The 68771-nt window shown below is 52.0% G+C and overlaps 4 protein-coding genes across 11 annotated transcripts in view; 3 read left to right on the top strand and 1 right to left on the bottom strand.

Moving 5' to 3' along the window:
* Nucleotides 1-2241, top strand: part of LOC119950218 (semaphorin-4E-like) — a 31445-nt gene extending 29204 nt beyond the window's left edge. For all 3 annotated transcript variants that reach the window (XM_038772363.1, XM_038772362.1, XM_038772361.1), the window contains one exon: nucleotides 1357-2241. In XM_038772363.1, the coding sequence (XP_038628291.1) occupies nucleotides 1357-2096 (740 nt within the window). In that variant the 3' untranslated portion in view covers nucleotides 2097-2241. The remainder of the gene's footprint in view (nucleotides 1-1356) is intronic.
* Nucleotides 2242-20406: 18165 nt separating this feature from the next.
* HOMER3 (homer scaffold protein 3) lies at nucleotides 20407-30256 on the top strand. 4 transcript variants are annotated; one of them, XM_038772989.1, is made up of 10 exons: nucleotides 20407-20555; nucleotides 24806-24927; nucleotides 25235-25391; nucleotides 25800-25931; nucleotides 26041-26148; nucleotides 26824-26945; nucleotides 28978-29134; nucleotides 29287-29397; nucleotides 29696-29776; nucleotides 30060-30256. In XM_038772989.1, the coding sequence occupies exons 2-10, from the start codon at nucleotides 24914-24916 to the stop codon at nucleotides 30246-30248; spliced, it is 1071 nt and encodes a 356-aa protein (XP_038628917.1). In that variant the 5' UTR covers nucleotides 20407-20555; nucleotides 24806-24913; the 3' UTR covers nucleotides 30249-30256. The 4 variants fall into 4 exon arrangements, with proteins under 4 accessions (XP_038628917.1, XP_038628918.1, XP_038628920.1 ...); XM_038772990.1 differs by having other exon boundaries at nucleotides 20407-20596; XM_038772992.1 differs by lacking the exon at nucleotides 20407-20555 and adding an exon at nucleotides 24044-24062.
* Nucleotides 30257-32485: 2229 nt separating this feature from the next.
* On the bottom strand, nucleotides 32486-45005 carry DDX49 (DEAD-box helicase 49). Of its 2 annotated transcripts, none has more exons than XM_038740618.1 (13): nucleotides 44872-45005; nucleotides 42186-42309; nucleotides 36478-36563; nucleotides 36149-36270; nucleotides 35767-35954; nucleotides 35519-35659; nucleotides 35198-35273; nucleotides 34581-34657; nucleotides 34278-34375; nucleotides 33782-33856; nucleotides 33542-33633; nucleotides 33048-33119; nucleotides 32486-32808 (listed from the first exon to the last, which is right to left on the bottom strand). In XM_038740618.1, the coding sequence occupies exons 1-13, from the start codon at nucleotides 44984-44986 to the stop codon at nucleotides 32620-32622; spliced, it is 1455 nt and encodes a 484-aa protein (XP_038596546.1). In that variant the 5' UTR covers nucleotides 44987-45005; the 3' UTR covers nucleotides 32486-32619. The 2 variants fall into 2 exon arrangements, with proteins under 2 accessions (XP_038596546.1, XP_038596548.1); XM_038740620.1 differs by having other exon boundaries at nucleotides 33563-33633.
* Nucleotides 45006-45125: 120 nt separating this feature from the next.
* COPE (COPI coat complex subunit epsilon) lies at nucleotides 45126-66952 on the top strand. 2 transcript variants are annotated; one of them, XM_038739878.1, is made up of 10 exons: nucleotides 45127-45271; nucleotides 50953-51015; nucleotides 51603-51703; nucleotides 57226-57378; nucleotides 58893-58946; nucleotides 60232-60313; nucleotides 64492-64647; nucleotides 65000-65068; nucleotides 66349-66423; nucleotides 66647-66952. In XM_038739878.1, exons 1-10 carry the CDS (start codon nucleotides 45152-45154, stop codon nucleotides 66692-66694), a joined length of 921 nt encoding a protein of 306 aa, XP_038595806.1. In that variant the 5' UTR covers nucleotides 45127-45151; the 3' UTR covers nucleotides 66695-66952. The 2 variants fall into 2 exon arrangements, with proteins under 2 accessions (XP_038595807.1, XP_038595806.1); XM_038739879.1 differs by lacking the exon at nucleotides 57226-57378 and having other exon boundaries at nucleotides 45126-45271.
* The last annotated feature ends 1819 nt before the right edge of the window (nucleotides 66953-68771 follow it).

Here is a 68771-nt window from a genome sequence, read left to right as displayed (position 1 = left end):
ACTTAAAAAAATTCCAATGCATGTTGTTTGCCCCTCGACCTGGAGATTATGCTGGATCGCCTGCCCGGAGGGCAGGAATTCCTCTGGCTTCCTTGCAGCTTTGAAAGCTTCCGCTTGGTCACCGAGTCTCTCAGGGTACCCTGAGGCATATTTTAAACCAAACCATCACTTTCCGAGCATTAGAAAGGCCCTTAAGGCCCAGGTGTTCAAGGCCCTGCTGAGAGCTCACCTCCTCCAGGAGTCCTTCCCAGACTGAGCCCCTTCTTTCCTCTCCCCCTCGTCCCCCTCTCCATCCCCCCGTCTTACCTCCTTCCCTTCCCCACAGCACCTGTATATATGTATATATGGTTGTACATATTTATTACTCTATTTATTTATTTATTTATTTATTTATTTATTTATTTATTTATTTTACTTGTACATTTCTATCCTACTTATTTTATTTTGTTGGTATGTTTGGTTCTGTTCTCTGTCTCCCCCTTTTAGACTGTGAGCCCACTGTTGGGTAGGGACTGTCTCTATGTGATGCCAATTTGTACTTCCCAAGCGCTTAGTACAGTGCTCTGCACATAGTAAGCGCTCAATAAATACGATTGATTGATTGATTGATTGATTAGAAAGGTCCGTGGAGGATGCCTGCTTCTGTGAGCATAGTCTGGATTGACCATTTATTCATTCATTCATTCAATCGTATTTATGGAGCGCTTACTGCGTGCAGGGCACTGTACTAAGCGCTTGGGAAGTACAAGTTGGCAACAGATAGAGACGGTCCCTACCCAACAGCGGGCTCACAGTCTAGAAATGGTACTTTGCAAGTACTTATTGTTTACCGGACACTATACTAAGCACTGGGGTAGATACGAGAAAATCAGGCTGGACTCAATCCCTCTCCCACACAAGCCTCACAGCGTCTTTCAGAGGGAGGGGGATTTAATCCCCATCTTACAGATGGGGTAACTGAGGCCCAGAAAAGTGAAGTGACTTGCCCAAGGTCACACAGCGGACAAGTGGCAGAGTCCTCTGATGACTTTTTTCACTAGGCCACGCTGCTTCCCGTTGTTGGGCAGGGACCGTCTCTCTATGTTGCCGACTTGTACTTCCCAAGCGCTCAGTACAGTGCTCTGCACACAGTAAGCGCTCAACAAATACCATTGAATGAATGCTTCCCTGTCTACAGACGTGAATGAGCACAACGAATGAATGAGTATTCTCCTCTTACTGCCCTGGCCGGAACCAACGTCTCCATCCCCAAAACTTCCGCAGAACCCATTCTCTCCTTGCTAACTATTATTAGTATCTTGGGGTAAAAAAAAAAAATGTCTTTGCTTTTAACCAAATCCACCTTAACGATTGCAGGCAGTCAGGTGAGAAACTACCTCATTGAGGACGGGACCAGCATCCACCTGAAATGCGCACCTCTGTCCAACTTGGCCAGTACCCTGTGGATGTTTAACGGCAAGAGTCTGAAAGCTGAGGAGTCGAAATACCTCTTCTCCGACCGAGGACTGGTGATATTTAATGTCGTGGCGGCAGACGCCGGGCGCTACGATTGTCAGTCTGTGGAAAGAGCCAAGGGCAAAGAATTTCTCGCCACCATGGCCAGCTACATCCTCCTGCCTCAGTCGGGAGGCTTGGCTCGGTTCCCTCAGCGCGACGCCCTGGATCGGCCCAACGCCGAGGCCTTCCTGCTGGAGGCTAAGCCCTCAAGGTGGGAAGCCCCAGGTGAGAAGCTCCTCTTCAAAATCTTCCTCTCCCTGTTTGCCTTCCTCTTTTTTGTCTTGCTGGCTTGGAATTTTGGCAGAGGCCACATTCACCTGCCCCGTAGGATCCGAGAAAGGCTCTTCCACGTGATCAGAATGAGTCGTCGGGGCCGCCCGGAGTTGGATGCTAGAGAACAATGGAGTGATTCTCAGCAAAATTCACTGGCGATAACTAGCACCTCCTCGCTCCTACCTCTTTTCACTGCTTCCATAGAAGACATCTACAGGAACGTGTGTTCCAGCAACAACACGAACAGGGAGCCCTCTGGACAAAGCACCAGCCTCTCCGGGGCTACCAGCCAAGTAGCTGATGGGCGTTCCAGAGCGAAAAAGTAAAAAGCCAAGAGCCGAACGGCTCGGGAGGCAGGACAAGGCTACAGATGGAAGGCTCTCGAGAGTCTCTTTTGTCAAGCAGCGATGCTGGACTGGTCTGGGTAGCTCGCCCAGGAAATAAAAACTTTTGGGGAAAGTTGGTACCAAATCCTAAATGGTGTATTCCAGTAGTTCTTGCTAACCTTCTCGTCTCCCCTTCCTTCCCCAAAGCGTCATTTCCTTGGTATTTATTGGGCGTCCACTGAGTGACCCATTCCCTGCGGGCCAGCAGCTTCCACCCTGACAGGGGAGACAGACATAAAAAGGTTTACAGCTAGAATGATCAGAATAAATAAGTGGATAAACGGGTATTCAGCACCACATGGGTGCTTGATAAGTAATACTACTATGGCTACTAATAATGATAGCATTTGTTAAGCGCTTACTATGTGCCAAGCACTGTTCTAAGCACTGGGGAGGCTACAAGGTGATCAGGTTGTCCCACGCGGGGCTCACAGTCTTAATCCCCGTTTTACAGATGAGGTAACTGAGGCACAGAGAAGTGACTTGCCCAGAGTCACCCAGCTGACGGCAGAGCTGGGATTTGAACTCATGACCTCTGACTCCCCAAACCGTGCTCTTTCCACTGAGCCGCTCTGCTACTACTGGACCGTAAGCTCCTTGTGGGCCGGGGTGGTGTCTACCAACTCCGTTGTCCTCTCCCAAGTGCTTAGTACAGTGCTCTGCAGACAGTAAGTGCTCAGTGAATGGCACTGATTGATTGATTGGTACTAAGCGCTTGGGAAAGTCCACTGGAGAGTTTTTTTTACTGACCTGCATAGAGTGGCTTGCGGCTTCTGAATGAGTTCAGACCAGAAGATGGCTGTGAAATTCTGTGTGTGTATTTTGTGTGTGTTTTTCATATAAGTGCAGCTCACACACTCTGATTTTTGAGTAATCTGAGGTTTCCTCGCTCATCCCACACCTAGGACCTTAGCTTAAAAGGGGCTGACTGACAAATCCATTGATTTGCTTCTTTAAAAAAAAAAAAAAAAAAAAAGAGGGCAAAAAGATGGAATTACTGATATTTTCCTAGCAGTGGCCACTCTAGACAGATTGAAGAGTTTCTTGGTTTGGAGTAAAGCGACGGCTTTCACTTCATTTCTGACTCACGGACTCTTCTTGGAACACTTGTGCATTGCAACCAAGGGCCCCTTGCGGACTGTAACAAATGCTGCAAAAATTGGAACTCGCTAGTGAAACTTATTAAAAACAGTCATCAATGCTCAGTTCTTTCCCCTTTTGCCTCCTGTTGGTTGTTTCGCAGCTGTTCATTAACACAACCCCAAAAGGAGAGTGGGAGGGAGAAAGGGCAGAAAGTGACGGAAGGCCTGTTCTCTCCCCAGCCACAGAGAATGGAGTTTCATCTGACGGGGGGGGGGAAGACTCAACTTTTTGGCCATCAAAATCAGGCGATCTTAAAAACACCAGTAAACCATCCACAATCCGCTTTATTCAAACAATACGGGGACGGGGAGGGAGGCAATGGATGCTAGCTAGACCTTCTGCTAATGTGTTTATGCCAATAAAAGGCAGGATTGGTTTTTTTTTTGTCGTTCATTGCTTGCTTGTTTAGAGGCAGTGGACTTGGCTTTGTGCCGTTCCCAAGTAAAACTTCTAGGACTTCAAGGTGGTGATTTGCCAGTGTGAGGTACTGGAGGTGTGCATTGAGTCAGAAGCCTTTGGGGATTTTTGAGCCGCATACAGCGTGGTCCACGCACAAAGAGGCCCTTTTTCAGGCTTAATGTGCTAAATAGAGAGCTTGTCTTTTAAGGGATCAGGTCGCTCTGTTCCAGCCTGTCGTCAGTGCCACCAAATTCTTGCACTCTTGCTGAGAAAAGTCACCCTTTCAGGCCACAATCAGGGCATCAGGAAGCTCTTTGGGGCACCTGCTTTGTGCAAAGCACTGGACTAGGTGCTGTGGGAAGGCAAACAGAAAGAACCCTGCTGTTCGGGACTTCAGTATAACGGAGCTGCAGAGTGGTAACGCGGGCTGTCCTTTTGTACTTCCCAAAGGACCGACTGCCCGCTGAGCCGTTTTAGCTTTCCCGTTGATGTTACTTCTACGGGTTTTTTCCCCCAAAGCGCTCGAGGTTTAGAAAGCAAATGCGGTCCAGTGCACCCCCCCGCCCCGAACCAAAAAGCCACCCACAATTCAATTTGAAAACCATATCCTGTTGGATGTGAGAGGAGGAAAATTGAAATGAAATAACAGGTAACAGGGGACTAGATGAAAACAAGTGGACAGACTGAATATTGCTGCCCTCCTATTCTATCAAAGCCTATTTGATTTTTTTTTAAAAAGCCAAAAACTCTCCCTGGGTGTGTATAGCAAGCCATCTATATAGAAGCAGAGTGGCTTAGTGGAAAGATCCCACTTTCCACTTAGTGGAAAGTCAGAGGACCTGGGTTCTAATCCCTGCTCCGCCACTTGTCAGCCATGTTAACTTGGGCAAGTCACTTAACTTCTCTGTGCCTCAGTTACCTCATCTGTAAAATGGGGATTAAGACTGTGAGCCCTATGTGGGACAGGGACTCTGTCCAACCTGATTGGCTTGTAAGCACTTAAATACAATCAATTTTTAAATCAATATTTGAAGATGCTGCTGATTATGATGAGATCCTACCTAGGCATGTGGATGTGGCTGAAGCGACCTTTAGGCCTTCACCAATCTATGTAAAAACTGTCTTTTGCTGAGCCTGTCTGATGGCCACTTGTCCTTTAGAATCTGCTCTTTCCTATTCCGAGCTTCCCAAAGCCTCTGCTCTCATCATCATCATCATCAATCGTATTTATTGAGCGCTTACTATGTACAGAGCACTGTACTAAGCGCTTGGGAAGTACAAATTGGCAATCTTTTTCCCTCTCCTGACTGCCCCGCCCCAAGCCACTCTATTAGCCACTATTGTTTGCCCATGCCCATGTTATACCTCATTTGAGACAGTTTCATTGTCTATTTAAAATCTTTAGCCTGCCTTCCCTGCTTTTGAATGCCCCTGTCTGGTTCTCCAGAAAGCGATTGCTGGAGTATTCTAGTGAATGAAATTAAGACATCTAGACTGCCAGAAAACAAGTGGAAATAGTGACCATGTCTACCAACTCTATTATATTGTGTTCTCCCAAGTGCTTAGTATAGTGCCCTAATAGTAATAATAATGATAATAATAATTATGGTATTTGTTAAGCACTTATAATGTGCCAGACACTGTACTAAGCACAGGGGTGGGTACACCGGCACCGCCACATGTCAGCTGTGTGACCTTGGGCAAGTCACTTAACTTCTCTGAGCCCCAGTTACCTCATCTGTAAAATGAGGATTGACTGTGAGCTCCACGTGGGACAACCTGATCACTTTGCATCCCCCCAGCGCTTTGCATATAGTAAGCGCTTAACAAATGCCATTATTATTATTATTATTACAAGCCGTCATTATTACAAGCAAATCGGGTTGGACACAGTCCTTGTCCCACGAGGGGCTCACAGTCTCAGTTCCCATTTTCTCTCAATTCCCATTTTACAGATGAGGTAACAGGCACAGAGAAGGAGTGACTTGCCCAAGGTCATACAGCAGACAAGTGGCAGAGCCCGGGGTTAGAACCCATGACCTTCTGACTCCCAGGGCCGTGCTCTAGCCACAGCACCATGTGCACGCAGTAAATGCTCAGTAAGTACCACTGACCGACGGACAAGAAAACAGGAAAGCAAATCAAGAAGGCCAGCACGCCCTTTGGGAGACAGTCGAACCGCGGGAGACGGCAGCGGGATAAAAGATCGCAGGCCAAACTAAAGGTCTCCTCCGTAGCCATGGTTTTTTCCAACCTTCTCTGTGGCTGTGAGGCCTGCCCCTCGAGCAGTTCCACCAGCATCACTTTCGGGCCGCGTCCCGTAGCAAGAGGTGAGACGAGATCACGAACGATGACGTTCTGGAACGTAATCAGTCTCCCAGCATCGAAGCTCTGCTCGCTCCAGCACCGCTCCGCTGGGTGGGACCTGCGAGGAGACCCAAGCAGCTGCTGATCGGGGACCTGAAACGGGGGACCTGAAAGCTGGGGCGGCGGGGCAAAGGTGGCATTTTAAGGGCGCAGTGGAACAAAACCTCAGACAATGCTGCAGCCCAGCTGGGAGCCATTCGCAATGGGTGGACCGCTGTGGTGATGATTATGATGGTGGAATTTAAGCGCTTACTAATGTGCACTATTCTAAGCGCTGGGGAAGAACCAAGATAATCGGGTCAGATACAATCCCTGTTCCACCAAGGGCTCACAATCTAAGTAAGAAGAACAGGTGTTCCTCCCTTCAAGGCCCTACTGAGAGCTCACCTCCTCCGGGAGGCCTTCTCAGACTGAGCCCCTTTCTTCCTCTCCCCCTCGTCCCCCTCTCCATCCCCCCATCCTACCTCCTTCCCTTCCCCACAGCGGCTGTATATATGTATATATTTTTGTACTCTATTTTACTTGTACATATCTATTCTATTTATTTTATTTTGTTAGTATGTTTGGTTTTGTTCTCTGTCTCCCCCTTTTAGACCGTGAGCCCACTGTTGGGTAGGGACTGTCTCTATATGTTGCCAATGTGTACTTCCCAAGCGCTTAGTACAGTGCTCTGCACATAGTAAGCGCTCAATAAAAACGATTGATGATGATGATGATGATGAGGCATTGAATCTCCATTTTACAGATGAGAGAACTGAGGCACAGAGAAGGTATGTGGAGAAACCGGGATGAGAACCCAGGTCCTCTGACCGCCAGGACCGTGCTCTTTCTACTGCTACTACTACTACTAATAATAATAATATTATTATGGTATTAAGTGCTTACTATGTACCAAGCACTGTTCTAGTAGACACAAGGTACTCAGATTGCCCCACGTGGGGCTCACAGACTTCATCCCCATTTTACGGATGCGGTAACTGAGGCACAGAGAAGTGACGTGGCTTGCCCAAGGTCACACAGCAGACAAGCGTCAGAGCCGGGATGAGAACCCATGTCCTCCACACTGCTCTGCCATCGACAAGGGAGTGGCCCTCTTCGAGCAAAAGCTTTGCATGGGAGAGAGAGACAGGCACTACGAACCCAACAGCCAAGGGGCAACCTCTTTGGGTGCCCGATGCGGTCCCGCACTGGCCTTTTCAGCCACACGCATGCTCCTAGATGAGCTTCGTCGTCAGCGGTGTCACCTTTGACCGTGAAGAACAGCTGTCCGTTGATAGTCGTGCAGAGAGGAATCTTTTCTGTACCCTGGTGACTCAACCCTTCTCAAGAAATGCTGAAAGATTCCCGGTACCTGGATAGAAGTCAAACACTCTCGCATCCACTCTCCGCAACAGCGGACAAATGGGAGGAGGTGAAGGATTGAAGGTGAAACCTGCTGGAGGAAATCCTCACAAGGCCCCAAGTTTTTGATTTGAGTTCAATTCCCGCAGATCTAATTACCCTAATTTAACCATATAAAATAATTAGCTTCAAAGAAATGCCATAGATAGCCCGCTGTCAGCAGGTTGGTAGGAAAGATCCGCGACCTACTTTCTGAGGTACAGCTTATTTTAGGCTGCGTGTCATTGATGGCCATGTTGAGTGCGTGAAGGACGGAGAAAATGGGCCAGAAGAAATGAGGCTCCTTTTAGAGTCCTGTTGTTGGAAAGGAAAGAAACTTTGATAATTTATTAGAGGACAGTTTCGATACCAGGCGCTGGGACCAGTGGTAGAGAAACCAAATGAACAGAGCTTGGTAGTTGTGCGGTAGATTGCTTTAAATTAGAAATTTGCCTGAGTTGTGCTTTCTTAGAATATAAGACTATGTCCAAGGCCATTTCTGGATCAGGTGCATAATGATAATAATGATGGTATTTGTTTAACGCTTACCATGTGCCAGCACTGTTCTAAGCGCTGGGGTAGCTACGAGGTAATCAGGTTGTCCCATGTGGGGCTCACAGTCTTCATCCCCATTTTAGAGATGAGGTAACTGAGGCACAGAGAAATGAAGTGACTTGCCCAAGGTCACACAGCAGACAAGTGGCAGAGCCTGTTAAGCGCTATGTGCCATTCATTCAATCAGTCAATCATATTTATCGAGCGCTTACTGTGTGCAGAGCATTGTACTAAGCACTTGGAAGTACAACTAAGCGCTTGAGGAGCTGTACTAAGCGCTGGGGTCGATCCAAGCAAATTGGGTTAGACACAGTTCCTGTCCCACATAGGGCTCACAGTCTCAATCCCCATTTTACGGATGAGGGAACTGAGGCACAGGGGAAGTGAAGTGACTTGCCTAAGGTCACACAGTAGACAAGCGGCTGATCCAGGATTAGAACCCATGATCTTCTGACTCCAAGGCTTGCGCTCTATCCATTAGGCCACAGTGTCCTGTCTCCATAACAATGGGATATTGGGAGAGACGACTGCCCTCCTAGACCACTAACCTCAGGGTTAGGGAATGCCCAACCAACGCTTTTAACCTTTCCCCTCGACGTAATAATGATAATAATAATAATGTTGCCAATTTGTACTTCCCAAGCGCTTAGTACAGTGTTCTGCACATAGTAAGCGCTCAATAAATACGATTGATGATGATAATAATGATGGTATTTGTTAAGCGCTTACTATGTGCCAAGCACTGTTCTAAGTGCTGGGGGAGCTACAAGGTTATTAGGCTGTCCCGAATGGGGCTCACAGTCTTACTCCCCATTTTACAGAGGAGGTAGCTGAGGCACAGAGAAGGTAAATGACTTACAGTCACACAGTGGCAGAACCAGGATTAGAACCCACGACCTCCGACTCCCAAGCCCGGGCTCTTTCCACTAAGCCACGCTGCTTCCCTAACATCCCTGCCTTCCCCTCTAGTAGCCCACTATGGATCCCTCATCCATAAATGTATCCAAACCCCTCTCCAGCTTGAGCGATACTTCGGGCCCGCGCAGTTTTCCGAGGCAACAAATCGTCTACAGTATTTAAAAATGGGAAACATCGGAATTTTCTGCTCGGTGACTGTGGGAATACGGACCAGGCCTTGGGGCCGGAGCCTAGCAAAGATCATTTCGAAAGGCATTACTACCATCCGTCAAGACCGCCTCCAAATCCAGGCTCAGCTTCTTCGCTACCAGCTACCGCTCATGTGGCTTTATGGTCTTTTGCCGGCTGAATGTGGGGAAAAATACAAAGAGCAAGAGGTACTCCACCCCAGCTCCGCTCTCCTCGCCTCTCCTCCTCTTCCTGGGATCTGTTCCACCCCCACCCCCGCAGATTTTGCCGTGTACACCGCTTTTGCAGCCGGCCTCCGGGCCATAATGCTAGTTAATCCCGCCGCCTGTTTTAAAAATACATTTCAAACGAAGGACTTTTTGGTATTAAGAAAAAGTCAGGACGCACAGATGGCATTTTTTGATACCCACAATGTTCATATCCTTCGCTTATGTGGCACACGGGGTAGTATTTTAATCAGTTATTTGCTTGCCCACCCAGATGCCATTTAGTCTACTCCAGCTCTGCAGATAGGAGTTAGTTGCTCTTCATTTCTAGACAAAACAGTGTCCTGGACATGCACCTTTCAAGGGCAATAGACATAAATCTCTCTAGACCGTAAGGTCAATCAATCAATCAATCGCATTTATTGAGCGCTTACTGTGCACAGAGCCCTGTACTAAGCGCTTGGGAAGCACAAGTTGGCAACACACAGAGACGGTCCCTACCCAACAGTGGGCTCACAGTCTAGAAGGGGGAGACAGAGAACAAAGCAAAACATATTAACAAAATAAAATAAATAGAATAGATATGTACAAGTAAAATAAATAAATAAATAGGGTAATAAATATGTACAAACATATATACAGGTGCTGTGGGGAAGGGAAGGAGTTAAGGCAGGCAGGATGGAGAGGGGGAGGAGGGGGAGAGGAAGGAGGGGACTCAGTCTGGGAAAGCCTCCTGGAGTAGGTGAGCTCTCAGTAGGGCCTTGAAGGGAGGAAGAGAGCTAGCTTGGCGGATGGGCAGAGGGAGGGCATTCCAGGCCCGGGGGATGACGTGGGCCGGGGGTCGATGGCGGGACAGGCGAGAACGAGGCACGGTGAGGAGATTAGTGGCAGAGGAGCGGAGGGTGCGGGCTGGGCTGGAGAAGGAGAGAAGGGAGGTGAGGTAGGAGGGGGCGAGGTGATGGACAGCCTTGAAGCCCAGCGTGAGGAGTTTCTGCCTGATGCGTAGGTTGATTGGTAGCCACTGGAGATTTTTGAGGAGGGGAGTAACATGCCCAGAGCGTTTCTGGACAAAGACAATCCAGGCAGCTGCGTGACGTATGGATTGAAGTGGGGAGAGACAAAAGGATGGGAGATCAGAGAGGAGGCTGATACAGTAAACCAGACGGGATAGGATGAGAGCTTGAACGAGCAGGGTAGCGGTTTGGATGGTGAGGAAAGGGCGGATCTTGGCAATGTTGCGGGGGTGAGACCGGCAGGTTTTGGTGACGGCTTGGATGTGAGGGGTGACCGAGAGAGCGGAGTCGAGGATGACACCAAGGTTGCGGGCTTGTGAGACGGGAAGGATGGTAGTGCCGTCAACAGAGATGGGAAAGTCAGGGAGAGGACAAGGTTTGGGAGGGAAGACAAGGAGTTCAGTCTTGGACATATTGAGTTTTAGGTGGCGGGCAGAAATCCAGATGGAGATGTCCTGAAGGCAGGAGAAGATGCGAGCCTGAAGGGAAGGGGAGAGAGCAGGGGCAGAGATGTAGATTTGGGTGTCATCAGCGTAGAGATGATAGTTGAAGCCGTGGGAGCGAATGAGGTCACCAAGGGAGTGAGTGTAGATCGAGAACAGAAGGGGACCAAGAACTGAACCTTGAGGAATCCCCCCAGTAAGGGGGTGGGAAGGGGAGGAGGAGCCTGCAAAAGAGACTGAGAATGAATGACCGGAGAGATAAGAGGAGAACCCGGAGAGGACGGAGTCTGTGAAGCCAAGGTTGGATAGCGTGTTGAGGAGAAGGGGGTGGTCCACAGTGTCGAAGGCAGCTGAGAGGCCGAGGAGGATTAGGACAGAGTATGAGCCGTTGGATTTGGCAAGCAGGAGGTCATTGGTGACCTTTGAGAGGGCAGTTTCTGTGGAATGTAGGGGACGGAAGCCAGACTGGAGGGGGTCGAGGAGAGAGTTGGTGTTGAGGAATTCGAGGCAGCGCATGTAGACGACTCTTTCAAGGAGTTTGGAAAGGAATGGTAGGAGGGAGATGGGGCGATAACTACAAGGTGAGGTAGGGTCAAGAGAGGGTTTTTTTAGGATGGGAGAGACATGGGCATGTTTGAAGGCAGAGCGGAAGGAACCAGTGGAGAGTTAGCGGTTGAAGATGGAAGTTAAGGAGGGGAGAAGGGACGGAGCGAGAGATTTCATGAGATGAGAGGGAATGGGGTCAGAAGCACAGGGGGCCGGAGTAGCACTTGAGAGGAGGGAGGAGAGCTCCTCTGAGGATACTGCTGGGAAGGATGGGAGAGTAGCAGAGAGTGTTGAGAGCCGGAGGGTTGGATAAGGTGGGGGAGTGACTTTGGGGAGGTTGGACCTGATGGATTTAATTTTATTAGTGAAGTAGGAGGTCAGATCGTTGGGGGTGAGGGAAGGAGAAGGGGGACGAACCGGAGGCCTGAGAAGGGAATTGAATGTACGGAAGAGCTGACGGGGATGATGGGCATGGGTGTCAATAAGGGAGGAGAAATAGCTTTGTCTGGCAGAGGAGAGAGCTGAGTTAAGGCAGGAAAGAATAAACTTGAAGTGAACGAGGTTGGCATGGTGTTTAGACTTTCGCCAGCAGCATTCGGCAGCTCGAGCATAAGAGTGAAGGAGGCGGACAGTGGCAGTGATCCAGGGCTGTGGGTTAGTGGTACGAGAGCGGCGAATGGAAAGGGGAGCGAGGGAGTCTAGCTGAGTAGAAAGGGTAGAATTGAGAGCAGCAATCTGATCATCAAGATTGGGTAGAGAGGAGAGGGAGGCGAGGTGGGGTGTGAGGCGCTCCGAAAGATGGGTGGGGTCAAGAGAGCGGAGATCTCTGTGAGGGTGTAATACGGATTTACAGGGGAAAGGAGTGTGAGTGAGGAGGCAGGTGAGAAGATTATGATCAGAGAGAGGGATTTCGGAGTTGGTGAGGGTGGACACAGTGCAGCGATAGGAGATGATGAGGTCGAGGGTATGACCAAGTTGGTGAGTGGGTGAGGTGGGGTGGAGGAAGAGGTTGGCAGCGTCAAGGAGAGATAGAAGGCGGGCAGCAGAGGAGTCACCAGGGATATCCACGTGGATGTTGAAGGTCGTTGTGGGCAGGGAACGTATCCGCTAATCCTGCGGTATTATAATACTAATAACGATGGTATTTATTAAGCGCTTACTATGTGCCTAGCACTGTACCCTCCCAAGCTCTTTGTACAGTGCTCTGCACGTAGTACGTTCTCAATAAATACCACTGATTGATTGACTGATGAATTGAAAATCATTTTGGTGCATCCTCCCGGAGACTTGTTAAAATACATAAAGTTACTGATTGCAGACACAGTAACAAACCTGGACTGTTATCATTCGAAAAGCAGGGCCCCAGTTGCCCTTCCTCTCCATGGTAGTTGTCAGGGCTCCTCTTAGGGGCAAGGCCCAGAGCTTAAAAAAAAAAAATCCACAATATTTATTGACTGCCTACTGTGTGCAGAGCACTGCACTAAGCACTTGAGAAAGTATAATACATTAAGAGTTAGTAGACATGATACCTGCCCACAAGGAGCTTAATGGAGAGATAGGCATTAAAATAAATTACGGATAGGGGAAATAGAGTTTAAGGATATTAAACTCACTCCAAGATGCCTCCACTCACTCAGAGAAGCAGTGTGGCCTAGTGGAAAGAGCACAGGACTGAGAATCAGAAGGCTTGGGTTCCAATCCTGGCTCCACTGCTCGCCTGCTGTGTGATCTTGGGCAAATCGCTTTTTTTTTAATGGTGCTTGTTAAACACTTACGTTGTGCCAAGCACTGTACTTAGCACTGGGGTGCATACAAGATAATGAGCCCCTGTCCCATATGGGGCTTAGGGTAAGTAGGAGGAGGTAAGTAGCAGGGAATCCCCATTTTTCAGATGAGGAAATTGAGACAGAGAAGTTGTGGCTTGCCCGAGGTCACACAGCAGACAAATTGGCAGAGCCAGGATTAGAACCCAGGTCCTCTGCCACACAGGTCTATGTTCTTTCCACAAGGCCATGCTGCTTCTCTACTCCTCTACTTCCCTACTTCTCTAACTTCTCTGTGCCTTAGTTTCTTCATCCCTAAAATTAATCAATCGTATTTATTGAGCGCTTACTGTGTGCAGAGCACTGTACTAAGCGCTTGGGAAGTCCAAGTTGGCAACATATAGAGACAGTCCCTACCCACCAGTGGGCTCACAGTCTAGAAGGGGGAGACAGAGAACAAAACCAAACATACTAACAAAATAAAATAAATAGAATAGATATGTACAAGCAAGATAAATAAATAAAGAAAATGGGGATTAAAGACCTGTTCTCCCTGTGAGCCCCACGTGAGACAGGAACTTTCTGATCTGATTGTATTGTATCTACCCCAGAGGTTAGCACAATGCTTAGCACCGAGTAATAATAATAATAATAATAATGGTGGTGTTTGTTAAGTGCTTACTATGTGCAGAGCACTGTTCTGAGCACTGGGGGGGATACAGGGTGATCAGGTTGTCCCACGTGGGGCTCACAGTCTTAATCCCCATTTTCCAGATGAGGGAACTGAGGCCCAGAGAAGTGAAGTGACTTGCCCAAAGTCACACAGCTGACAATGGGTGGAGCCGGGATTTGAACCCGTGACCTCTGACTCCCGGGCTCTTTCCACCGAGCCACACTGCTTCCCTGTAGGCACTTAACAATACCACTACCGTCACTGCTATCACCAGCCAGTCGGCCACAGAGCCAGAAAGACGGGACCCATCTTTCCCCAACTCTAGCTACCCCATGCCAGGAAGACCCTGAGTTGATTTTTATAAACGTACAGCTCGGCAGCCCCCACGGCAGGGGTAGCAGAGTGGGCCCTGTGGGCACAGGCCTTCTGAACTGTAAGCTCCCTCCGGACTGCAAGCTCGTTGTGGGCAGGGACTGTGTCTACCAGTTCCGTGACATTGTTCTCTTGTAATAATAACTTGCTATGTGCCAAACACCGTTCTGAGCCCTGGGGTAGATAACAAAGTAATCAGGTTGGACACAGTCCACATCCCTCAGGGGGCTCACAATCTTGATCCCCATTTGGCAGATGAGGTAGCTGAGGCCCAGAGAAGTTAAGTGACAGCAGACATGTGGCAGAGCTCGTACTCTCCCAAGCATTTCACGCGTTCGTATTTATTGAGTGCTTACTGTGCCGAAAGCGCTGTACTGAGCACTTGGGAGAGTACAATATTACTACAGACAGTGAGCGCTCAATTAATATGATCGGCTGATTCCCTGAGACTGGTCTTGCAGCTTTCTCCCTGCAGCCCCTGGAAAAAAAAGGGACTAAATCTGCCATCCTGTGAGATCTTGTCCTATTTCTACTCCCCACAGTACCACAGGAACTCCTTTGTTTTTCACCCCTGTCCTCCCCCTCTCTCCCTCCCCCCCAGCCCCGGCTCATGTTGCACAAAGCTCCTGTGACGGGAGGGAAGAGGCCTCATTGTGAAACAGGAGGGAAGTGACCCCGCTTTTATTGAATGGAAAACCTTGTGTCTTGTTTCCCAGCAGTGGCACTCTCTCGACTGTGTGTCAGGTAGCTGTTACTGCCACATTAAAGGCCGGAGTGAGATAAATTGAGTCCTGTCCTCCTAGATGGAGCGGCGAGTCTGCGGCACTGCCCTTGGCTCTTTCAGCGCTGACGGGAAATGAGTAGATGAGCCAAACTCCAAATGGGCCTGGCGTGGCCCTGGTTTTGAAACCTTGACTCGGGCCATTGCTGGCATTGCTGTCAGGGACTAGGGACGCAGGGTTGGTGATGATTTTCAGGCCCGAAAGAGACGATCTGAGCTGAAGATCACAGTCCTCCGTTCATTCAGTCGTATTTATTTTGGGGTCGTAGTGTAGAGTGGCGGCGTGGCTCAGTGGAAAGAGCACAGGCTTGGAAGTCAGGGGTACAAATCCCGGCTCCGCCAATTGTCAGCTGGGTGACTTTGGGCAAGTCACTTCACTTCTCTGGGCCTCAGTTACCTCGTCTGGAAAACGGGGATTAATCATCATCATCATCATCATCAATCGTATTTATTGAGCGCTTACTATGTGCAGAGCACCGGACTAAGCGCTTGGGAAGTACAAGTTGGCAACATATAGAGACGGTCCCTACCCAACAGTGGGCTCACAGTCTAAAAGGGGGAGACAGAGAACAAAACCAAACATACTAACAAAATAAAATAAATAGAACAGATATGTACAAGTGTCAGGGACAGGGGGGGATTGCTGACCAGAGAGGGGTCAGCCGGTGAACCTGAGTTCGAGAGCAAAGCGCTGAGCGTGCCAAGCAGGCCCTCCCCTGATCTCCCAAGGGTGCAATCAATTGTATTTATTGAGCGCTGACTGTGTGCAGAGCACTGTACTAAGCGCTTGGGAAGTACAAGCTGGCAACATATAGAGACAGTCCCTACCCAACAGTGGGCTCACAGTCTAAAAGACTGTGAACCCCACGTGGGACAACCTGATCACCTTGTATTCTCCCCAGCGTTTCAAAAAGTGCTTTGCACATAGTAAGCGCTTAACCAATTCCATTATTATTATTATTATTATTTATTGAGCACTTACTGTGCGCAGAACACTGTATTAAGCACTTGGAAGAGTACACTATAACCATAAACAGACACATTCCCTGCCCATAACGAGTTTACAGACTGTGAACTCCTTATAGGCAGGGACTGCATCTACCAACTCTGTTGTGTTACTCTCCCAAGCGCTTAGTACAGTGCTCTGCACATAGTAAGCGCTTAACAAATGCCATTATTATTATTATTATTATTATTATTATTATTATTATTTATTGTGCACTTACTGTGTGCAGAACACTGTATTAAGCACTTGGAAGAGTACACTATAACCATAAACAGACACATTCCCTGCCCATAGCGAGTTTACAGACTGTGAACTCCTTATAGGCAGGGACTGCATCTACCAACTCCGTTGTGTTACCCTCCCAAGCGCTTAGTACAGTGCTCTGCACATAGTAAGCGCTTAACAAATGCCATCATTATTATTATTATTATTTATTGAGCACTTACTGTGTGCAGAACACTGTATTAAGCACTTGGAAGAGTACACTATAATCATAAACAGACACATTCCCTGCCCATAGCAAGTTTACAGACTGTGAGCTCCTTATAGGCAGGGACTGTGTCTACCAACTCTGTTGTGTTACTCTCCCAAGCGCTTAGTACAGTGCTCTGCACATAGTAAGCGCTTAACGAATGCCATTATTATTATTATTATTATTTATTGAGCACTTACTGTGTGCAGAAAACTGTATTAAGCACTTGGAAGAGTACACTATAACCATAAACAGACACATTCCCTGTCCATAACGAGTTTACAGACTGTGAACTCATAGGCCGGGACTGCGTCTACCAACTCTGTTGTGTTACTCTCCCAAGTGCTTAGTACAGTGCTCTGCACATAGTAAGCGCTTAACAAATGCCATTATTATTATTATTATTATTTATTGAGCACTTACTGTGTGCAGAACACTATTAAGCACTTGGAAGAGTACACTATAGCCATAAACAGACACATTCCCTGCCCATAGTGAGTTTACAGACTGTGAACTCCTTATAGGCAGGGACTGCTTCTACCAACTCTGTTGTGTTACTCTCCCAAGTGCTTAGTACAGTGCTCTGCATGCAAAAAGTGCTCAATAAATGCCACTGATCGACTGAAGAGCGGCACCAGTCGGCTAGCAAAAGGTAACCGGGGTAAAACTCCGACTGGCTGCCCTCACTTGGCTGGGTCTGTAGCGAAGCTGGACGGAACCGTCAAAAACCAATGAATTTTTGAGGTCCTGGTTATTAAGCACTTGGTATAAAGTGTCGCACACAGTAAGATCTCGGGAAATGTCACTGACCGATTTGAGCGTGACAGAGAACGAGGAGGACCTGTGGACGGGCCTATGTTATTGTTTAATCACGGATAGGCACAGTTTGCCCGCCCCGGGGGGCCCTTCAGTCTACTCTTCCTGAATGGTCTGCTGTGTGACCTTGGGCAAGCCACTTAGCTTCTCTGGGCCTCGCTTTCCTCATCTGTAAAATAATAATACTAATAATGATGGGATTTGTTAAGCGCTGACTACGTGCCAAGCACCGTTGTAGATACAAGGTAATCAGGTTGGCCCACGTGGGACTCCCAGTCTTAATCCTCATTTTACAGATGAGGGAACTGAGGCACGGAGGAGTGAAGTGACTCGCCCAAAGTCACACAGCTGATAAGGTGGCGGAGCCGGGATTAGAACCCACGGCCTCTGACTGCCAAGCCCATACTCGTTCCACTAAGCCACACTGCTTACTCAGTGGGGATTATATGTTGCCAATTTGTACTTCCCAAGCGCTTAGTACAGTGCTCTGCACATAGTAAGCGCTCAATAAATACGATTGATGATGATGATGATGATGATTAAGACCGTGAGCCCCTTGTGGAACGACAAGAGTGTTTAATCTGAATATCTTGTATTTACCCCAGCGCTTAGAACAGTGCTTGGCAGATAGTAAGTGCTTAACAAATATAATAATAATAATAATAATAATAATAATAATAATAATTCAGCTGTCGGGGTGGGTTGGAAGCAGGAGAAAGGAACTGAACACTTGGAATGGGTGGCTAGGTGATCAGAGGAGACCGGCGCTCTGAAACTTCATTCTAGATCAGTTTTACCTTTCTCCCTCCCACTCTATTTCGTTAGCCCAGGCAGAGGGAACAAAAAAAGCCACAATATTGTCCTGAAAATCATAGGTACCGAGCAGGCGAATTGACGATAGAACTGGGGGTGGAAGGAAGGGTTGGTTACATTTCACATGTGAAATGCCCTGTTAATGCGAGCACCTTAATAAGTCACCAGTGGTAATCAGTCAATCAATCAATCCATCAATCGTATTTATTGAGCGCTCACTGTGTGCAGAGCACTGGACTAAGCGCTTGGGAAGTACAAGTTGGCAACATATAGAGACAGTCCCTACCCAACAGTGGGCTCACGGTCTAAAAGCGTGGAGTCCAGATGAGTTTGGACTCCTTAGACCTGCCCTCCAACTCGGTCCCTTTGGCAGTCTGCTCTAGGAAGGCCTCAGTTTGGCAGCCCAGAACTGTACAGCGGCACACTGCAAGAGCTGGGGAGAGAAGAAAGGAAGCAGAGATCCAAAAGTGGGAAAAAAAAGAGCTCGGGCACAGAAGAGGCGGCAGAATGAACATCCTGCCCCAACCCGAGGCCTCAAGCCAACTCCCCAGGAGGGCGAGAGGGCGGGTTTCACCCAATCGGCAGGCTACGTTTCCGGAGGGAGCAAAGGGTGGGATCCAAAGAAAACACCCATGTGACACGCTGGGAATGGTACCAAGCCCCAAATAGTGTGTGTAAAAGGGAAGGAAGGTGGGGGAAATCGTTCCAGGTGGCTTGGAGAGCTCCATTCTCCTTCCCCACAAGCTTGCTCCCTCCTGCTTCCCAAAATCAAAGGGTGGGGGGAGTTATATAAAGGTCTCCGTGGTCAGCAAATTCCTTGCCTATCGTCCGGCTTTCAGGTTTTGTTCTACTGTTGTTGGAGGTATAAGACCGGATGACGGCATACCATCTCTCGAAACTACCCTCATGGCTGAAAATTGCAATTGTTTGTTCCAAGAGCTATTTACAATTAGAAAGTCCGTTGAGACCCTTAGATAAAATGCAGCTTCTTACCTTCTCATGGGGCAGGGGGGGAGAGGGATGAGGGACGGCTCCAGGCCAAGCCGCGTGTGTCGGCCCTGCCGATGGGTAGAACACCAAGCGCTGCGCCTTGCACACAAAAGGCCTCGGATTTGTTTATGATGATGATGGTGTCGGGAGGGTATTGTTCTGTGGTTACAGTGCTCTAATTATTGGGAAGATATGGTCTTTGTTGAATACAGAACTGGGGAGAGAGAGAGAGCACGGGTATGGCAGGGGTTACGGGTGGGAGTGTTCTCGCCCTGGTCTTCTTCATTATGTGGCTGGTGTGCGTAGGTGCCGGGGTTTGGGAGAGAAGGCTGGGAGCATATGTACAATGGGTACAGAGTGGTAGCTCTGGTGGGTGGGTGGGTGGGTGAGTGTGTGTAGTGATTGTGTGGAGATTTCAGCTGCCTGAATGGCAATGTGCATGTGTGTATGTATGTGTGTGTGTGTGTGTTCAGTGACTGCACATTTGCACTGTGTAGGTGGGGCGTAGTGAACATGTATGCTGTGTGTGTGTTCAGTGACTGCACATTCGCACAGTGGAGGTGGGGCGTAGTGAACGTGTATGTTGTGTGTGTGTGTGTGTTCAGTGACTGCACATTTGCACAGTGGAGGTGGGGCGTAGTGAACGTGTATGTTGTGTGTGTGTTCAGTGACTGCACATTCGCACAGCGGAGGTGGGGCGTAGTGAACGTGTATGATGTGTGGGTGTTCAGTGACTTCACATTCGCACAGCGGAGGCGGGGAGTAGTGAACGTGTATGTTGTGTGTGTGTTCAGTGACTGCACATTTGCACAGTGGAAGTGGGGCGTAGTGAATGTGTATGTTGTGTGGGTGTTCGGTGACTGCACGGTGGAGGTGGGGTGTAGTGAACGTGTATGTTGTGTGTGTGTGTGTGTGTTTGGTGACTGCACATTCGCACAGCGGAGGTGGGGCGTAGTGAACGTATATGTTGTGTGTGTGTTCAGTGACTGCACATTCGCACAGTGGAGGCGGGGCGTGGTGAACGTGTATGTTGTGTGGGTGTTCGGTGACTGCACAGCGGAGATGGGGCGTAGTGAACGTGTATGTTGTGTGTGTGTGTGTGTTCAGTGGCTGCACATTCGCACAGTGTAGGCGGGGCGTAGTGAACGTGTATGTTGTGTACGCTGTGTGTGAGCACACACTCGGACGCCCACGCGGGGACGGGAGTGTCGGCCGGCGGGCCGGGGGGGTGTAGTGCGAGTCCGAGCCCGGCAGGTGGCGGCACGGAGCCGGCCGGGGGCGCCCAAGAGAAAGGCGGCGGGGGCGGCGGCGGCGGCGGGGGGGGGGGGCAGCGGCGGGGCCGGGATCGCTATGGGGCAGGCGGCGGCCGCCGCAACGGCAACGGCAACGGCGGAGGCAGCGGCGGCGGCAGAAGGAAGCGAGACAAAGAGCAGCCCGGGCCGCGGCCCCCAAAGTTGGCGCGGGGAGCCTCCGGCCGCGCCCAGCCCAGCCCCGTTCCGGGGGCAACCTCCAGCGCATCCGGATCCGGAGGGCCCGGGAGCGGCCCGCCAGTCGGTGAGGTCGCCCCCCAACTTGGCGCCTTGGGACGGGCCGGAGTATGTTGGCTTTTGTTCTCCGTCTCCCCCTTCTAGACCGTGAGCCCGCTGCTGGGTGGGGACCGGCTCTATCTGTTGCCGGCTTGGACTTCCCAAGCGCTTAGCACAGTGCTCTGCACACCGTGAGCGCTCCATAAAGACGATTGATGATGATGATGATGATGATGATGAGGCTGGGTCCCGGACCCGACTGGAGCCCCCCTCTTCCCAATCGGGGGCTGTTGGGTAGGGACCGTCTCTCTGTGTTGCCAACTTGGACTTCCCAAGCGCTTAGTCCAGTGCTCTGCACACCGTAAGCGCTCAATAAAGACGATTGATTGATTGCTGGGGGGCGGCGGCGGCGGTATATACATACCTGTAGATATGTTTGTACAGATTGATTACTCTATTTATTTATTTTACTTGTATATATCCTATTTTATTTTGTTAGTGTGTTTGGTTTTGTTCTCCGTCTCCCCCTTTTAGACTGTGAGCCCACTGGTGGGTAGGGACTGGCTCTAGATGTTGCCAACTTGGACTTCGCAAGCGCTTAGTCCAGTGCTCTGCACACAGTAAGCGCTCAATAAAGACGATTGATTGATTGATTGATTGCTGGGGGGCGGCGGCAGTATATACATACCTGTATATATGTTTGTACAGATTTATTACTCTATTTTACTTGTACATATCTATTCTATTTTATTTTGTTAGTATGTTTGGTTTTGTTCTCCGTCTCCCCCTTTTAGACCGTGAGCCCACTGGTATGTAGGGACTGTCTCTAGATGTTGCCAACTTGGGCTTCCCGAGCGCTTAGTCCAGTGCTCTGCACACAGTAAGCGCTCAATAAAGACGATTGATTGATTGCTGGGGGGCGGCGGCGGCGGTATATACATACCTGTATATATGCTTGTACTGGTTGATTGATTGATTGATTGGGTGGCTCCCGGATCCGGCTCCTGCCTTTCCGAAGCCGTCGCTGGGATCTGAAGGAAAGTTGCCGCCACGAGGTTGGGCTGCGCCCTTTTCCTTGGGAAGAAGGTTTGAGGAGCGGGCACGGCCACCCGGAGCCCCTCCGGGGAGAAGGGGGCACGGCTGGCACTCACCTGTGACTTATGTAGCGTTGGGTCTGGAGTAGGTGAAGGGGAAGACTTTTAGACTGTGAGCCCACTGTTGGGTAGGGACTGTCTCTATTATGTTGCCCGCTTGGACTTCCCAAGCGCCTAGTACAGTGCTCTGCATACAGTAAGCGCTCAATAGATACGATTGATTGATTGATTGATTGATTGATTGATTGATTGAAGAAGACCGCCCCGGTCTCCCCCACTTCCATGAGAAAGCCCCGAGCCCTTATTTCCCCGAGAAAGCATCTGTCTCAGGTCAGCGGAGGCAGCGAGGGGAAGGGGGGAGGTGAGTTTGCTGGGCTTCATGGAAGGTTTCCCTAAACCCAAGCCGCTTTCCAGGCCCAAACCGTTCGGGCTGCCCCTTGGCACCGGGAGGAACAGTTGCCCAGGGAGCCTGGAGCTTGGAGGGAGGCGGAGGCAGGAGAGCCAGAGGCTGCTGCTGCTGCTGCAGCACCCAGGCAATGATGGCTTTCCCTTGGTGAACTGGCAACGAGAGAGAGAGAGAGAGACTTTCATCATCAGAGTTGGGGTTCAGGCTCACCCGACCCAGGACATTGGCAGGTGGAAGGCCGGCTTTCCTCCCTTAGCCCTAGAAAAGCACCTCTTTAAAGGGTTAAGCTGGCCACTCCCCATGGCCTGCCAGGGGCTAGTGCTTCTGGCCTGGGTGTAGCTGGGGCTGGGTCCGGTGGTTCCTCTGCAGCCAGTGGGTTGCTGGGTTTGGGGGAAGGGGATTAGCGGCACTTTCTCTGGCTCTTCTCAACAGGCGCCCCGGCCCGGGGCTCGGTGTGCCCCAACCTGCCCGCCTGCTGCTGCTACTACTGCTGCAGCTGCTCCCTGGGCTGCAGACCCCACCTCCTCGGGAGACTGGGGAGTGGGAGAGGCAGGGTGGATGGATGGGACCTCGGACCAGTTCTCCCGGCCAGATCCGATCTGACTCATAACCGGGTCCTTCATCCAGATTCCCGGGGCAGAGGCAGTGGGCAGTCAGGAGGGAGGGAGGGAAGAGGCGCTTGCTGAGCAGAGCGGCCAGGAGGGAGAGGGAAAGGGAGAAGAGGTGGGATGGACTTGTGCTGAGCCGCCCTCTCTGATTGCCCCGGGAGCTCAATCCTCCTGCATTCCCTTTGCTCAGAACCGGGCCCCTGGGGACATAGAAAGTGCTGAACTCGGCTTTTGGTTGCAGGCCACCAGAGCCCCGTCTCTACAGGGGAGCTGACTCTACAGCCAGCCAGGTGGGCTGTGCTCTCCCCGCAGGAGATGTTCTCTCAGAAGTGAGATATATATTCTGCCCCATATTCAGGACCTCTTACTGCCTCTGGCTGCCTGAAAGCCCCCTGTGCCACCCACACTGATTGTCCTTAGGTGTGTGGTTTCCCTCCTTATCTTCTGTCCCTCCCTCATCCCCTGAAGGATTTTCTTGGTGGATTCAAGGGGCTGAACTCAGGAGCTGGAAGGCAGAGCTCTGGCCCCTGTTTACTCACGGCTGGTGGCTCTGCCTGGCCCGGGTGCCCTCTCCCTCTGTCTGGGCTCATCCTGGGGGCCCCCAGGGTCAGAGTGGGGCCGGGCCCCCCATTTAACCTGGTGGGGAGGGCCTGGAGTGGCAGCCCCTGGGCAGGAGCTCCAACCCCTCTGTGTCGTGGCCAGGGCAGGGGGAGCGAAGGGTCCTGTTTCATTCGCAGCCCTCATGACCATGTCACAGCTGCCAGCGAGGGGGTTGGAAGGAGCCGGGGAGAAGGTAGGGGACAGCAAAGGTCAAGCAGGAGGGCTTCTCCTAGGCCAGACGGAAATACCCTTTTGCGGCCCCAACTGCAGGTTCCAACAGCCCTAGCCCCCTTCCCCATCTCGGTCCCGGAGGCCTTTTCTGGGCTGGGCTCCGTCCAGCAGGTTTGGGCCACCTCAGGGCAGCTGTGGGAAGGGAAGGGAGAGGGAGGAAGGAAAGGGGAGGGCCAGGACCCCCGGATGGGATTGGACCTATCTCTGCCGTCGGAGAGCAATAGAGGGGTCGGGTGGGGCGGGGATCAATACCGGGCTTGGGGCGAGGGGGCGGGGAAAGGGGTTTCTGGGGCTTTCAGATACCACCAGTCCCGAGAGGCAGAAGAGATAAAGGGTGGCATGGCCCCACCCTGCCCCATCCCAGGCACCAGCAAGGGTTAAACCGGGCCCCTCCCAGGTCCCCTTCTCACTTCCTCTGCTGCTGGGTTCGGGGGAGTGGGCAAGTGGATCTGTTTCCTGGGTAGAGAGAGGGCACTGAGCCCTCTCAGTTAGAAACTCCCTCTCCCCCAACTCATTCCCCAGTCCCTGCTCCCCTATTGAGGTAGGCTGCCTCCCCTCCACCCGACGCTGCCACCGGCCGGCCTCGCTCCACTCAGGTGCTGCCCAGACCCCGGTGCCGTCCACCCTGTGGGGCCCCGTCCCAGCCCCTGAGCGTCGCACGGGTCGGTTCTAGTGTCTGACCCCCGGTGATGCCGAGTGGGGTGGGGGGAGGTGGGAGGGGACCTGTTTGGGAACTGGGGGCATTGCCCCTTCTCTCCTCCCTGCCCACCGGGCTAGACTGGCATTCCCAGCCCCTCTCCCCGCCGACCCGCCGATCCCGGGCTCTGTGGAGAGGCCAGGCTGCTGAGGCTCTCCCAGTGCCGCTCCCTGGGGCCCCTCTCCTCCCGCTGTCTTTGTTCATCATCAATCGCATTTATTGAGCGCTTACTGTGTGCAGAGCACTGTACTAAGCGCTTGGGAAGTACAAGTTGGCAACATATAGAGACAGTCCCTACCCAACGGTGGGCTCACAGTCTAAAAGAACTGTGAAGTGGGAATTAGGGACTGGCCACGTCTTTGTTGCCTCTGTGCAGCCGCTTCCTGCCTCCCCCTGGCCCGTCCTCACACCCCTCTCCTTTCCTGAGCCAGACTGGCTGAGAATTTCTCTCTGGGGTTTGGTCGCCCTACTCCCCAGGCCATCCCGTGGCTTTCGGCTCCTCCTTGAGTGCCCTTCTGGAGGCCTGGGGACCCTAGAGCAGGTGGGGAGGGACCCCAGGCCGCGGAGGCTAGTGGGCAGACCCCGGGAGGAGGGGGCCAGAGAACACTCACCAGACCGTCCCCCGCCTTCCACCCCCTGCAGGGACTGAGCCCCGAGGCCAGCTCGAGGCCCCAGAGCCGCCGCCCACGGCCGATGCCCACTACGTACTCTGCCAGTTCCTCCTGTGCCGTGTCTGCCCACGCCTGACCAATGTCCACGACAAGGTAACGCTCGGCCCTTGACTTCTGCCCCTCACCTGGCATTCTGGGCCTGGGCAGCCCCCTCCCCGCAACCTGGCCCCTCCTGGCCTCTCCTATCCGTTGCCCACTCCGTGGTGGATTCCGCTCCTGCACCCAGGAGCCTCCAACCGCTCCCAGGACCCAGGGGAGCCGGGGGCTCCCAGCTGGAGCTCCCAGGAGGAAGAATCGCACCGACCAGCTCCCCGGGCACGTCCCCCCATCCACCCAGCGGGCAGGGCTGATCCGGAGAGGGCGAGTCCAGAGCTCCGCTGACCCAGCCCTCCGCTCACAGGGAGCAGCCCATCTTCAGCACCCGGGCCCATGTCTTCCAAATTGACCCCGCCACCAAGCGGAACTGGATCCCAGCGGGCAAGCACGCCCTCACCGTCTCCTACTTCTACGATGCCACCCGCAACGTCTACCGTATCATCAGTGTGGGTGGCACCAAGGTCAGGGAGGGCCCCGGGAGGGCCCCTCCCCTCACCGCTGTCCCCATCCCACCAGGCACAGCTCCTCGGATGGGAAGGCAGCCATGGGAAGAAGGTTCCACACTTGCCCTCTCCCCCCCTCCGCACCCCCCCGTCATCTCTCCGAGTTGGGCGAGCAGGTGGGGTCTAGGTGCCTGGTTGCACCAAGGGGGGAGGGCGTATCCAGAGCCATGCCCTGAGCACCCTGTTGACCTCCCCAGGGACTGCTCTTCGGGCAGCGTGGAGCGCCCAGTCTGGGCGCCGGCGGCCGAGGCGGACTCAGCCCGGGCTTCTCGGCCAGCGCCTCTGACCCAGTGGCTGCCCCTGGGGGACAGTTGAGGGTGGGCCAAAGGAGCGACGCCCCTGAGCTACCCGTGGCTCTTCTTCCAGGCCATCATCAACAGCACCATCACCCCCAACATGACCTTCACCAAGACCTCGCAGAAGTTTGGGCAGTGGGCCGACAGCCGCGCCAACACCGTCTACGGGCTGGGCTTCGCCTCCGAGCAGCACCTGTCTCAGGTGAGGCGCCGTGGGGCTGGGCCCCCCGGGGACTCGCACGAGGAGCCGGTGAGGGAGTGGGCAGGGCACTGATTTGGTCCTCCATCTTCTCTCCCCACCCCGGTGGCAGTTTGCCGAGAAGTTCCAGGAGGTGAAGGAGGCGGCCCGGCTGGCCCGGGAGAAGTCCCAAGACAAGACTGAGCTTACGAACCCAGCCTTGAGCCTCTCCTCACACCAGGTCAGTGGGACGACGGTTCTCCACACCTCCCTGCCCCTCCCTGGAGCAGGCAAGCCCTCCCCATTTGCGCCCCCGCCCACCCAACGCTCACGGGGAGCTCCTGGTGGCACACACCCGAGGGACCCTGGCCAACTGCCCACTGGGCCCGGTTGTTCCAGCGGTCCTGGCTGGATGCAGGCAGATTGGATTAGCCCGGGCCGGGCTGGGCAACAGTGGGCAACGGGCAAGGGAGATCCGGGGTGGAGTGGAGTGCCTGGAGCCTGCGGGGGCTGGGTGGCCCTGGAGGAGCACAGCTTAGGGAGCAGGATGGGTTTGAGAGCAGTCTCCAGCCTCCCTGCCGCCCTCCCCACTCTCCTCTACCCCACCCCTTCGTGTCCCTCCCCTTCGCTCCTCTGCCCCCCTCTTCCCTCGAGGCCCGGGAGAACTGCACGCTCACCGCTTCCCTCAATAATTGATGCTGCCGGAATAGGAAGAACGGGTCCGGTTCAGCTCGGCCGGCTCGGCCTGCCCAACCTCTGCCCGGCTCTTCGAGCCCGGGGCCCCAACCCCGACTAAGGCCCAGGAGCGGGAGCCGGTTCCCCAGCCAAAGCCCGGCCGGGTCCAGCGGTTGCCGAGCCTGGCGGGAGCCGCTCTCCCCAGGGTCCCTGCCCTGACCAGGGACTTCCCCGCCCCCAGGTCCTGCCGAGCCCACTGATCAGCGCCAATGGCCCCGGGGACGAGAAACTGTTCCGCAGCCAGAGCGCCGATGGGCCCAACCCCACAGAGCGGGAGCGGCTCAAGAAGATGCTGTCAGAAGGGTATGAGAGCTGTGGGAAGTGGGGGGCTGGAGGTGCCCCCCACCGGGAGGGATTGGGGCCGGATGGACAGAGGGCTTGGGATGGAAGAATCATAATAATAGTGGCATTTGTTAAGCCCTTACTGACGTGCCAAGCACCGTACTACGCGCTGGAGGGAATAAAGCAAATTGGGTTGGACGCGGGCCCTGTCCCACACAGGGCTCACAGTCTCAATCCCCATTTTGCAGATGAGGTGACTGAGGCACAGAGAAGTGAAATGACTTGTCCAAGGTCACATAGGAGACAAGTGAAGCAGCGTGGCTCAGTGGAAAGAGCACGGGCTTTGGAGTCAGAGGTCATGGGTTCAAATCCCGACTCCGCCAAATGTCAGCTGTGTGACTCTGGGCAAGTCACTTCACTTCTCTGTGCCTAAATTACCTCATCTGGAAAATGGGGATTAAGACTGTGAGCCCTCTGTGGGACAACCTGATCACCTTGTAACCTCCTCAGCGCTTGGAACAGTGCTTTGCACATAGTAAGCGCTTAATAAATGCCATTATCATCATCATCAAGTGGTGCAGCCGGGATTAGAACACATGACCTTCTGACTCCCAGCCCGTGCTCTGTCCACTACGCCATGGAAGGGGGTCAAGTGGGCCCCGGGGCTCCTGGAGAAGGCTGAGGGCCCCAGGGACACCAGGAAGCTAATCTTCTGGGAAGAACAACGACGACAATAATAACAATAGTCTGTGTTAAGCAGTTTCTCTGCACCAAGTAGTCAGCTCCTGCCCCTGTCCCACATAGGGCGCCCAGCTGTTCCTCACACTCCCCTCTCCTGCCTCCTCCCTCCCCAAATCTGACCAGAGCCCTCCTGAACGCCTTCCCTGCTGAGTTTCCTGTACCCCAAGTCTTACAGCCTCCCCACCACCCTATCTCCATTCATTCATTCAATCATATTTATTGAGCGCTTACTGTGTGCAGAGCACTGTACTAAGCACTTGGAAAGTACAATTCAGCAACAAAGAGAGACGATCCCTACCCAACGGCGGGCTCACAGTCTAGAATGGGGGAGGCAGACATCAAAACAAGTACTTTTAATAATAATAATAATGATGATGGTATTTGTTAAGTGCCAAGCACTGTTCTAAGCACTGGGGTAGATACAAGGTAATCTGGTTGTCCCCCATAGGGCTCACAGTCTTAATTCCCATTTTACAGATGCGGTAACTGAGTCACAGAGAAGTGAAGTGACTCGCCCAAAGTCACACAGCTGAGAAGTGGCGGAGCCGGGGTTAGAACCCACAACCTCTGACTCCCAAGCTCAGGCTCTTTCCACTGAGCCACGCTGCTTCTCATATATATATGTACTTCTCATAAAGACTTTTGTATATACGCTTGCTTATTCAGTTGCTCAGTAGATCACTTTCATTGATGACTGTCCTCATTTTCATGTCTGTCTTCCACTATTAGGGCGGAAGCTCCTTGTGGACAGGGAACGTGTCACTTCTCTGCTTTGTACTTGTCAATCACTCAGTTCGTTGCATTGCATCCAATGGGCCCTCAGTAAATACTGCTAATACTGGGAAGCAGGGCAGTGCCCAGGGCATTGCCCAGGGCAGTCAGAGAGGAGCCACATTAACCCCCTGACTGCCAGAAGAGATCCCTGCCCACTCCTCAACTAGGGTCTTTCTCCTCCTTAGGTCAAGGAGCCGATCCCAGGCCTAAGACGCGGGGAGGGAACGGGCCAGGGGGAGGAAGTGGGGCCTAGTGGAAAGAGCCCAGGTTGGAGGACCTCGGTTCTCATCCCAGCTCTGCCACCTGCCTGCTGTGAGAGACCTTGGGCAAGGCACTTACCTTATCTGGGCCTCCGTTTCCTCATCTGCAAAATGGGAATTCCATGCCTGTTCTGCTTCCCGCGTAGACCGCCAGCCCCACGGGGGCCGGGGACTGTGTCCGACCTGCCGAACTTGCGTCTACTCCAGGGCTGAGGGCAGGGCTTGACCTTAGTAAGCGCTTAACAACTAGCACAATTGTTATCCTCCCTGTCCCCCAGCTCGGTGGGGGAAGTGCAGTGGGAAGCTGAGTTCTTCACCCTCCAGGACAACAACAACAAGCTGGTGGCCGCACTGCGGGAGGCCAACGCCAACGTGGAGCAGTGGAAGAAGCAGCTGGCGGCCTACCAGGAGGAGACGGAGAGCTTGCGGCTGAGGGTGGGTCGGGCCTGGGGCCCCTCGGCTTCTTGCCCCGTGCACGTGCCCGCCCCCCAGCCCTTCCCCTTCCCTCGTTTTTGGGCGCGGGGAGATGGGGAAATGGATCCCCACTGAGCTTCAAGCCTAAAACTGAGGCCCCGCCTTTATGACAGGTGGCGGAATTGGAGGCCCAAGGTGCACCCGAACCAGCCAGGGAGAGTGGGAAGGACGGACTGGGCCAGACCCTGGAGGAGCTGGAGATGATGATCAAGATCAAGGACGAGGTGTGGCAAGGAGGGAAAGGGGAAGAGGAGGGGACCACTATGCAACCCCCCGTCAAGACATCGGCTTCCCTGACCCCCGTTGGGGTCACATCTCTGCCCCTCTGTCCCCGGGTGTCTGACCTACCTCTCCCCCTGGTCCTGGGCCTCTGATACCCACCCCACCACCATCCCTGGCACACAGCCAGCGCTAAACATTATTATCCCGTCCCTGGGGGTCTCTCCCCCTCCCGTCTGACCCTCCGGCTCCCTTAACCCGTCCTCGGGGATCCGAACGCTTTTCTCTGGGCCCGGGCTCCAGGAAATCCAGATGCTGAAGAATCAGAAGAGCAGCCAGCGGGAGGCAGAGAGCGAACGGGAGGAGACCCTGCAGAAACTGCAGGTAATGCCCAGGAGCGGGGTGTGGGCATCAGCGGATGAAGCCTGGGCAAGCCGGGGTGGGGAGGAGGCTGGCCCAGGAAGCCAGGCCTAGGAAATGGCCCTTGGAGCTGGAGGGAGGCTGGGCCCCGAGGAAGGGGAAGGAAGAGGAGGGGCAGGAAAAGGAAAGGAAGAAAGATCCGCGGGCAGCCCTTCCCGGTCACCTCGGGCCCTTGGTGAGGTGGATGGATGAGGGACTCGAGCGGTCGGGCAGAATGATCTTCTCACCCTTCTTCTCCCCGATCCAGGACCTGGAGGGCCGGAACACGGAGTTGGAGCGGCAGCTGCGGGGGGCAGAGCAGAACCTGGTGGAGATGCGGGGGGAGCAGGAGCGGGCGCGGAGTGAAGTGCTGCGGGCAGCCGAGCTCATGGATGTCAAGATCTTCGAGCTGAGCGAGCTGCGGCAGGGCCTGGCCCGGCTGGCAGAGGGTCCGTGAGCGGAGCCGCTGGGGAGGGGTGGGGGGTGGGACGGGGGCGTCCAGAGAACTGGGGGTAGGGTATGACAGGGCGGGGGGGTGGGGTAGGGGGGTGGGGGGAAAGAGTCCCAGAGCTCCTGGTCTGGACCCCAGCAGGAGGAGGGAGGGGAGTATTTGCAGTTTTCCGTAGTTTTATATTTAACTAAAAAACCTGGAACGGCCCGGATCCTGGGGGTGGGCTACCTGACACCTATTTGGTACATGGGGTGGAAGAGATTTGGAGTTTCCCACCCCCAAGGATGGCAGGCAGCAGCTCACAGGGAGGGGAATAAGGATCTTGAACAGGGGGTGGGGAGAGAAGTGAAGTCATTTGGGGGCCGGCTGCTCTGACCACTACCCCTCCCGCCCCTCCCAAGGGGCTGCCTGAGCCCCTGCAGCCCAGACAGTGAGTGGTCGGGGCTCTAGTGCTCTTTGTCTCCGCAACCCAGCCTCGCAGCTGAGTCACAGGGCCCCAGGGAAGTCTGTTTCAGGGAGTCTCCCGGGCAGGAAGCACAGCGCTGACTCAGGATGGGACGAGTCCTGGCAGGGTTGCCCGGGAAGGAGACCTCCTCCGCTCCCCTCCCCGGCCCCCTAACCCAGCCAAACCTTGACCCTCCCCAGCCCCAATCTAGGGAGACGGGCAGAGCCCTGCCGCCCCATCCTGCTCACCTCCCCCTCACCGTAGCACTTCTCTGCTGGGATGGATGGTTGCCCCCCACCAGGAAGATGGGAGGAGGGTGCCTCCGGTCTCCCTCGGTCCAACCTGGGGTAGCTTGATGTTCAGTTGGCAGAGTTGGGGGCTGGAAGGTGGGGGGGGGGGGGGGAGGGAGGGGTGTCTGGGGGCTCAGGAGCAGTTCACTGCCTGCCAGCTGTGTGACAGGCCACCAATTTAGGCGCCACTTCTCCCCGACCCCAGCAATTACTGTCAGCAGCGCCGGCAGGGAGCTGAGTCGGAGCCGAGCTCGGCTGGCAGGCACGGCTGGGAGGGGTTTGAGACCTCATGTCTTCGCTGGGAGGGGTGAGCTGGATTTCCCTCTCACGTGGCCCGTGGCAAGAGGGTGGGTGGGAATGGAGAGATCACACTGGGGCGGAGGAATCGTAGGGCCGTTCCGAGCTTCTCACCCTCGTAGACTTTTTAGCGTCTCTGGATGAGGGCGTCCATCTGGGCGACCGAATTACATTTCTAAACCCTCTGAGTCCCCATGTGTGTGTCAATCTGTGTTCGTCTCTGGGTGCGGATGACTTGCCTGGGCCGGAGGTGAGTCCCTGGGCCCAAGTTTGAAAAAGAGCCCAAGTCCGTGGTCCGTGGCGCTGGATTTGCGTGGGGGTTGGGGGATGGGAAGTGCCTCAGATGAAGCCCCTCCCTCCCTGCCCAAGCAGTAGTGGTTGTAGTAGTCAGAATGCTATTTATTAAGTGCCTACAGTGTCGCTAACACTGTTCTAAGCACTGGGAAAAAAAATACATGGGTCAATTCAGGATGGTCCCTGGCACCTAGGGGTTTCACATTCTAAAACTAAAGCTTGGGGGGTAGAGGTGGGGGGAGATGGGACTGGAGGCAGATACAGTAGGAGAGATGAAACAGAAACAGTAAAACAAATGCAGAAAACAAAACGTTAAGTAGGAGTGGGCTGGGGCTAGGAGGATGAGGAAAGCGGGTGGAAAATTTGTATCCCACTGGGCGGATCGGGCCCGGCCAAGTCCCCGTGCCATCCATGTGGCTTTAGAAAACCGCCCCCCGCCCGCAACCCTCTTCTGGCCAGAATCTATCTGCCGGGTGCCACGGAAGCCAGTTGGCCTGGGAGAGGGGTGTGAGGTTGAGGAACGGGGGCGTGAGGGAGAGGTGGGGAGCAGGCCAGGCCTCAGAGACCAGGCCCTCAGGAGCCCCGCCCACCGGGGGGAGAGGCCCTGAGGGGGCTACCCTGGAGACCGACCCCATTTGCCCAACTCTGCTGTTGTCACAGCTGGAGGAGGGGCTCCCCGCTCTCTTCCCTTAGCAGGACTGGTGAGGGAGAGTGAGACGGCAGCAGAAGAGATGGGCAAGTGGGATCGGTCTCCCCGGTAACCCTCACAGGACCCTTCCCATCTCCCCCTCCCAGCACGGGCTTCCCGTCTCTCCCCACATCCCACCCTCTTAACTGCGGCACAAAACGAGAGATTCTACCAAGAAACCAAGGCCAGCAGGGAGCCTGCTGGAGGAAGGGCCCAGGGCAGAGTGTGCAGGGGTGGGTGGTTGCCTTTATTCTGGGAGACAGAAGGACACAGGAGGGCACCCAAGGGGGCGGGGGCCTCTCAGACCGTCTGAGCACCCACGAGTCTCTCCTCTGCCCAGAGTCTGGGGAGCACAGGGAGCCGTCACGCCTTCGCCTCGGTCTCTGGTGGTGGCGGTGGCCGCTGCTGTTGCAGTTTCCGCTTCTTCTGCTTTCGTTGCAGCTGGAGAGCTTTCTGCTTCTGCAGCGTCTGCACAACCTGCTCCTTAAACTGCTTGTTTCTCTTCTTGATTTTGGCCAGCTCCGCTTTCCTCCTGGCTTCTAAGTCTGGGTCCTACCAAGGCCAAATGTCAGACCTCCCCCAGACACCAGGGCCTCAGCCGGGCCCAGTCTCCATTGCGGGCGGCTTTTCAGCCACGGATGGCTCCGAGTCCCACTCTCTTGTACTGCCCCTCCCCTCCCCGTCCCTCCCAAGCTGGGCAGGGTCTGACCGGGCTGCCAGTCCTAGGGTGCTACAGGCCAATGCAGTAGTGGGCCGGAGCCCACTCTTCCGCCCCCCAGTGAGGCTCTCACCTTCCCTTCCAGGATCAACTGCTTCCGTTTGTTGATCTCCTTCTTTTCATCAAAATCCGTTGCTTCCAGTTTCTGATGAGCCCAGAGAGATGGTGGGATAGGGAGAGGGGTAGTAGGGTGGCGAGAGTGGGCAAGGGGTGAGAGAATAGGAGGGGGCTGAGCCCAATGAGGGGGGAACCCAGGACTTGGGAAAGCAGACTGGACTCAGACTGGGCTGCTCCCTCGACCGCCTCAAGGACAAAGAGCGAGGTGCCACTAGGCCGCTGGCAAGGGCCCAACCTTCCACCTCCCCCACCAAGACAATAGGGCTTGGTAGTAGTAGGGCTCCCAGGACCCGCTTCCCACTCCCCCATCGATTCTGCCCTGGGGGAGGGAGCAGGAAAACCGGAGCCTCTCAATTCTAACATACCCGGTGGGGAAATGGGCAGTGCCACCCCAGACCCAGCAGCACGACCCCAACGGTGGCACTCAGGACCCCCGCCTTGGACCCTTACAATCTCACACTCTCTGCGCACCACGTTGACCTGGGTAAGGATCTTGAGCACCTCGCTCTCCTCCACAGTAGTGTAATCCTCCAGCTTCATCTCTGCAGCGGATGAAAGGACAGAACCGAGGGCTGCCGCCCCGGCCGGGACTGGGTGGGGGGCAGCCCAAGCCGCAGGGCGGTACGGGAGGCCGGAGCCACAGAGAGCCACGGAGCTCTGGGCGGCTGGGGGCACCACAGGGCCACTCACTGATCTGCTCCTCGATGGCGTGCACCAGATGGATGTCGTACTGCGTCACCAGCGTGATGGCGATCCCGTGTCGGCCTGCGGGGATGTACTCGGGCTCAGGCGTCCAGGCTGGGAGGCAGGGAAGGAGCCGAGCCGAGCCCCGACTCCTCTCCGGGCCCCAGCTCTGGAACCCGGCAGGGGCTGAGTCCGAGCCCCGGCCCGTCCTTCCGTCAAAGGGAAGTTGGGGCCGCTCTGCGCCAGGCGGCCGTGCGGGCAGCCGGGTCTTGGCGTCCCACGGGCAGCCCGGGAACTACGACTTGTACCGACGTGTCAGCACGTGCCAGGGTCTCCTTAGGCCCTCCAGCCCAAGGAGGCTCAATGGCGGGGGGCCGCGGACCCAAATCAGTTCCCCCGGGGCCTCGGGCTAGGCTTGGGGTCCGTCGGGACAAGGCCCAGCCGACCCTAGCCGGCCCAGCCCCTGCCCTGCCCCCCGCAGCCACCCTTTCCCCATACCCACCTGCCCGGGCAGTGCGGCCCACACGGTGGATGTAGATCTTGGGGAGCCCCGGGGTGTTATGGTTGATGACGACCTGGACTGTGGGGATGTCCAAACCTCTGCGGTGGGAAGCGAGGGGGCAGGGTGAACCTAGGCCTGGACTCCTCATCCTAATTCCCGTGAGGCATCCCCCGGGACTCCCGACGCCCCGGGGCCTGGAAAGCGTCGGCTGACACGGGGCAGCCCGGGGGGACCTCTCTGGGAGACCCCACGCCCCTCGGTGAGGCAGAAGCAGGGTGCACGGGGCTTCGTGTCCCAATCTACCTGGAGGCCACATCTGTCGCAATCAGGATCCTGTAGATGCTGGATTTGAACTTGGCCAAGGCAGCAAAGCGCTCCTTCTGCCCAGGGAGAAAGGATGCCAGTCAGCAATCCGGTCCCTCCTCCCTACCTCTAGCAAGTCCACACACCAGCCAGTAGGAAAATGGGAGGAACAGAGAAGCAGCCTGGTCTAGGGGTTAGAGCATTAGCCTGGGAATCGGAAGGGCCAGAGTGCTAATCCAGGCTCTGCCACTTGTCTTCTGTGTGACCTTGGGCAAGTCACTTCACTTCTCTGGGCCTCAGTTCCCTCATCTGTAAACTGGGGATTAAGACCGTGCACCCCATGTGGGACATGGACTACGTCCAACCTGATTAGCTTACATCTACCCCAGCACCTTGTACAGTGCCTGGTACATAGTAAGCGCTTAAATACCAACAGGAAGGGCGGGGGGGCAAGAGAAACAGGAGAAAAACGGGAGGAACAGAGGAACGAGAGAGAAGCAGGAAGAAAGGGAGAGAGGAAAGAGGATCTGGAGCCCTTGCTAGCCCGAGGCCCAGGAGTTCAGAGGCCAGGAAGCCTTCCACAGGCGAGGGCGGGGCCGAACCCGGGAGCCCCTCACCTGCTTCATCATGGAATGCAGTGCGACGGCAGGGAAGTTAAACTTCCTCAGCATCATATTCAGGATCTGGCAGTTCCTGCAACAGACAAAACCCAGGGCACGTCAGCCCTGCCCAGGTGCGGAGGTGGCGAAAGAACGAGCAGATCGCCCGGGGGCGGGGCCGGGGGGGGTGAGCCCTGGCAGCGGGAATTGATTTGCTGGCTCTGCCCGAGGCACCCAGACTTTCCAATTCCGTGAGAAAGGAGGAGGAGGGGAAGATGACGGGAGAAAGGGGAGAATGGTGGGAGGACGGGGGCCCCGTGCCACCCTTCCAGGGCTCACTTGCAAGTATTGGTGAAGATGATGATGGACCAGTCCTCGTGCTCATCCTGGAAAGTCTGGATCAGGTGGACGAGGTAGGCGTCCTTGACCTTCTCAGGCACTAGCAGGTAGCGCTGATGCAGCTGCTCCACAGTGCGCACCCTGTGCAGGGGGTAGGGCAGGCGGAGGGGGCTGAGCCAGATGCCGGAGGGAAGTCCGGGCCACCTCCACGCCCTCCTCCCTCCCTCCCCGGCCCCCGGGCTACTCACTGGGACTGGGCTTCCCAGAAGAAGGGCTTGTTCATGGCCACGCCCCGGAGCTCCTTCAACGTGTCGGTCAGCGTGGCACTGAACAGAAGTGTCTGCCTCCGGGCTGGCACGGCACCCAGGATCACCTCCAGGTCCTTGGTGAAGTCCGTGCAGCCCTGCTCCAGCAGCCGGTCCGCCTCATCCATCACCTGAGGCGCACAGCCCACAATCGGCGGGGGCCCGAGGAGGGGCCGTTCCCCTCAGCCAGTCGATGGCATTTACGCAGCGCTGACTGCGGGCCCGGCCCGGGACTGAGCGCTTGGGAAAGGACAACGCGATAGGGTTGACGGGCACGATCCCCGCCCGCTGCCAGCCTGGCACAGCTTCCAACCCGGGAGCTCACCAGGAAGCGGATCTTCTTGATGCTGAAGGTGCTGGAGCTGCGGAGGTGATCGGCCAGGCGACCCGGGGTGGCGATGACCACGTGTGGCTTGCGGGACAGGTCCAGGGCCTGGGTCACCATGTCTACAGGGAGGGGAGAGAGTGGGGTGGCAGGGGAGGAGCCGAGTAGAGGCGACCAAGGGGAATCTCTCCAGCCCTCCATGGATCTCCAAGGGCAGCCGTTCCCCCTCCACCTCCCAATCCCCCAGCCCAAGCTTCGGGACGAGCCCTGCCGTCTCCCCGAGGCCTGGCCATGAGCCCTGTGGAGGGCAAACGGGCCCACTGACCTACCCATCCCACCGACCACGATGCAATCCTTCAGACCAAGAGGCTTCCCCAGGACTCGGAACTGCTCGGCGATCTGATAGGCCAGCTCCCTGAAAGGGAGAGAGGTCAGTCGGAGAGTGCCCGCAGGGTCCCTAGGGGCTAGGTGGCCATGTTAGAGCGTAAACAAAGTCCCTGCCCTCAAAGACCACACAGTCTAATAGGAGATACGAGGGAGAGAGGGAGAGGGAGAAAGAGGGAGAGGGAGGGGGAGAGAGAGAGGAGAGAGAGAGAGAGAAAGAAAATAACCCCAGTACAGTAATGACCCAATTGTGCTGAGGAGGAATTCATATAATTGGGCAATCTTCTGTATGTAGGGCACCATTCTAGGAGCTCGGGGGGACACGGAAGTTCAGGACATCGTTTGCTCCCGAAGAGCTGACCATTACAGCGGAGCAAGGGCACACTCTATGTGCTCCCAGCCCCCCTGCTGTGGCTAAGGAACACTCTGCCTGCCGGACACGCTCTGGGCATGCCGAGCCAGGTTTAAAAGTCACTGCTCTGCTTTCTCTACCCCTCTTCACCTCCAGAGCCAAACGAGACAGCCGACATTTGCAATCTCGCCTCCATGTGTGTTCTTGCCACCCCCTATCACTGTGGCCAAGCAAACTGCCTTCCCTTCCCTTCCCCAGCTCCCTTGCGTATCTTCAAGGAGTTCCCACTCTGTCCTGCTTTCCACTGCCCTGGTGGGAAAGAGAACAGCACCTCCGGCACAAGGCCTTGGGAAAGCTAGTGGCTGAGGACTCTGAATCGCAAGGAGAAATTCTGCTCCTTTAGCCCCAAATCCCTACTGACTTTTATTTTGATTTTGCATATTGCATATTTGACCTTGTTCTTCATGCTCTTTTAACGTTTTAGGGTTTCGTTGGCTCAATGCGTCTGCCTCCGATCCTCCCTCCACCCCACCTATATTCACAGATTGAGAGCCCCTGGAGGGATGGGGGTCTGTGTCTAATTCCCACCCATACAGTAAGCGCTCTGCTCACAGTAAGCGTTTAAAACATCCTAGAACTGCTACTCCCAAACAGGGAAGACAAGGAGACCAATTGAGGGCACCCTCCCCTACCAGAGGGACAGCCTGCCCTAACGCTGGGGCCGCAGGAAGCAGAAGGGAGCAGAAGAGCAGGGAGGGAATCTTTGATAAGATGGAAATGCTGAGCGCTCCTCGCCATCCAAAAGAGAAGGGCCCCCAGGGCCAGGTCACACAGCCCTTGGCCAGCTCGGATTTAATAATCATGGTACTTGTTAAGTGCTTACTATGCGCCGGGCACTGTTCTCAGCGCTGGGGTAGATACAAATTAAACAGGCTGGACACAGTCCCCGTCCCACCTGGGATGCCCACGCTTAACCCCATTTTACAGATGAGGTAACTGAGGACCAGAGAAGTGATAATAATAATAATAATAATGGCATTTGTTAAGCGCTTACTACGTGCAAAGCACTGTTCTAAGCATTGGGGGGATATAACATGATCAGGTTGTCCCACGTGGGGCTCACAGTCAATCCCCATTTACAGATGAGGTAACAGGCTCAGAGAAGTTAAGTGACTTGCCCAAGGTCACACAGCAGACATGTGGCGGAGTCGGGATTCGAACCCATGACCTCTGACTCCAAAGCCCAGGCTTTTTCCACTGAGCCACGCTGCTTCATTATATATCACGCTGCAAATAATGGCATTTATTAAGCGCTCACTATGTGCAAAGCACTGTTCTAAGCGCTGGGGAGGTTACAAGGTGATCAGGCTGTCCCACAGGGGGCTCACAGTCTTCACCCCCATTTTACAGATGAGGGAACTGAGGCCCAGAGAAGTGAAGTGACTTGCCCAAAGTCACACAGCTGGCGAGTGGCGGAGCCGGGGTTTGAACCCGTGACCTCTGACTCCAAAGCCCGGGCTCTTTCCACTGAGCCACGCTCCTTCTCAAGTGATGTGACTGGCCCAAGGTCACACTGCAGACCCCGTGGCAGAGCTGAGATTAGAACCCAGATCCTTCTGACTCCCGGGCTCTTTTCCACTAAGCCACGCTGCTCTGGTGATGTCTGGTCTCAGGCGGCCGACCGGCAGGTTCTTACAGGTTGAAGCAGTCGACCAACTTGCCTTTTCCGAACACTCAGAGGGCACCCTACACCAACCCCCGCTGTTGGGTAGGGACTGTCTCTATGTGTTGCCAACTTGTACTTCCCAAGCGCTCAGTACAGCGCTCTGCACACAGTAAGCGCTTAATCAATACGATTGATTGATTGATCAACCCAGTGATTAAACCCAGTCCCAGTTTACATAAAAATGGTGGTGTTTGTTAAGCACTACAAGGCAACTGGAAGACCTGGGATTAGAGCCCAGGTCCTCTGATTCCCAGGCCTGTGCTCCTTCTGCTTCGGCTCACCCAATTTCTAAATCCAACCGAGTCTTGGCAACATTTTCTCCCTGAAGGCACGTGTGAGCGCTTTTCCTCCTTTCATCATCATCAATCGCATTTATTGAGCGCTTACTATGTGCAGAGCACTGTACTAAGCGCTTGGGAAGTACAAATTGGCAACATATAGAGACAGTCCCTACCCAACAGTGGGCTCACAGTCTAAAAGACTGTGAAGACTTTGAAGACTCCTTTCAAAAGGAACAGCATGGCATAGTGAATACAGCACGGGGCTGGGAGTCAAAGGATCAGCGGCGTGGCTCAGTGGAAAGAGCCCGGGCTTTGGAGTCAGAGGTCATGGGTTCGAATCCCGGCTCCGCCACATGTCTGCTGTGTGACCTTGGGCAAGTCACTTAACTTCTCTGAGCCTCAGTTCCCTCATCTGGAAAATGGGGATTAAGACTGTGAGCCCCCACGTGGGACAACTTGATCACCTTGTATCCCCCCCAGTGCTTAGAACAGTGCTCTGCACATAGTAAGCGCTTAACAAATGCCATCATTATTATCCAGCGCTTAGAACAGTGCTTTGCACATAGTAAGCGCTTAATAAATGCCATTATTATTATTATTCCCGGCTCCACCACTTGTCTGTTGGGTGACCTTGGGCAAGTCACTTCCCTTTTCTGTGCCTTAGTTACCGCATCTGTAGAATGTGAACGGAGAATGGGAGCCCCACGTGGGACATGGCCCCCTCCCCGGCCCACAGCGCTTGTGCATATATGTACATGTTTGTATTATAATTCTATTTATTTTTATTAATGATGTATATGTATCTACAATTCTATTTATTTTTAATGATGCTACTGAAGCCTGTTTACTTGTTTTGATGTCTGTCTCCCCCCTTCTGGACTGTGAGCCCGTTGTGGGCAGGAATAGTCTCTATTTGCTGCTGAATTGTACTTCCCAAGCGCTTAGTACAGTGCCCTGCACACAGTGAGCGCTCAATAAATACAACTGAATGAATGAATGAATGTCACACCCTGTGCTAAGTGCTGGGGTAGATACAAGCTAATCAGGTTGGACCCAATCAAAGGCGGGAGGGAGGGACATCAGGTCTTGAATCTTTATTTTACAGATAAGGAAACTGAAGCCCCGAGAAGTTAAGCGACTTGCCCAAAGTCACACAGCAGGCAAATGGCAGAGGCAGGTTAAAACCCAGATCTCCTGACTCCCAATCCTGTGCTCTATCCGTCACACCAGTCTGCTTCTCCAATAGGGAAGATAGGGCAGACTGAATGTACCCCCTAGGTCGTAAGCTCGTTGTGGTCGGGGACCGTATCTGTTATATTGTTGCGCTTAGTAATAATAATAATAATGATGGCATTTATTAAGTGCTTACTATGTGCAAAGCACTATTCTAAGCGCTGGGGAGGTTACAAGGCAATCAGGTTGTCCCACGGGGGCTCAAAGTCTTCATCCCCATTTTACAGACGAGGTAACTGAGGCTCAGAGAAGTTAAGTGACTTGCCCAAAGTCACAGAGCTGACAATTGGCGGAGCCGGGATTTGAACCCATGACCTCTGACTCCAAAGCCCGGGTTCTTTCCACTGAGCCACGCTGCTTCCTTAGTACAGTGCTCTGCACCCAGTAAGCGCCAATAAATACGACCAACACGATGGTACGAGAACAAATGGTACTGCCCTCTCAAAGGTCACCAATGACCTCCTGCTTGCCAAATCCAACGGCTCATACTCTGTCCTAATCCTCCTCGACCTCTCAGCTGCCTTTGACACTGTGGACCACCCCCTTCTCCTCAACACGCTATCCGACCTTGGCTTCACAGACTCCGTCCTCTCCTGGTTCTCCTCTTACCTCTCCGGTCGTTCTTTCTCAGTCTCTTTTGCAGGCTCCTCCTCCCCCTCCCATCCTCTTACTGTGGGGGTTCCCCAAGGTTCAGTGCTTGGTCCCCTTCTGTTCTCGATCTACACGCACTCCCTTGGTGACCTCATTCGCTCCCACGGCTTCAACTATCACCTCTACGCTGATGACACCCAGATCTACATCTCTGCCCCTGCTCTCTCCCCCTCTCTCCAGGCTCGCATCTCCTCCTGCCTTCAGGACATCTCCATCTGGATGTCTGCCCGCCACCTAAAGCTCAACATGTCGAAGACTGAACTCCTTGTCTTCCCTCCCAAACCTTGCCCTCTCCCTGACTTTCCCATCTCTGTTGACGGCACTACCATCCTTCCCGTCTCACAAGCCCGCAACCTTGGTATCATCCTCGACTCCGCTCTCTCATTCACCCCTCACATCCGTCACCAAAACCTGCCGGTCTCAGCTCCACAACATTGCCAAGATCCGCCCTTTCCTCTCCATCCCAACCGCTACCCTGCTCATTCAAGCTCTCATCCTATCCCGTCTGGACTACTGCATTAGCCTTCTCTCTGATCTCCCATCCTCGTGTCTCTCTCCACTTCAATCCATACTTCATGCTGCTGCCCGGATTATCTTTGTCCAGAAACGCTCTGGGCATATCACTCCCCTCCTCAAAAATCTCCAGTGGCTACCAATCAATCTGCGCATCAATCAGGCAGAAACTCCTCACCCTGGGCTTCAAGGCTGTCCATCACCTCGCCCCCTCCTACCTCACCTCCCTTCTCTCCTTCTCCAGCCCAGCCCGCACCCTCCGCTCCTCCACCGCTAATCTCCTCACCGTACCTCGCTCTCGCCTGTCCCACCATCGACCCCCGGCCCACGTCATCCCCCGGGCCTGGAATGCCCTCCCTCTGCCCATCCGCCAAGCTAGCTCTCTTCCTCCCTTCAAGGCCCTGCTGAGAGCTCACCTCCTCCAGGAGGCCTTCCCAGACTGAGCCCCTTCCTTCCTCTCCCCCTCGTCCCCCTCTCCATCCCCCCCATCTTACCTCCTTCCCTTCCCCACAGCACCTGTATATATGTATATGTTTGTACATATTTATTACTCTATTTATTTATTTGTTTTATTTGTACATATCTATTCTATCTATTTTATTTTGTTAGTATGTTTGGTTTTGTTCTCTGTCTCCCCCTTTTAGACTGTGAGCCCACTGTTGGGTAGGGACTGTCTCTGTATGTTGCCAATTTGTACTTCCCAAGCGCTTAGTACAGTGGTCTGCACATAGTAAGCACTCAATAAATACGATTGATGATGATAATGATGATGATGATGATGAGAGCAAATGGAAAGGGGCCAGAAGGGAGCAGCGAGCTGAAAGAAGAGGAGCACATGGGCAAGCGGAAGGTGAGCACACCACTCTTCCGTCCACGGGGAGGAGAGCGGAGATTTACCTGGTCGGCGTCAGCACGAGGCAGAAAATCCCGTAGGGATCCTCGGAGAGCTTCTGGAGGATTGGCAAGACAAACGCAGCTGTCTTGCCACTGCCCGTCTTCGCACAGCCCATGCAGTCCTGACCTAGACAAACGGCATCATCCACTCTCATTCCCAGAACGCTCCAGGCCCCCGGCCTATTGTGGATGTACCCCTTCATTCAATTGTATTTATTGAGAGCTTACTGTGTGCAGAGTACTGTATTAAGCGCTTGGAAAGTACAATTCGGCAACAGATAATCCCTACCCAACAATGGGCTCGCAGTCTAGAATAATAATAATAACAATAATAATGAGGGTATTTGTTAAGCGTTTACTACGTGTCAAGCACTGTTCTAAGCGCTGGGGTAGATACGACGTCATCAGGTTGTCCCACAGGGGGCTCACAGTCTTAATCCCCATTTTACAGGTGAGGTAGCTGAGGCCCAGAGAAGTGAAGTGACTTGCCCAAAGTCACACAGCTGACAAGTGGCAGAGGTGGGATTGGAACCCACGTCCTCTGACTCCCAAGCCCGGGCTCTTTCCACTATGCCATACTGATAATGATGGCATTTGTTCATTCATCCATTCAATCGTATTTACTGAGCGCTTACTGTGTGCAGAGCACTGTACTAAGCGCTTGGGAAGTACAAGTTGGCAACATATAGAGACGGTCCCTACCCAAAAAGGGGTTCACAGTCTACAAGGGGGAGACAGACAACAAAACAAAACATGTGGACAGGTGTCAAGTCATCAGAACAAACAGAATTAAAGGTAAATGCACATCATTAACAAAATAAATAGAATAGTAAATGTACAAGCAAAATAGAGTAATAAATCTGTACAAACATATATACAGATGCTGTGGGGAGGGAAAGGAGGTAGGGCGGAGGGGGCTCAGTCTGGGAAGGCCTCTTAAGCGCTTACTATGTACCAAGCACTGCTCTAAGCGCTGGGGTGGATACAAGGTGATCAGGTTGATCCATGTGGGGCTCACAGTCTTAGTCCCCATTTTCCAGATGAGGGAACTGAGGCCCAGAGAAGTGAAGTGATTTGCCCAAAGTCACCCAGCTGACAAGGGGTGGGACCGGGATTAGAACCCACGCCCTCTGACTCCCAAGCCCGGGCTCTTGCCAATAAGCCACCCTGTCCTCGACAACAAGGTTGGAGGTGCAGGGCCTGCTGGTGTCACGGCTGGACCGGGGACTTTACCGGGTCCAAAGAGATAATAATAATAATAATAATAATAATAATAATAATAATGGCATTTATTAAGCGCTTACTATGTGCAAAGCACTGTTCTAAGCGCTGGGGAGGTTACAAGGTGATCAGGTTGTCCCACGGGGGGCTCACAGTCTTCATCCCCATTTTACAGACGAGGGAACTGAGGCCCAGAGAAGTGAAGTGACTTGCCCAAAGTCACACAGCTGATAACTGGCAGAGCTGGGATTTGAACCCATGACCTCTGACTCCAAAGCCCGGGCTCTTTCCACTGCGCAAGCATCTCTCGTCCCGCATCCCCACAGTCTGGGGATGTATATATGTTTGTACATATTTATTACTCTATTTATTTATTTTACCTGTCCATATCTAGTCTATTTATTTGATTTTGTTAGTATGTTTGGTTTTGTTCTCCGTCTCCCCCTTTTAGACTGTGAGCCCACTGTTGGGTAGGGACTGTCTCTATATGTTGCCAATTTGTACTTCCCAAGCGCTTAGTACAGTGCTCTGCACATAGTAAGCGCTCAATAAATACGATTGATGATGATGATGATGATATATGTATATATGTTTGTACATATTTATTACTCTATTTATTTATTTTACCTGTCCATATCTAGTCTATTTATTTGATTTTGTTAGTATGTTTGGTTTTGTTCTCTGTCTCCCCCTTTTAGACTGTGAGCCCACTGGTGGGTAGGGACTGTCTCTATATGTTGCCAACTTGGACTTCATCATCATCATCACCATCAATCGTATTTACTGAGCGCTTACTGTGTGCAGAGCACTGTACTAAGCGCTTGGGAAGTCCAAGTTGGCAACAGATAGAGACAGTCCCTACCCAACAGTGGGCTCATAGTCTAAAAGGGGGAGACAGAGAACAAAACCAAACATACTAACAAAATAAAATAAATAGAATAGATATGTACAAATAAAATAAATAAATAAATAGAGTAAAAAATATGTACAAACATATATACATATATACTTCATCATTACCATCAATCGTATTTATTGAGCGCTTACTGTGTGCAGAGCACTGGACTAAGCGCTTGGGAAGTCCAAGTTGGCAACATCTAGAGACAGTCCCTACCCAACAGTGGGCTCCCGGTCTAAAAGGGGGAGACGGAGAACAAAACCAAACATACTAACAAAATAAAATAGAATAGATATGTACAGGTAAAATAGAGTAATATGTACAAACATATCAGCATCAATCGTATTTATTGAGCGCTATGTGCAGAGCACTGTACTAAGCGCTTGGGAAGTACAAACTGGCAACATATAGAGACAGTCCCTACCCAACAGTGGGCTCACAGTCTAAAGCATATATACAGGCTTTTAGTCCAGTGCTCTGCACACAGTAAGCGCTCAATAAATAGGATTGATTGATTGATTGGGGCAGGAGGGCCAGGTGGCCCCGGGGAGCCCAGGAGAGGCCACTCACCCTCCAAGATGGCGGGGACACAACTTTGCTGCACCGGCGTGGGCTGCCGCAGACCCAGTTGCTGACACTGCTCCACCAGCCAGGGCGCCAGGCCCAGGGCCCCAAAGGTGGCCATCGTCGTCGTCGTCGTCGTCGTCGCCTCAGGCCCGCTTCCGGCGCGCTCCTGTGACGTCACGGGCGCGCGCCTCCAGCCCGCGGGCAGGGCCTCCGCTTCCCAGGGTGCACTGCGGCCGGCGTCGACGTGTCCCCCCCCGAGGGAGGAAGAGAAGCGGGCCCCAAGATGGCGCCTCCGGCTCCCGCCTCCGCAGGCTCGGGGGACGTGGACGAGCTGTTCGATGTGAAGAACACCTTCTACATCGGCAGCTACCAGGCGTGCATCAACGAGGCGCAGCGGCTCAAGGTGAAGGGCAAGGTCAAAACCCACTCCGTTCCCTTCAAGGCCCTAGTGAGAGCCCACCTCCTCCAGGAGGCCTTCCCAGACTGAGCCCCTTCCTTCCTCTCCCCCTTGTCCCCCTCTCCATCCTCCTTCCCTTCCCCACAGCACCTGTATATATGTTGGTACATATTTATTACTCTATTTATTTTACTTGTACCTATCTATTCTATTTATTTTATTTTGTTAGTATGTTTGGTTTTGTTCTCTGTCTCCCCCTTCTAGACTGTGAGCCCACTGTTGGGTAGGGACTGTCTCTATATGTTGCCAATTTGGACTTCCCAAGCGCTTAGTACAGTGCTCTGCACGTAGTAGGCGCTCAATAAATACGATTGATGATGATGATGATGACCCGCTGAGCCCCTTCATTCTGTCGGAGAGTAACCCGAGAGCTCTGGCGTTTGTTAAGCGCTTACTATGTGCAAAGCACTGTTCTAAGCGCTGGGGGGAGGATACAGTGTGATCAAGTTGTCTCCCGTGGGGCTCACAGTCTTCATCCCCATTTTTACAGATGAGGTAACTGAGGCTCAGAGAAGTGAAGTGACTTGCCCAAGGTCACACAGCAGACTTGTGGTAGGGCAGGGATTCGAACCCACGACCTCTGACTCCAAAGCCCATGCTCTTTCCACTAAGCCATGCTGCTTCATGCAGTCATCACTGTTCTAAGCGGTTGGGAGAGCATATTACGGTTGAGTTGGTTGTCATGGGCCCTGACCGCGTGACTCAGTGGAAAGAGCCCGGGCTTGGGAGGCCAGAGATCATGGGTTTGAATTCCGCCTCCTCCACTTGTCAGCTGTGTGACTTGGGGCAAGTCAATTCACTTCTCTGGGCCTCAGTTCCCTCATTTGGAAAATGGGGATTAAGACTGTGAGCCCCATGTGGGACAACCTTGATTACCTTGTATAAGGTGTATATATATATATATATATATATATACATACTAAGCGCTTAGTACAGTGCTCTGCACACACTAAGTGCTCAATAAATATGATTGATTGATTGTATCCCCCAGCACTTAGAACAGTGCTTGGCACATAGCGCTTAACAAATACCAACGTTATTATTATTATATCGATCTCCAGCCTCTCCCCTCTCCTTCCCTCATACTTAATAATAATAATAATAATGGCATTTGTTAAGTGCTTACTATGTGCAAAGCACTGTTCTAAGCGCTGGGGGGGATACAAAGTGATCAGGTTGTCCCATGTGGGGTTCACAGTCTTAATCCCCATTTTACAGATGAGGTAACTGAGGCTCAGAGAAGTTAAGTGACTTGCCCAAGGTCACACAGCAGACATGTGGCGGAGTCGGGATTCGAACCCATGACCTCTGACTCCAAAGCCCGTGCTCTTTCCACTGAGCCCTCTGCTGCTCTGACTACGGCTCAGAAGATTCCAGGGTCGACTTGTTTTCAGCGCTTCGTACAGTGTCCAGTGCTTAGTAGAGTGCCTGATACATTGTAAGTGCTTAACAAATACCGTAATGAATAATAATGGTATCTGCTAAGCGCTTACTATGTGCCAAACACTGTTCTAAATACTTGGGTCGATACTAGGTAATCAATCAGTCAATCAATCGTATTTATTGAGCGTTTACTGTGTGCAGAGCACTGTACTAAGCGCTTGGGAAGTACAAGTTGGCAACATATAGAGACAGTCGCTACCCAACAGTGGGCTCACAGTCTGAAAGGGGGAGACAGAGAACAAAACCAAACATACTAACAAAATAAAATCATCATCAATCGTATTTATTGAGCGCTTACTATGTGCAGAGCACTGTACTAAGCGCTTGGGAAGTACAAATTGGCAACATATAGAGACAGTCCCTACCCAACAGTGGGCTCACAGTCTAAAATACACAGTCTAAAATAATCAGGTAATCAGGTTGTCCCACGTGGGGCTCACAGTCTTAATCCCCATTTTACAGATGAGGTAACTGAGGCCCAGAGAAGTCAAGTGACTTGCCTAGGGTCACACAGCAGACAAGTGGCGGAGCTGGGATTAGAACCCATGACTCGACTCAATCAATCAATCAGTCGTATTGAGCGCTTACTGTGTGCAGAGCACCGTACTAAGCGCTTGGGAAGTACAAATCGGCAACACATAGAGACAGTCCCTACCCAACAGCGGGCTCACAGTCTAGAAGGGGGAGACAGAGAACAAAACCAAACATCCTGACAAAATAAAATAAATAGAATAGATATGTACAAGTAAGATAATAGAGTAATAAATCTGTACAAACATATATACTATATATACTCCCAAGCCCGCGCCTTTTCCCCTAAGCCACTCTGTTATTATAATTATTATTATTATCTTTCTGAAAGAAGGTCAGTCCCCGTCGCCTCACTCCTCTCAGAATTATCCAGTGATTGCCTGTCCATTTCCCCATCGAGCAGAGACGCTTCATCATCGGCTTTAGGCAGTGATCCAGCTCTCCCCCGCCTACCTACTCTCGCTCCTCTCCTACTACAACGCAGCCTGTACAGTTCAGTCCTCTAACCCCATCCTACTTACTGTGCTTCTCTCTCGTCTGTCGAACTCCCTCCCTCTTCCTATCTGATGGACAACCCCTCTCTCAACCTCCGCAAGACTGTGAAGCCCTATGTGGGACAGGTACTGCGTCTAACCCGATTACCTTGAGTACAGTGCCTGACACATAGTAAGTGCTTTCTAGACTGTGAGCCTGTTGTGGGCAGGGATTGTCCATATTTGTTGCTGAATTGTACTTCCCAAGCGCTTAGTACAGTGCCTGGTACATACTAAGTGCTTTCTAGACTGTGAGCCTGTTGTGGGCAGGGATTGTCCCTATTTGTTGCTGAATTGTACTTCCCAAGTGCTTAGTACAGTGCCTGGTACATACTAAGAGCTTTCTAGACTGCGAGCCTGTTGTGGGCGGGGATTGTCCCTGTTTGTTGCTGAATTGTACTTCCCAAGCACTTAATACAACATTAAAATCACATCTCTCTCAATCCGTGGTATTTATTGAGCGGCTACTCAGTGTAGAGCGCTGTACTGAATGCTTGCACGACTACAGTACAATAAAGTAGAGAGACGTGGTCCCTGCCCACAAGAAGTTTACAGATTGGAAGCCTTCCCTGACCAATCTCTCATCTACCCACCCTATTCTCCCTCCCTTCTGCACTGCCTGTGCACTTGGATACTCAATCAATCAATCAATCGTATTTATTGAGCGCTTACTGTGTGCAGAGCACTGTACTAAGCGCTTGGGAAGTACAAGTTGGCAACACATAGAGACAGTCCCTGCCCAACAGTGGGCTCACAGTCTAGAAGGGGGAGACAGAGAACAAAACCAAGCATAGTAACAAAATAAAATAAATAGAATAGATATGTACAAGTAAAATAAATAGAGTAATAAATATGTACAAACATATATACATATATACAGGTGCTGTGGGGAAGGGAAGGAGGTTTATGTCCATATCCTTTTGCTCACTTCTTCCCCTACCTGAAAATATATTTTCAGGTTTGTCTCCCCTGATAGATTATAAACTCGGGCAGGCATTGTGTCACCAACTCTATTGTACTCTCCCAGGCACTGCCTATAGTACTCTGCTCTTGTTAAGCACCAGTGACTGATCGATTGATCCCTATCGTCAAGGAGGCACTAAAATAAAGTACAAGTAATAGTTCAATCATTCAATCGTATTTATTGAGCGCTTACTGTGTGCAGAGCACTGTACTAAGCACTTGGGAAGTACAAAGTAAGTATGATATTTGCTAAGCACTTACCATGTACCAAGCACTGTTCTAAGCGGCTGGGGTAGATACAAGGTCGTCGGCTTGTCCCACTTGGGGCTCCCCGTTTTAATCCCCATTTTACAGATGAGGTCACTGAGGCACAGAGAAGTGAAGTGGCTTGCCCAGGGTCACACAGCAGACAAGTGGCGGTGCCGGGTTTAGAACCCACGTCCTCTGACTCCCAAGTCGGGTGCCCTTTCCCCCAAGCCACGCTGCTTCTCTAAAAACGGTATTAAGGACTTAATATGTAAGAGGCACTGTACTAAGTACTGGGGTGGATACTGTAAGAGGCACTGTACTAAGTACTGGGGTGGATACAAGTCAGTCGAGTTGGACACAGTCCCTGTCCCACATGGGGCTCAGAATCTCATTCCCCATTTTACAGATGAGGTAACTGAGGCCCAGAGGAGTGAAGTGATTTGCCCAAGGTCACACAGCAGACAGGTGGCAGAGCCGGGATTAGAATCCATGACCTTCTGACTCTCAGGCTGTACTCCATCCACTATACCACGCTAGGGGATAAGCAATATTGTGTATCGTTGTGTACATTTGTGCAACGGGGTGAATGCCCAAGCCTCCAAATGGGGGGTTTCCCCATTTCCCACAGACTCATATCTCCTCTACACTGTAAACTTGTTGCAGTCAGGGAATGCGTCTCCCAACTCTCGCGTATTGTACTTTCCCGAACGCTTAATACAGTGCTCTGCATCCAGGAAGTGCTCAAAAAATACGACTGATTGGATAACAAATACCATTTAAAAAAAAAAACAGCACAAAACCAAGTGCTAGTCAAGTGTCAGCGTGAGGGAAGATATTCTTCCACCGTAGGTTGCCAAGTCTGTGGAGGCAGGGGACCTCGGGTAGCCAAGTATGTTTGGGCTGGGTCTGCAGCCGAGAGAAATGATGAACTTGGAAAGTGACTAAAGTGAGGGGATCTAGGGAGGAGTGAGTTTGAATTCACTTCATCTAGGTGGTGTATTTCTTTGGGCCCAAGAAGTGTGTAGATTATGCTCCGTATACGGCAGGGCAAGCTCCTAGCGGTGTTGGCCACAATCGTCAATGTCTAAAGAGTGAGGGTCCACTATTGCTTGTGCTAGGCACCGAGGGGGAGTTCATTAAAGCAAGAACAAGACCGGTGGCTGCCTTCTGAAGTCTGCAGTCTAATGGGGCGTCCCAAATATACCAGGAAGTATAAACAACTAATGACAAGGGGCATAGGACATAAATGAAACTTCAAGTAATAATTAATTGTGGTATTAAGTGCTTACTCTGTGCCAGACACTGTACTAAGCGCTGGGGTGGATACAAGCAAATCAGGTTGGATGCAGTCCTTGTCCCACATGGGGCTCACAGACTTAACCCCCATTTTAAGGATGAGGTGACTGAGGCACAGACAAGTGACTCACCTAAGATCACACGGCAGACAAGTGGCGGAGCCGGATTAGAACCCAGGTCCTTCCGACTCCCAGGTCCGGAATGATTGATATATTCACTCCATTATATAAATAAGGCTAAGCAGGGAGCTAGAGAAAGTAGCAGGATCTGGACCCTGATGGGCTTGTTTGGAAAGATTTCCTAAAGGAAGCATCAGCCTTGCTTCCCATCTTTTTCCTCTCCCTGTTGTTGCTGCATCTTGGTACAGCGACTCTTAGGTCAAGGATGTGTTTCAAACCATTGACTACACTAGGCTAAGAATGAAATGAATCAGAAGCCCCTCGAAATCCAAATTTGGTTAATCCAGTCTGTGGGGCGGGCGGGGGGCTGAGCAACTAAGTTCAGTGGGCTAGGAGTGGGTTTGGGCTTGGTCTTTGAGAACAGATTCGGTTCCTTTGTGTGGATTCTGCTGCTTTTGAATTTGACCATCCTACTCTCTTTTGTTCTTTTCAGCCTTCCAGCCCCGAAAAAGAAGTGGAAAGGGACGTCTTCTTATATAGAGCATATGTTGCACAGGTGATTGTAGATCTTGTCACTTTTGACTAAAGTATAGGCTCTCACTGCCTCGTTAAGTTCTGGGAGGTCTCCCCTCTGATGCTTATTGGGCGCATTGGATTTTACTGAACTAGACATTTCTGGGTTTTGGATTTTGCTAATATCCTATTGGCGACCAGGCTACCACCCAAACTTCAGGGCTCTAACTGAGGAAGCAGGACTCCTCTCTTAATTGCGACGGGGACCGTCCAGTTCCGAGACGACCACGTCCCTCCTCCCGAGCCCAGAGGAAACGAGGGGGGTGCACGCGGGCTTCCAGAGCCACATCAGGGGCGGAAGGCCGGGGGCTTGTGCATCCCTGCCTCCGGAGCGGACTCGTCACCTGCTTTGCCTTCTCCAAGAAGAGGGGTTGGGAAGGAGTTGGAGGGGAGAGGAGCGTGACCCTAGAGGCTGAAATGTTCCAGGGATCGCCCTGGCTCCCGCTTAGAGCAGTGCGGCACGCTAGGCCAACACAGCAGAGGGGTTTGGGAACCGTTGCAGGAGCAGGGTTCATTCCTTTCTCTTTCGGTGAACCAAGAGATGAGATGTCTTGTCGGTGCTCTCCACAGAGGAAATATGGTGTTGTGCTGGATGAGATCAAAGCCAACTCCTGCGCTGAGCTCCAGGCAGTGAGGATGTTTGCTGAGTACCTTTCCAATGAAAACCAAAGGTAGGTCTGTAAGGGGCCTCTGGGCAAGGCATCGATCTGAACTTCACAAAGGTTGGCTCGGGAGCATCTGGAGTGCCGGGTCTCTCCCTGTAGACTGTAAGCTCCCTGCGGGGAGGAATCGCATCTTCTAGACTGTGAGCCCATTGTGGGCAGGGATTATCTCTCTTTGTTGTTGAATTGTACTTTCCAAGCCCTTAATAGAGTGCTCTGCACACAGTAAGTGCTCAGTAAATACGATTGAATGAATGAATCTACCAACTCTGTTGTACCGTGCTTCCCCGAGCGCTTAATACAGCGTTCTGCACACAGTAAGCACTCAATCAGTACCGTCGATTGACTTTCCGGGGGCCATCCACCACCACGACAGAAACAGGTAGGCCTAGACGGGAGGTTCTGGAAACCAGAGTTAGATTGCTTCTCGGGAGAGTCCAGGAACTCTGTGGTCGAGTTCTCTGAAATGCTGCCAGTTTTCTGCACAGGATCTGAGAGACAGGCAGAGCCCAAGAGTTGATCCATTAGAATGCGGGGAAGGCTCTGGCTGCAGTTGTGACCATTGAACTCTGAGTCACAAGGAGCCTGGATTAATCAATTGATGATAATTATCAAGCACTTTGTACAGAGCACTATACTAAGCGTCTAGGAGACTGCAATAGAGTAAGTAGATGTTTCCTGCCCTCAAGCCACAGTGACCTATTACTCGTATTTTATTTATCATGGTCCCTGTCTTTTATGTGGCATTTTTGATGTTTCATCATTCCTTATGAGTCTGCCGCCAACCCCCCTCCCGGTTCATTCATTCAGTTAATCATGTTTATTGAGCGCTTACTATGTGCAGAGCACTGGACTAAGCGCTTGGAAGAGAACAATACAACAGTAAATAGACACATTCTTTGCCCACAATGAGCTTACGGTCTAGAGGAGGAGACAGACGTTAATATAAATAAATGACAGGTATGCCCATAAGTGCTGTGGGGCTGGGAGAGGGGATGAACAAAGGGAGCAAGTCAGAGCGCCGCAGAGCGAGTGGGAGAAAAGTAAAAGGGGGCTTAGTCATGGAAGGACTCTTGGAGATGTGCCCTCAATAAGGCTTTGAAGCTGGGGGAAGAGTAACATTTTTAGATGGGTGATCTCCTTAAGGTCTGGGGACTGTGTCTGACCCATGATTTTTTTTCTATTCAGCTGTTCAATCAGTTATTTCATCCTGTCCTATTCCTGCCACAATCTGTTGTATCCTTGTTCTTCCTCCAGCACCCAGTATTTGTAATTAAGTTGTGTCTGCTTGTCTCTCTCCCATTAGACTGTAAACTCTTTGGGGGCAGGACACATGTGCTTTGCTTCTGACGTACTCTCCCAAGTACTTAGTACAGGATCATTTGCACCCAAGGGCTTTGGCAGGTCAAAAAATAATTTGAAAGCTACAATCAGTCAATCATATTGAGTGCTTACTGTGTGCAGAGCACTGTACCAAGCACTTGGGAGAGTACAGGGATACAGAGTTGGTAGACATATTCCCTGCCCACAAGGAACTTACTGTCTAGAGTCTACAAATAAAAGAATCCTGAAATATATTGAAAGTAGGAAGCTGGCTAGGGAATCGAGGGGCCACTTAAAAATGGTGGGATAAGACGTGCACTAAGGGGTGAAACGGAAGTAGCCAAAATGTCTTTATTGTGGAAGATCTTAGGGAGGTTCCCACCCCCGAATCGACTTTTGTAGCCGACAGCTCAGAGGAGCTAGATCACGTTGTGGTGACCGTACGGGTGCGTTTGACCAAATGAATGCACTAGAAGTAAACCTGTCACCAGGACCAGATGGCGTCAACCCGTGAGTTTTGAAGGGGAAGTTTACCAAACTGGCGAGACCACCATACTGGCCAACTGCCAGTAAGGGCGTCCAGGACAACCCAGGGAATTAGAGACTGGTGAGTCGCACGTCCATATTTGGCAGGTTGATAGAATCAATCAATCAGTCGTATTTATTGAGCGCTTACTGTGTGCAGAGCACTGTACTAAGCGCTTGGGAAGTCCAAGTTGGCAACATATAGAGACAGTCCCTACCCAACAGAGGGCTCACAGTCTAGAAGGGGGAGACAGAGAACAAAACCAAACATACTAACAAAATAAAATAAATAGAATCGGTAGTCCAGTTTCTTTAATTGTCCTTCTTACTCAAAGTAGACACCACTGATGGTGGAATTCACCCCTACAGGCATGTGTGACTGACAAAGCTGCCTCTTGTTGAGTTTTCACGTGTGATGTCAGAGAAGCAGCATGGCGTAGTGGATAGGGCACGGGCCTGCGAGTCAGAAGGTCAGGGGTTCTAATCCCTGCTCCGCCACTTGTCTGCTGTGTGACCTTGGGCAAGTCACTTCACTTCTCTGGGCCTCAGTTACCTCATCTGTAAAGTGGGGATTGAGACTGTGAGCTCCATGTGCGACGGGGACCGTCTCCAACCCAATTTGCTTGTACCCATCCCAGCGCTTAGTACAATGCCTGGCACATAGTAAGCGCTTAACAAATGCCATAATAATAATAATTATTATATTATTATTGTGTGTGAAGGGCCTGGCACCGTTTTTGCCCTTGTCTCTCATTCCTTATAAAGCTTTTGCTCAAGATGAGCCACTTCTTCCTGGCAGCATTCCGTGCTGGTCTATCTCTGGCTGTCTCCATTTTCAGCTGGGACACAGTTTTGTCTGAGCCTTTGTTTTTGCTGCATCCTTAAAATATCTCCTGTGCTCCTTGATCTTTTTGAAAATCAGTGAGCCTGTGGACAAACAGAATCTAGGGTGAAAGCAACCCGGTTTCTGTAAGAGAACGGCATGTTAGTAATCTGCTGGAATTGTACAGAGGAGTCAACAAGCAAATGAATAGAGGAAGGACCAGTGGACAGGGTACACTGAAATTTTCAAAAGGCTTCACATGAAAGACTTTAAAAAAAACAACAACCCTGAGTTTTTGTGGGGTTGGAGGGAATGTTCTGTCATGGATAGAAAACTAGATAAAAGATCCTTCCACCCCATCCTCCCCCCCCCCCCCCCCCAAAAAAAAATAAACAACTGCTTTCCCTCCATAAAGAAGTATAAATATTGGGATTCCTTAGAGAAGCAGTGTGGCTTGGTGGAATGAGCACAGGCCTCGGAGTCAGAGGACCTGGGTTCCAGTCCCAGCTTTGCTATTTGTTTGATGTGTGTGATCTTGGCACTTGTTAAGTGTGACACTTTTCTCTGTGCCTCAGTTACCTCTTATGTAAAATGGCGGTTAAATCCTTCCTCCAGTTTCTACCTCTTCTCCCCCTCTCATTTAGACTGAGCCCCATGGGGGACAGGGACTGTGTCCAACCTGATCATCTTGTATCTATTCCAGCGCTTAGTACAGTGTGTGGCACGTAGTAAACATTTAATAAGTACCATAAAAATGAGTGAGGTCATCTTTGTGTGGAAAAATAATCCGAACTACAACCACAAGATGATGGGAAGTGCTCTGTGGACCCCCTCCCTGCACCACCCTAATCCCTCTGATTAATTTTTTCACAGAGCATAATAATAATAATGGTATTTAAGCACTTACTATGTGCCAAGTGCTGTTCTAGGCACTGATGTAGATACAAGGTAATTAGGTTGTCCCGCGTGGGGCTCACGGTCTTAATCCCCATTTTACAGATGAGGTAACTGAGGCACAGAGAAGTTAAGTGACTTTCCCAATGTCACACAGTTGATAAGTGGCAGATCCGGGATTAGAACCTCTGACTCCCAAGTCCGGACTGTTTCCACTAAGCCAAGTACAGTGCTCTGTACACGGTAAACTCTTAATCGGTACAATTGCTACTACTGCGTCTCAGGTAAAGGAACTTTTGGAGTCGTCGTCAACTGTCGTCTTCAAGTCCTTAGTTCACTGTGTGGCAGCATCCCGAAAGACCGAGAAAATGCTAGGGGGAATCAGAAAAATGGGACACAGACCATGGCCTACGTGGGGCTCACAGTCTTAATCCAACCTGATTACCTTTTATCTACCCCAGCGGTTAGTAGAGTGCCTGGCACATACTAAGCACTTAAAAAACACCACAATTATTATCCTTATTATTATTAAAAATAATAATCATCCCCATTTTCCAGATGAGAGAACTGAGGCACGGAGAAGTATAGTGACTTTCCCAAGGTCATACAGCAAAGTGGCTGGAGTCAGGATTAGAACTCAGGCCCTTCTGACTCCCAGTCCTGTGCTCCAGCCCCTTCTAGACTGTGAATCCACTATTGGGTAGGGACCGTCTCTATATGTTGCCAACTTGTACTTCCTAAGCGCTTAGTACAGTGCTCTGCACACAGTAAGCGCTCAATAAATACAGCTGATTGATTGGCCATGCTGCTTATTGTTAGTATTGTTATTATTAATAGTAATAATGGTATTTAATAATAATAATAATGGCATTTATTAAGCGCTTACTATGTGCAAAGCACTGTTCTAAGCGCTGGGGTAGATACAAGGTTATCAAGTTGTCCCACGTGGGGCTCACAGACTTAATCCCCATTTTCCAGATGAGGGAACTGAGGCCCAGAGAAGTGAATTGACTTGCCCAAAGTTACACAGCTGACAAGTGGCGGAGCCGGGATTTGAACCCATGACCTCTGACTCCAAAGCCCGAGCTCTTTCCACTGAGCCACACTGCTTCTAATTTGCAAAGTGCAAAGTATTTGCAAAGTGCTTATGTGCTAAGCAGTATTCATTCATTCAGTCATATTTATTGAGCACTTTGTGCAGAGCACTGTACTAAGCGCTTGGGAAGTACAAGTCGGCAACATATAGGGATGGTCCCTGCCCAACAACGGGCTCACAGTCTAGAAGGTGGAGACAGACAACAAAACAAAACATGTAGACAGGTGTCAGGTTGTCAGAACAAGTAGAATTAAAGCTAAATGCACATCATTAACAAAATAAATAGAATAGTAAATGTGTACAAGTAAAATAGAGCGATAAATCTGTACAAACATATATACAAGTGCTGTGGGGAGGGGAAGGAGGAGCCTGGGGTAGATACTGGATTAGCAAATGAGACACAGAAAGAGAAGACTACAATGCCCCCAGGGAGCACAGCTCCTCCAAGAAGCCTCCCCTGATTAAGCCCTCCTCTCCTCTTCTTCCACTCCTTTCTGCCTCGCCCTGACTTGCTCCCTTCATTCATCCTCTGTTCCAGCCCCACAGCACTTATGTATATATCTAATTTATTTATTTACGTATATTATTGCCTGTCTCCCCCGCTAGACTGTGAGCTCCTTATGGGCAGGGACTGTGCCTGTCTGTTGTTGTATCGTACTCTCCCAAGCACTTGGTACAGTGCTTTGCGCACCGTAAGCGCTCAATAAATACGATTTAATGAGTTGGAAAACTGCCAACATTCGGTCAGGAGAACAGACTCATCAGCCCCGCATAGCGACTTCATGGCCGAGAGGATCCAGGAACTCCTAGATTGGAGAAGGGGCTTCTCCGCCTCAGTTTGCTGGCGTTCTGATTTTGTTTCCCTTCCAGAGATGCCATCGTGGCAGACCTGGACCGAAAGATGGCAAACAGTGTTGACGTGGCCAATACGAACTTCTTGTTGATGGCAGCATCCATCTACTTCCACGATAAAAACCCCGACTCAGCTCTGCGTGCGCTACATCAGGGGGAGAGCTTGGAGTGGTGAGTGCAGGATCCCTCCCCCTGCCCCCTCGCCTCCAGAGGCCAGCCCAAAAGGTTCGCACCATAAAGTGTTTTCCGTGACCTGTAGTCATAGAAACGAGTCAATGAGGCTGGTCTGGAAGCATTATAGACCCCACTGAAGCCTGTGTGTTTAGAGGCGGCAGGCAATCACATTCATATTCTGGGTAAGTGCTCATTTCTGAATGGCAAGGGACTAGGTTTCAAGGACACATCCCAGGGGCCTGAAAGCAGCTTTATTTCTTAGACAAAGGCAGAAAGGAGTCTGATGTTTGGCTGTGGCCTCCCTTTCTCTATCCTTTGCCCTCCCCATCTCCCCCCATCACTCCCTCCCTCCCTCTCAACCCAGCCGGGAACTCCGTGTCTTCCGACCTGATCTTGTCTTCTCTCTGATCTCCCATCCTCGTGTCTCTCTCCACTTCAATCCATACTTCATGCTGCTGCCCGGATTATCTTTGTCCAGAAACGCTCTGGGCATATTACTCCCCTCCTCAAAAATCTCCAGTGGCTACCAATCAATCTGCGCATCAGGCAGAAACTCCTCACCCTGGGCTTCAAGGCTGTCCATCACCTCGCCCCCTCCTACCTCACCTCCCTTCTCTCCTTCTACTGCCCAGCCCGCACCCTCCGCTCCTCCACCACTAATCTCCTCACTGTACCTCGTTCTCGCCTGTCCCGCCGTCGACCCCCGGCCCACGTCATCCCCCTGGCCTGGAATGCCCTCCCTCTGCCCCTCCGCCAAGCTAGCTCTCTTCCTCCCTTCAAGGCCCTGCTGAGAGCTCACCTCCTCCAGGAGGCCTTCCCAGACTGAGCCCCTTCCTTCCTCTCCCCCTCGTCCCCCTCTCCATCCCCCCATCTTACCTCCTTCCCTTCCCCATAGCACCTGTATATATGTATATATGGTTGTACATATTTATTACTCTATTTATTTATTTATTTATTTATTTTACTTGTACATTTCTATCCTATTTTATTTTGTTGGTATGCGTGGTTCTGTTCTCTGTCTCCCCCTTTTAGACTGTGAGCCCACTGTTGGGTAGGGACTGTCTCTATGTGTTGCCAATTTGTACTTCCCAAGCGCTTAGTACAGTGCTCTGCACATAGTAAGCGCTCAATAAATACGATTGATTGATTGATTGATTGATTGTCTTGGCACCAGGACGTCAGTGCCCGTTGGGTGGTCCCTGTTGGCCCCATCTCTTTAATGAGCGACAGGTGCCCTGGGCTCACACTTATGCCTCTGCTGGAGTTGGCAAGCTCACGGCCTCCTGTCGGTCCATCTCCGGTTCGGATACGTTGGGGGCGAGGTGGTCCGGTTGTCATCAACCTCCCTCGAACTTGCATGATTGCCATGGGGGAGTCGGCAAGTGAAGGGCTTCCTGCAAGAGATGGGCCTTGAGACTTGCTTTAAGAGGAGAAGGAGGTGGTAGGGGAGGCTGGAACGGGAGTGAGGAAATGGAAAAGTGACCACCTTTCCCCTATTTTGTCACCCACAGCATGGCTATGAACGTGCAGATCCTGTTGAGTCTGGACAGGCTCGATCTGGCCCGGTAAGATTTGGCTCCCAAGTGCGTCTAGCCAGCGCTGCCCCCCGGCTCGGTGTCTCCTAAAGCCTCGCCTGGACCAGTAGTCCGCGGCCCCCTGACACGGACCCCCGGATCGCAGCGGCTCCCTACTGCGCAAAGGGAGTCCGAAGGGGCCTGTGGGGCCCGGGCCCCACGTCTTGAGCCTGACTGATAGCTCTAGTTTCTCTCCTCCTCCCCCAAACCATTTGCCTCTGGTGTGGGTGTAGGATAGGGAGAGCGGGCGATGGCAAGGGAATGGCATTGGGCCCCTATGTGGAGCAGGGATTACACTTTTAACTCAAATGTTGCTGGAGATTAGACTGCTCCATTTGGGTGGGACAAGGCAGATACATCTCAGTATGCTGGGGATCGCTGAGCTGGCTTAAGGTTCTGCTCTGGGACCCCTGGGACATTCCAAGGATAATTATAATAATAATAGTCATAATAATTGTAGTATCTGTTAAGCACATCCTATGTGCCAAGCACTGAGGTAAATATAAGATAATCAGATCCCACATGGGGCTCACGGACTAAGTGGGAGGGAGAAGGCATAGTGAATCCCCATTTTGCAGATAAGGGAACTAAGGCACAGAGAAGTGGAGTGACTTGTCGAAGGTCACACAGCTGACAATTGGCTCCGACTCCCAGGCTCTATCCACTAGGTGCTTCTCAAAACCAGAAACCAGTTTTGATTCAGCAAGTTAACCAGAAAAGGTTTTCCATTCCTTCTGGAGTCTCAGTCCATGTGTGTCAGGGACCTCGTGCTGCCTTCTCACTATTATCATCGTGGTACTTGTTAAGTGCTTATACTATGTGCCAAGCACTATGCTAAGCAGTGGGGTAGATACAAGATAATCAGGGTAGACACAGTCTCTGTCCCACATGGAGCTTACAGTCTAAGTAGAAGGGGAGGAGGATTTAACCCCCATTTTACAGATGAGGTAATAGAGGCACAGAAATTGAGTGACTTACCCAAGGTCACACATCAGACATGTGGCAGAGCCGGGATTAGATTCCAGGGTACTTTGACACCCAGGCTTGTGCTCTTTCCACTAGACCACACTGCTTTTCGTTCCCTGGTATCCTCTATCTCCCTTATCCCTAATCTGTTCAATGTCTGTCTCCCCCTGTAGACTCTAGGCTCCTTGCATGCAAGGATGGTATCTACCAACTCTGTTATATTGTACTTTCCCTAACGCCTAGTACAACGCTCTGCACACAGTAAGCGCTCAATATATTAACACCATCGAATGATTTTGTTTTGCGGCAGAAAGGAGTTGAAAAAGATGCAGGAGCAAGATGAAGATGCGACGCTCACCCAGTTGGCTACTGCCTGGGTTAATCTGGCTATGGTGAGTTGGGAGGCCCGGAGCAGGGCCGGGGTACTTCAGTGCGCTGCCCTGGTCATTTTTCTCAAAAAAAGCCATCCGAGTGGCTTTCCCCCCATTTCTAGACTGTAAGATCCTTACGGACAGGGAACGTGTCTACCAATTCCTACGTGCTGAATACAGTGCTCGGCATACAGTAAGCGCTCAATAAATACCATTGATTGATCCATCCTCTGCAACCTCCATCTCTGCATCAAACAGAAAGTCCTCACCATCTTGAAAGGTCTTTTCTTCCTGCCTAATTGCTCTTCTCCCACTATTACCCAGCCTGAGCATCTTGCTCCTGTAACGCCAAGCTACTCACTGGGCCTCACTGTCATCTCTCACCATTGACCTCTTGCTCACGCCCTCCCTCCTCCAGACTGTAAGCTCGTTGTGTGCATCTGTCAATTCCGTTATGCCGTCCTCTCCCAAAGGCTCAGTACAGTGCTCTGCACAGAGTAAACGCTCAATAAATATGATTGATTGATTGCCTGGAAGTCCCTCCCTCTTCATATCCAGCCCACCTCAGTTCTCCCCCATCTTCAAAGCCCCTCAGAAATCACACCTCCTGCAAGAGGCCTTCCCTGACTTAACCCCTCAGCTCTCCACCCTCTTCACCCTCCCTTCTGCGGCACCTGTGCACTTTGAGGCCCACCCTACCCCTTCTCGAACAGATCCTTGTCCTCAGTTGCTTCCCCAATTAGTCGATATTTATTATTGCTGTTAATAATAGATCACCCAGCAGACAAGTGGCAGAGCTGAGATTAGAACCCAGGTCCTCTGTCTCCCAAGCCCGTGCTCTCTCCACTAGGCCATGCTGCTGTGTTCAGAGCCTCATACAGAGTGCTTGGCAGGCATGTTCCCTGCCCACAAGGAGCTGACAGTCTAGAGGCGGAGATAGACATTAATAGAAATAAATAAATGATGGGTATGTACATAAGTGCTGACATTAATAGAAATAAATAAATGACGGGTATGTACATAAGTGCTGTGGGGATGAGGGTGGGGTGAATACCAAATGCCTGAAATCCATTTTATTGTCTGTCTCTCCTGCTGGGTTGAGGGCAGGAATCATGTCTATAATTGAGTTATACTCTCCCAATTGAGGAGTCCAGTTTTCTGTAAATGCTCGATTGATTGATTGATTGATGGCGGGGGCTGGGGGTGGGGGGCAGTGCTCCAGGACAGGTACTAAGACTGAAGCAAATGAGAGCAGGCCAGGCCTTGTCTATCTGGGCTCCGTTCCCAGATGGCTGCTAATATGCGCATCCCCATCCAGGACGTAATATTAATAATAATTATGGTATTTCTTAAGCGCTTACTGTGTGCCAGGCACTGTATTAAGCACCGGGGTATTTACAAGATAATTGGGTGGGACACAGTCCCTATCCCACTTAGGGCTCACAGTCTTAATCCCCATTTTCCAGGTAATAATAATGGTGCTTAACTGCTTACTATTGCTAAGCACTGTTCTAAGAACTGAGGTAGATACAAGCTAATAATAATAATAATAATGTTGGTATTTGTTAAGCGCTTACTATGTGCAAAGCACTGTTCTAAGCGCTGGGGTAGGTACAAGGTAATCAGGTTGTCCCACGAGGGGCTCACAGTCTTCACCCCCATTTTACAGATGAGGGAACTGAGGCCCAGAGAAGTGAAGTGACTTGCCCAACGTCACACAGCTGACAAGTGGCGGAGCCGGGATTTGAACCCACGACCTCTGACTCCAAAGCCCGGGCTCTTTCCACTGAGCCACGCCGCTTCCCTTATCCCTAATCAGGTTGGACACAGTCTCTGTCCCATATGGGGCTCACAGTTGCAGTCCCCATTTTCCAGATGAGGGAACTGAGGCATAGAGAAGTGAAGTGACTTGCCCAAGGTCACACAGAAGACAAGTGGCAGAGTTGGGATTAGAATCCATGACCAGGCCTGTGCTCTTTGTCCACGAAGGTTCTTTGCTTCTCTGTGATCTTCTGAAAGCTAGAGGAGGGGCTTGGTTTCTCTAAGTCCCTGGGGGCACTTTCTCCTTGATCCTCCCGCTCTAGACTGTGAACTCGTGGGCAGGGAATGTGTCTATTTATTGTCATACTCTCCCAAGCACTTAGTACAGTGCTTTGCACACAGTAAACGCTCAATAAATGCTACTGAGTGAATGAATGAATGAATGGGAGTATTTTCCCTGTCAGTATATTTCTGGGAATGTCAGACTCTTTGTGTGCCTTGATGGGCTGGTTTTCCCCCACCTCACTTAGGCCTACGTTTTAGGATGGCAAGAAATTGGGATTTTTTCCACTTTAACCTTAACTAAAGTAGTTTTTTTTGGGGGGGGGGTGATGGTATGTTATTGCTTACTATGTGCCAGGCATTGTACTAAGCACTCAGATTAGACACAGTCCTTGTCCCACATGGGGCTCACAGTCTTAATTCCCATTTTACAGATGAGGAAGGGGAAGTTAAGTGATTTGCCCAAGGTCACACAGCAAACAAGCGGTGGTCTGCTGTGTGACCTTGGGCAAGTCGCTTCACTTCTCTGGGCCTCGGTTTCCTCATCTGTCAAATGGGGATTCAATACCTGTTCTCCCTCCTGCATAGACTGTGAGGTCCGTGTGGGACAGGGACTGTGTCTGACCTGATTATCTTGTATCTACCCCACTGCTTGGCACGCAGTAAGTGCTTCATAAATACCACCGAAAAAAGGAAGTCCACTTGGTTGGGGCCGAGAGCTTAGCTGCTGGTAAATTGGCCGGGTTGTAAAGCAGCTGGTTCCCATTTGCTACAAGAGCTTGGCATTGGATTTGACACCTGCCTCCCTTTGACTGATCTCACCACTTCCAAATCCAAGGGTGACTGCTTCTGCGTCTGTCGCCGAGATGAGCCCACAACTGTTTGGTATGATGATCCACCTGTACAGTGCACTTGTTGCTTATCCCAAATCCCCCATTCTTCCCGCTAAGGAGAAAGGCATGTCACAGACCGGGGAAGGGCTGGTATAATGTGTCCTCTGCATCCAATATGTGAGCTCTCTCTCTCTCCCTTTCCCTCTCTCCTTTCTCTCTCTCCATCCCTGTCTCTCCCTTCCCCCCCTCCACTTTCTCTAACTTTCTCTGTTTCATTTCTCCTTCCGGAGCAGCCAGGACCTTAAGTTCTTCAGTACCATGTCCTTCTTGGCAGGGAAGTACTTTCTAGCCTCGTGCTTTCCAGGACTGAGCTTTGATTCTCCAGTAACCACTGTGGAAAGTCTTTCTTTCATTCAGCACAAACACAACATTCACGGGCGTTTGACTCGTCATTTTGGACGGGGATGTGATCTTCGATTTTCCTCATCCCATCTCATTGGCTCCCGCTAGATCCGTGGCTCTCTGTACCGGTTTTATGAGATCTCCCCAGGCCTTTCAAGCCGCTCAATTTATTTTCTGTTTGAGTCGCTCGCTCCTGCTAGCCGATTGAAATTTATCAGAGCGTGTCCAGGTGACCGAATGATTCCCAGAATTTGAGCCATCACGAGTTCCCTCTTTCAAGGCCAGGGTGTTTGGGCAGCCTCATTTGCAGTCTGTTCAAAGGCCCCAAATGGCAGGGCTTGAATGCCCAATTTCTGAAGGACAGTTGAATGAGATCAGAACCTGAGGCAGGCGATGAGGTCATTTCTGAAGCATGGGGGTGCATGGACACGTGTCCTGGGGTAGGGTTGAGAAGCAGCTTGGCCTAGTGGATAGTGCCCGGGAGTCAAAAGAACTTGGGTTCTAATCTCAGCTCTGCCGCTTGTCTGCTGTGTGACCTGGGACAAGTCACTTCGCTTCTCTGGGCCTCGGTTACCCCATCTGTAAAATGGGGATTAAGACGGTGAGCCCCGTGTGGGACATGGACTGTGACCAACCTGCTTAGCTTGTACCTACCCCAGCGCTTGGTACAGAGCCTGGCACGTGGGAAGTGCTTAACAAGTACCATATAAAAAAAAAAAGAAAAGTGCCACCGGTTGGGTCGGGGCTGGGCTGAGGCTGCTAACTGGGAAGGGGCAGGGATTGGGTCTGTATCAAATCGACCTGGGGCTTGATCTTCCCATCGTGGCGCTTGACTTGTCCCTGACCACCAGGTCTCCGCCGGTCACTAATGAGGATTGTAATAGTGCCCGTCTCCTCCTCCTCCTCCTCTCTTCCCTCCAGGGTGGTGAGAAGCTGCAGGATGCCTATTACATCTTCCAGGAGCTGGCAGATAAGTGCTCCTCCACCCTGCTGCTGCTCAACGGCCAGGCCGCCTGCTACATGGCTCAAGGCAAATGGGAGGACGCAGAGGGAGCTTTGCAAGAGGCCCTGGATAAAGTGAGTCTTGGGGCACCGGGTGGGACGGCGTCCGCCCCAACCAGAAGATGCAGTTGCCGGGCTGGGGATGCAGCCCCCTCGCACCCAGGTGGATGAGTCCTGCCCGATGTCCCAGGGCCCGAGACCGCCCGTGAGCGGCGGGGTGGGGCTTCTCCGCTCATCGGAGGGCCAGGCCGGGAATCTGTTCGCATCCGAGCGGTCATATCGTTCAGGTGTCATCGTGTCGTGCTGCTTAAGCAGGCGGACTCGGCCCCGGCAAGGGAACGGGCTTGGCCTTTTCCGACTGCGAAGGGTGGGAGGGTGACGGGAGGGCCCAGACTTATGGCCCAGCTCTCTTCCTCTGTGCTTCCAGGACAACAACCACGCAGAAACCTTGGTCAATTTAATTGTCTTGTCCCAGCATCTGGGGAAACCCCCTGAGGTAAGGCTCCTTTCTCTGGATCTTAAGGCCAGCAGGCAGTTCTCCCTTCCTCGGGGCTCTCTGTATTTGAATGAACGATTAATTAATGATGGTGTTTGTCCGGCACTGCCGTAAGCACTGGGTTAGGTACAAGCTAATCAGGTTGGACACAGTCCCTGTCCCACATGGGCCTCACAGTCTTCATCCCCGTTTTACAGATGAGGTCACTGAGGCCTGGAGAAGTGAAGCGACTTGCCCAAGGTCACACAGCAGACAAGTGTGTGAGCCCTGTGTGGGACAGGGACTGTGTCCAACCTGATTAGCTTGTACCTAACCCAGAGCTTGGCACACAGTGACTTCATCACCAGTACTCTCATTGTTGTGCTTAAGAGCTTTGTGTGTACTCTGGTTGACAGCATGGATTATTCATTCATTCATTCGATCGTGTTTATTGAGCACTTACTGCATGCAGAGCACTGTACTAAGCGCTTGGGAAGTACAAGTTGGCAACATATAGAGACGGTCCCTACCCAACAGGGCTCACAGTCTAGAAGGGGAAGACAGACAACGAAACAAAACATATTAACAAAATAAAACAGAATTCATTCGTTCATTCAATCGTATTTATTGAGCGCTTACTGTGTGCAGAGCACTGTACTAAGCGCTTGGGAAGTACAAGTTGGCAACGTATAGAGACAGTCCCTACCCAACAGTGGGCTCACAGTCTAGAAGGGGGAGACAGAGAACAAAACAAAATATATTAACAAAATAAAATAAATAGAATAAATACATACAAATAAAATAGAGTAATACATATATAAAGGTGCTGTGGGGAGGGGAAGGAGGTAAGGCGGGGAGATGGAGGGGGGAGGAGGGGGAGAGGAAGGAGGGGACTCAGTCTGGGAAGGCCTCCTGGAGGAGGTGAGCTCTCAATAGGGCCTTGAAGGGAGGAAGAGAGCTAGCTTGGCGGATGTGTGGAGGGAGGGCATCTCAGGCCAGGGGGATGACGTGGGCCGTGGATTAGCCAGGCTTGGCAGGGAACTAGCTCACTGTGGGCAAAGAATACATCCATTTATTGTTATATTGTACTCTCCTAAGTGCGTAGTATAGTGCTCTGCACACAGCGCTCAAAAAATACGATTGAATGAATGAATGAAAGTGGCAGAGTCAGGATTAGAACCCGGGTCCTTCTGATTCCCAGGCCCGTGCTCTATCCACTAGGCCACGCTGCTTCTCTGAACTGTCCCCATGTCTCCTCTCTCCTGCCTGACTGGGCGTCCTCCCCTTTCTTTCCCCCCCAGGTTACCAATCGCTACTTGTCACAGCTGAAGGACGCCCACAAGTCCCACCCGTTCATCAAGGAATACCAGGCCAAGGTACGTGCCGGGTTCCGCCGCGGTCCCGGCTTCCAGCTCCTGCCAGTTCCCTGCTGCCCGCCCGAGCCCCTCGTCTTCCTCACTCGCAGAGCCGCCCCTCCGTCCGCCAAGCAGAGCAGTGCTTAACCAATCATTAGTTGGGCCCGGAAGCCACCGAGGATAGGAAAGGGCTCATTTTCCTTCCCTTCCCCTCCCAACGTCCCCTCTTATTTTCTTGTTGTAGGAAAATGACTTTGACCGACTGGTGTTGCTTTACGCTCCGAGCGCCTGAAGCCAGGAGGCAGAGGCGTGGATGCCCTCTCCCTTGCTGGGGGTGACGTGAGATCTACCGGGCTCCCTTGTAAATTGACTCCGCACAATTCAGATTTTTACTAGACAGGCAGCCCCCCCGGGGCACCACACGGCCTCCTGCAAAGCAGCGTGTCGCTCCTCTGTTCGGATTAAGCTGGTTTTAGCGCGGGGCCGGGGTCGGCCTCTGTGCCATTGTACCTGAAACATTCGTCAATAAAGACTTTTCTGCTTCCCTGTGGCATCTTTCCCCGTTTCTCTATATCTCGCGGCTAGTTAGATTTTTTTTTTCAGCTCCCTTAACTGTATTAGAAAGCAGGGCCTGGAAGGGTGTTATCGGTCCACGGTTGCCATGGGAAACCCAAGGTCCTATGGAGACAAGTGGAAATTAGGTGAGAGAAATTGGAGACGCCTGTGTGCGTCCAAGACCCTGCCTCCTCTCTCTCTCTCTCTCTCTGTTCCACCCCTCCTCCCCTTACCTCGCTCATCTCCTACTCTGACCCAGCCCACACACTTCGCTCCTCTACCACCAACCTGTTCTCTGGATCTCGATCTTGTCTCTCTCGCCGCCGACCCCCCTCCCATGTCCTCCTTCTGGCCTGGAACTCCTTCCCCTTTCCTATCCGACAGATCATCACTCTCCCCACCTTCAAAACCCTCCAAAATTCCCACCTACTCCAGGAAGCCTTCCCTGACTATCCCTCATTTCCCCACCATATTTGCCCTTCCCCTCTGTGACATATTTGCACTTGGGTCTGTACCCCTTAAGCACTTTGAAACTCACCCCAGCCCCACAGTAGTATCCCTCTACTGTGCCACCTCCCCTTGGTGTAATTATTGTAGTATATCTGTCTCCCCCTCTAGACTTTAAGCTTCTTTTTGGTATTTGTTAAGCACTTACTATGTGCCAGGCACTCGACGAAGTGCTACGGTAGCTACAAGCTAATCAGGTTAGACACAGTCCACGTCCCACGTGGGGCTCACAGTCTTAATCCCCATTTTACCGATGAGGTCACTGAAGCCCAATGAAGTGAAGTGACTTGCCCCACACAGCAGACACTTGGCGGAGCTGAGATTAGAACCTAGGTCCTTCTGACTCCCAAGCCTGGGCTCTATGATAATAATAATAATAATAATAATGGCATTTGTTAAGCGCTTACTATGTGCCAAGCACTATTCTAAGCACTGGGGGATACAAGGTCATCAGGTTGTCCCACATGGGGCTCACAGTCTTAGTCCCCATTTTACAGATGAGGTGACTGAGGTCCAGAGAAGTGAAGCAACTTGCCCAAAGTCACCCAGCTGACTAGTGGCGGAGCCGGGATTAGAACCCATGACCTCTGGCTCCCAAGCCCGGGCTCTTTTCACTGAGCCACGCTGCTTCTCTATCCATTAGTCAATAATATTTATTGAGCACTTACTGTGTGCAGAGCACTGTACCAAGGACTTGGGAGAGTACAGTATAACAATACAACAGACACATTCCCTGCCCACGATGAGTTTTCAGTCTAGGGTAGGGGAGGCAGACGAAATATAAATTACAGATATGTACATGAGTACATTCATTCAGTTGTATTTTTGAGTACCTACTGTGTGCAAAGCACTGTACTGAGCGCTTGGGCGAGTATAATACAGCAACAGAAACATTCCCTGCCCACAGTGAGCTCACAGTCTAGAGGGTGTTGTGGAGCGAGGGAATGAATAAAGGGAGCAAGGCAGGGTGACAGAAGGGAGTTGAAGAAAAGGAAAAGAGGGCTTAATCAGGGAAGGCTTCTTGGAGGAGATGTGCCTTCAATAAGGCTTTGGAATGGGGGAGAGTAATTGTTGGATATGAGGGAGGGCGTTCCAGGCCAGAGGCAGGACATGGGCGATAGGTCGGGGGGCAAGATAGATGAGCTCAAGGTACAGTGAGAAGGTGGGCATTAGAGGAGCCAAGTGTGCGGCTGGGTTGTAGTAGGAGAGCAGAGAGGTGAGGTTAAAGGGGGCAAGGTGATTGAGTGCTCATCCTGACTCTTCCAAGCACTTAGTACAGTGCTCTGCCCTCAGTAAGCCCTCAATAA

This window comes from Tachyglossus aculeatus, chromosome X1, assembly GCF_015852505.1.
Source record: "Tachyglossus aculeatus isolate mTacAcu1 chromosome X1, mTacAcu1.pri, whole genome shotgun sequence".
NCBI lineage: Eukaryota > Metazoa > Chordata > Mammalia > Monotremata > Tachyglossidae > Tachyglossus > Tachyglossus aculeatus.
The sequence above is the reverse complement of the archived record's forward strand: the minus strand, read 5'-3'. Positions and strand labels throughout refer to the sequence as shown.

Excerpts from the sequence above, each read along its gene's own strand:
- HOMER3 (XM_038772989.1), top strand. Across the intron at positions 26,946-28,977 it reads AAGAAGATGCTGTCAGAAGG|CTCGGTGGGGGAAGTGCAGT; the intron begins GTATGAGAGCTG and ends CCTGTCCCCCAG. Across the intron at positions 29,777-30,059 it reads AGACCCTGCAGAAACTGCAG|GACCTGGAGGGCCGGAACAC; the intron begins GTAATGCCCAGG and ends TCCCCGATCCAG.
- DDX49 (XM_038740618.1), bottom strand. The coding sequence starts at position 44,986 with ATGGCCACCTTTGGGGCCCTGGGCCTGGCGCCCTGGCTGGTGGAGCAG. Across the intron at positions 35,660-35,766 it reads TTCTGGGAAGCCCAGTCCCA|GGTGCGCACTGTGGAGCAGC; the intron begins GTGAGTAGCCCG and ends CCCCCTGCACAG. Across the intron at positions 33,857-34,277 it reads GGGCCGCACTGCCCGGGCAG|GCCGACACGGGATCGCCATC; the intron begins GTGGGTATGGGG and ends ACATCCCCGCAG.
- COPE (XM_038739878.1), top strand. The coding sequence starts at position 45,152 with ATGGCGCCTCCGGCTCCCGCCTCCGCAGGCTCGGGGGACGTGGACGAG. Across the intron at positions 51,016-51,602 it reads ATAGAGCATATGTTGCACAG|AGGAAATATGGTGTTGTGCT; the intron begins GTGATTGTAGAT and ends TGCTCTCCACAG. Across the intron at positions 51,704-57,225 it reads CTTTCCAATGAAAACCAAAG|AGATGCCATCGTGGCAGACC; the intron begins GTAGGTCTGTAA and ends TTTCCCTTCCAG.